The sequence below is a fragment of the Miscanthus floridulus genome, chromosome 5, assembly GCF_019320115.1.
Source record: "Miscanthus floridulus cultivar M001 chromosome 5, ASM1932011v1, whole genome shotgun sequence".
NCBI classification, from domain to species: domain Eukaryota; kingdom Viridiplantae; phylum Streptophyta; class Magnoliopsida; order Poales; family Poaceae; genus Miscanthus; species Miscanthus floridulus.
In genome coordinates this window covers 80,279,605-80,340,552 of record NC_089584.1, presented here as the reverse complement: position 1 = coordinate 80,340,552, position 60,948 = coordinate 80,279,605, and the positions used below count along the sequence as shown (strand labels likewise).

At 45.2% G+C, this 60,948-nt stretch overlaps 3 protein-coding genes across 4 annotated transcripts; 1 reads left to right on the top strand and 2 right to left on the bottom strand.

Moving 5' to 3' along the window:
- Window positions 1-604: 604 nt before the first annotated feature.
- LOC136454817 (uncharacterized) lies at window positions 605-8,146 on the bottom strand. The gene is made up of 5 exons (XM_066455087.1): window positions 8,053-8,146; window positions 2,115-2,194; window positions 1,668-1,799; window positions 1,481-1,601; window positions 605-1,209 (listed from the first exon to the last, which is right to left on the bottom strand). The coding sequence occupies exons 1-5, from the start codon at window positions 8,144-8,146 to the stop codon at window positions 605-607; spliced, it is 1,032 nt and encodes a 343-aa protein (XP_066311184.1).
- Window positions 8,067-13,242, top strand: LOC136450121 (uncharacterized). Its single transcript, XM_066450419.1, has 9 exons — window positions 8,067-8,278; window positions 8,434-8,545; window positions 9,920-9,956; window positions 10,222-10,291; window positions 10,434-10,538; window positions 10,751-10,901; window positions 10,990-11,072; window positions 11,180-11,273; window positions 11,369-13,242. The coding sequence occupies exons 1-9, from the start codon at window positions 8,254-8,256 to the stop codon at window positions 11,439-11,441; spliced, it is 750 nt and encodes a 249-aa protein (XP_066306516.1). The 5' UTR covers window positions 8,067-8,253; the 3' UTR covers window positions 11,442-13,242.
- A 128-nt stretch (window positions 13,243-13,370) lies between these two features.
- Window positions 13,371-15,554, bottom strand: LOC136450120 (uncharacterized). Of its 2 annotated transcripts, none has more exons than XM_066450418.1 (2): window positions 15,388-15,554; window positions 13,371-14,651 (listed from the first exon to the last, which is right to left on the bottom strand). In XM_066450418.1, exon 2 carries the CDS (start codon window positions 14,477-14,479, stop codon window positions 13,733-13,735), a length of 747 nt encoding a protein of 248 aa, XP_066306515.1. In that variant the 5' UTR covers window positions 14,480-14,651; window positions 15,388-15,554; the 3' UTR covers window positions 13,371-13,732. The 2 variants fall into 2 exon arrangements, with proteins under 2 accessions (XP_066306515.1, XP_066306514.1); XM_066450417.1 differs by having other exon boundaries at window positions 13,371-14,764; window positions 15,388-15,527.
- Between the last annotated feature and the right edge of the window lie 45,394 nt (window positions 15,555-60,948).

Sequence of the window (60,948 nt, the reverse complement as noted above, 5' to 3'; positions counted from 1 at the left end):
GGCTGTCATTTAAGATAAACCTATAAACAAGTTAGAAAAGTTCATTGCCATGAGCAGAAGATATCGATCTCACCTCATACAGCGGAGGCGCTGGCTCATCGGCAGGTTCTCCTCCAAAACCTCTGCCGCCGCGCGCTTGCCCTAGTTTTCCTTGCCAGCCATAGGGTTTGGTTGGATCTATGAAAAGGGGGAAGAAAACCGCTATAGGGTTTGTGAAGGTGGAGAAGTGCAAAGAACAGAGGCAGCTGCAAGTATAGATGTGTTCGAGGTTGGAGCCCTTGGCTGATATTTATAGCCATGAAGCAAGGTAGTAGATATCTCAGGACGTGCAAAAGGCAACCACAATTAATAAAAGGCGAAGCGCCGCCCCACTAATGCCAGAGAGAATACGGCATTGATAATTAAGGATGGAAGATTGAGGGGTTTTCTTAATGGAGGCCGTGTTTTCAGACTTAATTAGATTAAGGTCAGAGGTCTAGAATCAGCTATTTTCAAATCGGCTCTTTAGCCGAGACAAGAAATACAATAGATCGATAGAAAATATGGTTATCATTGGTTCCACACATAATATATGTTGGTATGTAGATTACAAGTTTAGAACATCCTAGATTGCTTTCAATACTTTTAGCCGAATAGCATCGACTTCTGCGATTTGTTTATTATCTTCTTCGATTGATCTAGGAATATTCTCAAGACTGCTGCCTTCTTTGACCTTAGTCAACATTTCCAATTTCTTCTGCTTAATGGCATTGGGCATTTGAGCCAGATTGGACTTATGGCGATCGATGGCAGCCTTCACATTCTCAAGTTCTGCACGCTTGGTTTCTAGTTGGTTCAGCTCTGGCTCAATCCTGAGGGAAGAATTCTTCAAATTATCGATCAGTTGTGCTAGCTCTTTGGCTTCTTGTTTGTTGGAATTCTTCTTGGCTAATAAAGCTTCACAATTAGATAGATTCCTCAGAGCCTTTTTTACCTTTGGGGCTTGATCTTCAATGGTGGATAAAGGTGACAAGACTTTGATAAGATCTGGAGATAAATTATCCTTAATGGCTAAGAAGACTCTTTGCATTGAATCTATATCTTGGGCCAAATTGGCTATATCTTTCTCAAGCATTGGCAATATGTCCCTTAGCTGATTCCTAGTCTCTTCTGATAAAACTTCTTTAGAAGAGGTGGCTGATGAGCTGATTTTATCTTCATCAATATACTCTTCAAGATTGAAAGAATAGCTCAAAGCTAGAGAATTAAGTATCTATATATAAGAAAATCTTGTTAGAAGGATTGAATCAGTTTATAATAAGATAAACGGTGAAGTGGATACATTACCTTTTCTGTGGTAGTCTCTATCTATGGAGAAGGAAAAGCTGATGATGCACTAATGGTATCTGGTTGAATCGGCTCTGAACTTTCAACATTGGTATCTGCAAACATCAGTTCATGTTTGTTGCAGAAGGATAAAATAGATATATGATTTTCTTACCACCAGTTATGTGCTGAACTGGGGAATCAACAGTCTGGGTGACAACAATAACAACAGGATCATTTTCAATGGGTAGACTGTCAGACTCCTGCTCTTGTGTGGGTGTTTCCTCAGGGAATATCTGGTGTAATAAATAGTCAGATGAAGGGTGAAAATTGAATAAAAATTAAGAGTTTGGAGGAGATACCTTGGTAACATTAGGAAGTGAAGTGGGAGGATTCTCGTCTTCTAATGTCTTAGAAGCATCGGTTGTTTCAACCGAAATCGGCTCCTTTCGAGGGTCGTCCGATGAAGGTTTGATTGGTGCTGATTTAAAAGCCTGGGACAATAGTTCAGTACCCAGAACATATTAGGATACAATGGATGATAACTGTGAGGAAAGAATTAGAATTAGAAATTGAATATCATTTTGGGAAGAGGATGAATTGTTTTGTCTGAGCAGTTGATGGTCTCGTTCTACGAAGCCTTTCCCAATAATGGTTTTCTGGGTTGTCCCCTCGGCTGCCTTGCGTTTTAAAGATTGGTATGTTACAATTGTAGAAGCAGCCTAGGTTTTCATTAGGTTCTGTTAGATAAGTTGACAGAGGGACTTTGGTATATGATCTTTATGAAAGCAAAGGAGTTAGCTAGTTACCTCGCTGTCAGAAGAAAAATCTTCATCTAGAGCTATGTAGCTAGGATGAACTGGCCCGCAGAAGAGGTGGGAGTGCCATTCTTGCCACCAGAGGTCATATAAATGGAAAGTGAAAGAGACTCTAGTCCATTCATGCAGATAGAGGGAAGGAAGATCTGATCCTAACTAAAAAACTCTAGAAGCTTCCATTGCCTCACTGATGCCTTCTCTCGGTTTTAGTATATCTTTGAAAAATAGCCTGGGGGCAGTTGGCCAAGACCAAACTGACGAGCTATGAAAGAAGGGTTGTAAAACTCATAGGTTGGGAGGTTGCCTAGAAGGAAGGAACCTGTAGACATTTTGCCACGGCCATGATGAAATTCGGCTAGAAGAACGCAAGGTTTGATGAAAGAATTGAAAATTGCAGCTGTCGTTTCGTCTGAGCAGCCTGATTCAAATTGAAATTTGAATGAAAAGACCAACTCATTATTCTCATCCTCGTCATAGGGTAGCCAAGTCATAATGTCTGCATCAAACCCTTTATAAAACTTCTTAAAGAGATGGCCAACATCGATAGCAACTGTTATGGCCGATGCAGCTTTACCGTAGTTCATGCACTGACGGTTTCTTCCTTCTTCGCCTGTGTATTCCTCATCAAAGTTGGAGGAGGGAAAGATCAAATTCTAGAGATTTGGCTTTATAATCTTATGCATATACAAATTTAACCACATGTGTATTAACCACCAAGGGCCGCTGATGGTGTGCACTGCTTCATTCTTCAACAGCTGAGCGGCCACCTGATACATCAAATGGTAAGCTTATCCCAATAGATACTTTCCAAGGGGGATCTCAACGCCTACTGCTAGATGCTCTACCATGAGTTTATGATTGTAAGTCGGACCACAAGATGACCCACAGAAGATGAATCTTTGTAACCACATGTTCAGAAAAGCCACATGTTCTCTTTCGCTGACAGTCGATTCATCCCCGATGTGGTTCTAGATATAGCTTGTCCATCCTATGCAGTCTGATATTTTAGCTAGTTTCTTTGACCTAGCACCTAAGAGTTCATATGGCTGCATTGGTCCTGTTATTCTAAGGCTAGTCAACATCTAAACATCGGCCAAGGTAATAGTCATTGGGCCATGACCAAAGACGAAAGCATTCAAGGTGTTGGACCAAAAGTAAGAAGCGGCAATTAGGAGTGAATCGTTTCTCTCCATTCCAGACAGTGAAAGGGTCAGGCATTGGCTTAAATCGTAAACTTCCCAGTCTCCGCCCTTTTTGTCTGACACTCTACGGAACCAGTCTCTCCATCCCTTAGGCATTTTGGGCTAATTCCTAAAGGGATTTTTGGTGTTCCAAGAAGATAGATCTACCAAGGACTACCTAAAAGGAATTTGATTAGTTTCTTGTTTGATAAAATCCAAAGGATTAGCATATCCCATGGGTCCAAGGTAATAAGCATTTGGAACAACAGACAAAGTGATCAGAATTTCATTTTCCATCCTCTAGAAAGCCAGATGAGATAAACTTAAGGAAGAGGGAAAATGCAGAGCAGCGGCTGATAGTTGAAGGGCGGAGATTTGGAGACGTACCTCAGGGATATAGTCACTAGTCGCCATTTTAGTTGGAATAGATTTGAATCTAGAAAAGGTTGCAGAGGAATGACTTGACGAACAGCTCGAGCAGAGGAAAAACTGCTAGGGTTGGAGCTCTAGTAGCGGCAGCTTTGGTTGTTGAGGCCCGCTCGAAGAAGAAGGGAAAGTAAATGGGCTAAATGAATCAGAAATGATACTATTGGGGGTATTATATAAAATTTGGACTGAGAATATCAAGAGTCACGCATATATCTCGAAATAAACAGTTGCGACATGGTGAACAGGTAAATAGAAATTTTGGAATAAAATTATTTTTATCCCAAAATTGGGGGCATGTGTTTACATTAAAATTTGGAAAGAAGAACGCGAGAACTCGAAGTTTCTAAGATTGTGTCATCAAGAAATCGATTGCATAAGGATCAATATCAGCTGATTCAGATGCAGTGTCAGACTCGACTATTTTATGGATGACGTCAGTAGACAACATCGATGAACTACGTACGGATGGCGTCAGGGAGAAAAATGTCGCACTCTACAAAAGGGAAAATAATTGGAGTCCAAGTTATCTTAAATTAGGAATGTTTTCTTTTATTTCAAAGATTGCATTAAGTCGTGTTTGAGTAGGATTCATGTTTAAGTCTCGGGTATAAATATTGGACCCCGGCTATTGTAAGAAGACATCCAATCAATCAATACTAATTACTTTTTTTGGCTTTACGCCAACCCTTAGGAGTAGGAGTATTGTAGATCACGACGAGTTCTTCAGCAAGCAGGGCTGCATCGGTCCGACCGACCTCTGGCTTGTCTATAAGTACCATCACGGCTTATACTTATGTTCGTAAGGCTGCATCGGTCCGACCGACCTCTTACGAGCTCTAGTGTAAGCTAGTTATCGATTCTTATCTAGTTCAAGTATGGCTACATCGGTTAAGTTCGACATCCACTGCTCGAATTAGATTAAGGTCAAGTTATCGGCTCTACCTAAGGGTGGCATTCTTCAAGTAGATTCATTAAGTTACCGATTTTGCTGATGTTCTTACTGTCATTACTTTCAACAATATCAACCTGCCCGATCGAGATCGATCTAGATCGGCCTCACATCCTTTTAAGTCTATCATTTATTTCACCACATTTCGATGTTTCTTACTTTAAACGACGGATTATGTTTTATCGGCTGTTCTACTTTGATCTTGATCGTGCATAGCACGCGGTCAAGGCATGTCTGATCTTGAGAAGGTTTGCTAGCTAGTTGAATCTGGTCTATAGCTCGCTACTATGGTTGTAACGATCCGGTCGATCCCCACTGTTAGCACTTTAAATCGGAGTATGCTAGCTAGTAGATTTGCTTTCGTCCAGACATGACCTTAGTTGTTTGCTATGCTTGCATCGGCTAAATAAGTCGATCGCCCGTACTTTAACGCTTATGGTGTGTCTTCATGATTCTGTTAAATATGAATAGATCTGTTTACTTTAAATGTTTAATTTGTTATCTTTATTATGACTGTCATCTATCCGGTCGAATCCCACTGTTAATGATAACGGGTTAGATCTGATGAGTTTATAGATCTGTCCATGTTAAATAATCGATTGTTCACATGTTGTAATCCTTTTTCTACCTGAATCGGCTATTTCAGCCGATCTGCCTGTGCTTTTACAGATATAGCACGCTTTCATGAACCTATTGAAGAATCGTCGGTTCTATGGATTTTCTGGTGCTAGACTATCATCATCATCGTAGCTACATCAATCCGGTCGAACCTCACTGTTGACGGTAATGGGTTAGATCCAGACGGTTCGTAGGTCTATTTATATCAAACAGTCGATTGTTCGCGTGGCATATCCCTTTTTACCGAATTCATTGGCTCTACACCACGTATTGATCGAATTTAACTTAGCCAGTGATGTATCTTTGACGTATACATGCTAATAGCTTAAGGGAAATGATCATTAAAACTGGGTGCATTATATTCAATCAATCATGACCCGACGAGCGTTACAATTCTTAACAGCCGATTTCTTCTCGTAACGGCTATTTAGTCGATTTTCTCGTCTAGCTGCTCCCGATGCGGCGCCCTTGGAACTGTTTGGGTAAAACTGGCATGTTTCACTTTAAATTACTGATAAACTTTCTCTCATTCTCAATTGCAGGTCAAATTGACTGGTATGCCTTTGGGAATTTGTAGGGTTGACTGGTCCCGCGTTGAAGCCAAGCTGATCTCTAGCCTTCCTCCATTAAACAGATCCTTCTGGCTTGCTGTGTGTTGATATTTTCGTGTCGACACAAGCCTCTTGCGAACTTCCGAGAGGGGCAAAAAAAACACAAAATATTCTGCCTTTTACCTGCTAAATATACTCTTGTCCATAAGAACATTTCCTCACCATCCAGACAGTGAGGCATTCACCGCCTTTATTTTATTTTACTTCATTTCACACAGGGAATTAGTAGGAAAAATCCATGTATAGTTATATGCTTCCTTGTCAAATCGGTTAATAAGGTTATATATAAATATACAATATTCAGGAATTGTGCCGGGTTAGTGGGCATTAGTTCCTGATGAAGATCAAAGAGGGGAAATTGGGTGGTTATAGATAGCTAGGCGCGGCTGAAAGGGGGTTCCTAAGCAATATTTATACATTTTCCTTTTGGAAAATAAAGTAATATTTTTATATTTCCGGTTCTCCCTCCACTGCCGAGGCTGCATCGATTCGAATTCGCTCCGGCCATGTAACACAAATGCATCCATGCCTCCTTGATCCTGCATGGACAGAGCATAGCTAGCTTGCTAGGAATTGGCATAGAGAGAGCTAGGCCCTTGCTGGGACCTGTGTGATGCTGTGCCCTGTGTGCCACCTTGTTCCTCTGGTCCCATTCGTTTGGAGAAATTTTTGAAGGAATCTAGATAAATCTGAATGAATCTGGAGGAATTTGTGAGAGGAAAATACTGTTCTAGATGAAAAAAGAAGTGGATCAAGCCGGGTTTAAGGGCACCCGGCTAGAACAGTGTTTTCCTCTCATAAATTTCTCCAGATTCAACCAGATTTCTATAGATTCCTTCAAAAATCCTTGTCTCAGCACTGTCGTCACGCGCACGCACACTATGGCTTCCTGCAACTGATCAGGAATGTAGTAAAGGCCACACAAATTAATAGTGCATGGAAAAATATTCTGTGCAAGCCACATATTCGGTGGAATTGTGAAAACTCTCTAAAAACATATTTATGAGTTTTTTTTTCAAATGGTGCACATCCATATTGCATTTTTAGATTTATATTACCATAAAAGTTGATATTCGAATTCAATCTTGAAAATTTCATACAAAAATAACAAATCTTAGGTGCATATATATGCACTAGACAGAAGACTGATTCCTTCTAGTGCATATGCAACTAAATTTATTATTTTAGGTACAATTTTTTACAAGAGTTTGTATCACAACTTTTGCGACAATATACACCTATTACGGATGTGTGTCGTTTTAAAATTTTTGAAATCTCCTAAGTATATTTTTCTAGGGGGGTTTCACGATGCCACCAAAGATGTGATTCTTCGGACCGAATATTTTGCCATAAAAACAGGACTATTTATATGTTTTTTTGATAAATTATCACCCACAAAATGAAACCTGTCACTTTTCTAACCATCAAATTGAAATCCAATAGCTCCGATGCATCCTTCCATGCATGATAGCAAAAGTGTGATAAAATTGTACCTGATCTTCTAGAATATTTTATTTATGTACCTAGACATTCTATTTTAATTTGCTGTCGAGCTCTTTTTCTTAGACAGGAACATGCAAACAATCTGATAATTTTTTTCTTGGACTAATTCATTTTATTTCGCTACAAATAATATTATTTCACTGCAATAATATTTTATCTTAGACCTTCTATTTCTGTACCTAAATTCACTGCACCAATATTTTTTTTTTCTTGGACTAGAGCACACTGCAAATCTGAAGTCAATTCACACAGAAACAGAACACGGAGCACTGCATGCAACTGCTAGAGTGAGATTCTTCTGCTCCCGTCTCAACCAAAAAAGAAACAGAGGAGAGAAGAATAAAAAAAGAAAAACAAAGGATCCAGCCTTTTTATCCCGTCCCCTTATAGGCCCTTAGCTGTAACAAACTAGCAATCCCGTTCCCGGCCGGCTCTCGATCGCTTTCCGTGCGACGCGCGCCCGGATTCGCTTCGCACGACGCCCCGCAGGCCGCAGCGACGCATGGCGGGCGCCCGGCCGCCAGCCAGCATCAGCCTGAAGGCTGGTGCTGCTGGCTGTTCATATTATTCGATGGCCTCGCCGTCCCTGTCGAGCTCCCACTATAAATAGAGGTCAATTGGGCCTGTGCACTTCGTACTTGCAACAGCAGCAACCACCAACAAGCCAAGCAACAAGCTTTCACTTGAGCTAGCCTCGTACTCGTACTTGCAGTAGCAGTCCGTCGTCTCCATCGCCGGCCGGTGGCTCGTTCGATCTTGTAGCTACCTTCCAGTGGTGGTGGTGCTCGATCTCTAGCTAGGCACCAGCGGCAGCGGAGAGCCGGAGATCGATCGACACCATGAGCTATGGGAGCAGCTCTTCTGGTCTGTGTGTTCCATTGCTGTCGTTCTTGCTCTTTCTTGTGTCTGGCTGTTACCTGTTAATTAGCTATAGCTCCATGGCTTCTGCATGGATCCAATCCATAGATCATGTGCATGGTTAACTAACTAACTAACCTAGGCCGGCCATGGATATGCAGGCGGGCGAGGGGGGCGCCGTGTGGAGTACGGCCGGACGTACGTGGTGAGGCCCAAAGGGAGGCACCAGGCCACCATTGTGTGGCTCCATGGCCTCGGCGACAATGGCGCCAGGTATGTAAACACCAAACCATAACCATCCTTGTTTACAGGGGTTAATTTTTGCTCACTGTTTTATCTATTTATTACACTAGCTAATAATATAAGATGATCTCGATCGATCGATATTTCCAGAGTAAGATATCGATCGATCAGACAGCTAGCTGGGTATACTACGTGCTAGTCTGAATGCAACAAAGACATGTGAAGTGGACCGATTGGTGAGACGAAATGCATGGGAGAGAACACATGTCGATCGATGCATATGATACACGCTAGCTAGCTACTCCACATCACTTTATTCCCTCCCCCATTGCTACAAATAGTTGGTTGATAGCCAGGGCCACACCCTACCATTTGTGTCCATGCATGCATATATTTCCTAGGATTGTGCTACTATGCTGCTTCTTCTACTTCTAGCTTGCTACCTAACAAACAACAATGAACCATGCACGCGGCCATTGGCTTTTCCTCCGGTACAAGAAGACTACAATACAAGAGGGAGGGGATAAGGAAGCAGGAGCTAGCTGACGTTAGTTGCGCCACTCTTTCCCAAAAAGAAAGCACTTCATGCACGTCCCATGCTCCGTTCGCTTATGCTGGAATTTGGCTTATGCTGAAATGTTGTGAGAGAAAAACACTGTTTCATGGCTGGAAGGTCGGTCGTGAAATTGAAGCTTCATTAATAGAAATTCTTTTATGGATGGAGGGCAATATATAAATACCAATACAGATTAGATTAAATATTGTTGGTTTGCTCATGCAAGCTAACAAGGTTCTGTCTGCCGACCAGAACAATGCATCAAGCACCTCAGGTTTTTGTGATTGATGTGGGCATTAAATTAAATTATTACCCAGAATTTCCTGGTGTATGTCTTGTCCTGCTCTCGCTCTGAGTTTCGGGCGCAAAGCAAGGAATATGCCTGGCATGATATTTTTGCTTTAATTCCCTCAATATGCATGTGCAAACTGTCCAAAGTGTCAGCTTCCTTCAAATGTTCTTTCTCCACTTGTGTGTGCGCTCTTTTCAAATCAAGATAGGCTAATTTATATAACAATTGATCAGCTGGATTGGTTCCTAGCCTCGTTCCAAGAAAACCAAACGAGCCCTAATATAAACAGCGTGCTTAATTTTGCGAGTAAGGATACTATTCCATTGCCAGATAACGTTAGGCCAGCTAGCTATAAGATTCAGTAAAGGCAAAGAGATTGAATCCTATGTATATGTATGTGCTCCTAGAGCCCCTCAATCAATATGTAATGTAACAAACTGTCATTTCACACAAGCTACAGCTAAAATATCAGCACCAGTTGCTCGCTTGCTACAATACTTCAGACACTGGCCTAATATGTTTTCCTTATCCTTTTCATTTGTGTTCCCATTTGCAGCTGGTCCCAGCTCCTGGATTCTCTTCCACTGCCCAATGTAAGAAATCATGCTACACTTTCACTTTTGCAATTGAGTTATTCATGCAGACACACCTAATACCTAGCTACTATTCCTCTATCTACATACATCTATATATAATATCTGCTGTTATCTACAGATTAATAAAACTCATCCACTTCACTAGATAGGAATAGGATAGCCATAGAATTGCCCCTGCATTCTAAGTTGACTGACTCTGTATTATTTTCCTTTATCTAAAAAAAAGTTCACTGACTCTAAAACCCATCTCATCCTTGTGCAGGTTAAATGGATTTGCCCTACTGCACCAACACGGCCTGTCACGTCTTTCGGTGGATTCCCTTGCACTGCATGTGGGTTTCTCAACTCTATATCCGACTTATCGACTTGGCTCAAAAGCCTGCAACTTTGCTTTCCTGATCGAGCTGCTAGGGTATTTTTTATGTGAGCAAGAAATGATTATCTGTTTTTTCTCTCTGAAACTAAATAAAACAGGGTTTGATGTGGACGAAACTTCATTGGATGGCCATGCTGATATCGAAGGGCTGGATGCTTCAGCCGCACATGTGGCAAACCTACTGTCGTCCGAGCCATCTGATGGTACTAGCTAACTTCAGGATAACACAATATATATAGCAGTAAAACAAAGGAAAACGCGTAAACAGTCCAATAGAAACCGAGCTGACAGGATACTAGTTTTTTCGATTTTTCCCCCCTCAGAATTTATGCAATTTTATTTTTAGTTGAGTACGTCAAACATCGCAAAGAATACAAGTATCAATTGTTAATGTTGATGAAAATTGCAATGTCAGTGAGCCTTGGGATAGGAGGATTCAGCATGGGTGCTGCCGCTGCCCTCCACTCTGCTGCATGCTATGCTCATGGGAGATTCACAAACGGCATTGCCTATCCGATCAACCTCAGGGTCGTCGTTGGTTTAAGTGGCTGGCTTCCTTGCTCAAGGTATGATTTCCAGAAAATACGGTTATGTTTTTAATAGATTTTATTAAAATGCATCCTGAACCGACTGCTCTTATGTCTACTTGTTCAGGACCCTAAGGAGCAAGATTGAGAGCTCGCAGCTTGCTCTTAGAAAAGCTTCTAGCTTGCCAATCCTGCTCAACCATGGAATAGGTTAGCATTGATGTGTTTTGTACGTAGTGGGTGGATGTGTTTAAATTTGTTAATCTATTGCAAACTCTAAAGATCTAAAAATGGTTTATTTCTTTATGCTTTTGCAGCCGATGAGGTTGTCACCTACAGGAACGGTGAGAGGTCGGCTGAGATTCTACGGAACTCGGGATTCCAGTATACCTATTTCAAACCCTACAATGGGTACTGATATTGTCCAATTTTGTCAAGAACGCTTTTAACATCAGTTTTTCCCCAGAGATTAAGAAGTGACAAAATGTTCTCTTTTTTTTATGCAGACTTGGTCACTATACTATCCCTGAAGAGATGGACGACGTCAGCAAGTGGCTCAGGTCAACGTTGGGACTTTGAGCGCCCACGTGGCTAATCTGAAAATTAAACATGTTGGCAGTGCGATGCCTTTAATAGCGATATACATAGAGAGAGGTATTGACAATATGCAGAAGGTTGATAGGCTATGTGAATTGTGAGTTGACTGTCATGGATTGGTAGGCTGTAACGTGTAACACCATGTCCTTTCCTCACTGATACATACCATGTTAGTTTTACCGGTAATGTACCTTGTTTCTACCACTAAAGAGGATGCCTGTAATGTAGTATTGTATTGCTTGTTTAGTTACTTCAGTAGTAATGTTCTTTACAGTTGTGCTCAAGATCAGCTTACTGCGTGTTAGGTTATATACATGTGAGTTTACAACATAACATATTTCCACAATCATTAAAAGACAAGATCAGACTTTGCAGCTTCAATGTTCAAGTATTACAGCATTACAATGAGCAAATGTCAACAAAATTCATCACTAAGTACCACACCAAGTCAACAAATAGAGCAATCCTCAAAGTTGCAATTGGTACATGGGGGATATCTAATGCCAGGCGCAATCATACCTATTACCAATGTATATTCTGCAGTTGATCAGCTTCATCAATCTCAACTTGCATCGGAATCTGATCTGGCTGTTGTTGTTTGTGTCGCAAGTGTAAAGGTTTGAGGGACTACGTGCAATCATGTCAACATGAATACAAACATCAGAATACTGACGTGGCGCCTAATATGCAACAGTTTATCGTTTACTATATCCATTTGATGACAGTCTTTGTGCTATTCCAATGAAATATACTATCGCAAGAACAACTATGATTTATGAACAGATCACCAGGAAAACTAGTCCTGGCCGACTGGCTCACCAGTCACCACCGGGAGCACTCGCCGCCACACTACATATGCGTTCGGGAGCAGAGCAGGACTGCAAATCACCTTTGGAAAATAACAAAAATGTCAGAGCTAACCGGTTCCCGACTTCCTGAACATGTGTGACAGAATCCTGAGGATCGGCAATTGCTGCGATGTTTCCAGCCACTCGCATTAGCTTTCCTTGCATCCGGACTTCTTGCAGGTGCAAGTGCAACCCTTGACATGCCTACTCTGCTATTCCTAAAAAAAAATGCCTACTCTGCTCTTCTATCAGGGTGAAGTCAATATCTTATTTTCATCCTTATCAAAAAATATATATCTTGTTTTCATAAAAAAGAAAGAAAGATACTTTTGCTCTCTTATTTTCATCAAAAGAAAAGAAAGACATTGTTGCGCTGATACAGGTAGCTGGATGCGTCTCCATGGATGGAGATCTTCGACTGCGAGCGCCGGGCTTCGTGTTGAGTCTCAACTCGGAGTCTCAACTCGGCGTGCTCCTCCACTAATATTCCCCAGTCCACCCTGTTCCAGCACCCCTCGCACTTGCAGTCGTCAGAGCAGAACCACTCGCAGAAGAAGCACTGGCAGTAGCTATAGTTGCAAGGACGAGGGGGAAAATTCTGCTAGCGAGCTAGGCAGAGAAGAGCGAGGAGAAGTTCAGTGATTTTTAACACTTGAGGCACTCGTTCTTCTTGCACATGCTGCTTGGCCTCGTCTCTTCATCTTCATCCATGGCCGAGCAGCAGCAACAAGAAACAGATGCTAGTACAGCTATCAAACCTGCATGCATTTTATTTACCGAGAGAGTTGCTCCTCTTATACAGACAGCCTGTTCGTTTGACTGTGGCTTGTCGTAAGCGATCGTAAATTTCCAGCCAGAACAGTATTTTTCTCTCACATAAACCAGCCAGCAGTACTTCTTCACGAACCAGCAACGATACGAACCAGCCAACCGAACAGGCTGAGAGTCGCAAGAAACTACAGCTGGCGAGAGTTACTTCTGGCATGTCCTCTGCATATTATAGAGAAGAAAAAGAATAGGACTAAGTCCACATGAGCGATCATCAGCAGCAGTATGGTCAATCTTAGACGCCATACAAAGATTATATTATGCAGTGCAAATACGACCAAATCTATTTCATGATAATATATGAGAGAGAATTACAACGCAGGGAAAAGGAAATCCATTCAGACAAGATAGATACCACCACCCAATTGTTTTTTCCCCTCCACTGCTACAGAGAACCCAGCAGATACATTAGAATGGGGACCAGAGAACCGACTACCGATCCACCACGTTCTTCAACCCTTCCCACGATGCTGATTCCCCCTTGATGGCACCTGCATCCATGTTTTTCTTCCCCAGCACACAGCACCGCATACCATGCTGGTCGGGATCTTCAGGCTAAGAAGATGCCATGGCACACCTCCTGCCAGCTGACTTCTGTCATTGGGCAAGGTCATCATCAGCCTCCTCTTCTTCAGAAGCATGCTGTGAACCAGCAGATGCCTCCGCCGATGGCATAGGGTCATCACCTTCCTCGCTGTCTAGTGCTGTGGCTTCAGCATCACCACTGCCACTGCTTGCTCGCCTCCGACTGACCAGAATGATCGCCCTACTGCGTTCTGTTAAGTACTGCATGATCGAGCCTCTAGATGGCATGATGAAGACCATTGTTATGGCGGTCGGAGTCCTTTCAGCTTCCTCTTCCCCTTCTTCGATGGCTCCAAGTCCACCACTGTCGTCCTCGATATTGCTGCTGAACCCTGAACGCAGCATGCTCATCAAGTCCCCAAGGTCCCGCTGCTGCTCCATCCGGCGCCAATCCCGCTGCCGTTCAGGGTCTACCTCCATTGGCCTCGCCGCTGGATGCTCCACCCTAGCATGCTTCCTCAGCTCCTGGTAGGAGCCCCTGAACTCGCACGACTCCATGGTGCACGATCGGACCTTGGTGTTCATGTACCTTCGCGCGTCGTAGTCCTTGATGCAATCGCTGACTGGCCCACGGCACAGTGGGCACGAGAGCTGAACCTGCTGCTGGCACTCGCTGCATTCTGTCCCTGAATCCTTGGAGGCCTTGCGGTACTGGTCATAGCAATTGGAGTGGCGCGAGCTGGTGTCACACATGAAGGGGCGGCACCCCTTCTCATGTGACGAGCAGACCAGCAGGACAGCGTTGTGCGGGTGGTCCATGCAGACCGGGCACCGAACATCCTCCCACTCTGCAGCTTGCTTCGCTGCTGCCGCTGCTGCAGCCGCAGAAGACTCTTCTGACCGGCGAGAAGAACTGGTCTGTCCATGAGACGCTGAGATGTATGGGGAGGCACGAGCCCGACGGCTCTCATAAGAGGAAACGCGGGAGCTCCTGTCCTTCGGCATAGTTAACTCAAGTCAGTGAGATGTGAATTTGTTTTCTGGAATCCAAAGCAAAGCAGCACAGAGAACACAGACGCAAGGTTGATTTCTTTACTCCAAACTCTGAAAAAGAAATCAGAATAGCAAGCAAAAAGCCTTAATCAGATCGCAAGCAACAGCTTCCTGTATCCTCCATACATATACATATATGAACACGGATTAAACAGCCCTGACCTAAACCGACTTTTATCTTGTGCAGAAAAGGAAATTCACTCATAGTTCAACACGAAAGCAAACTCTGATAAAAACAGGAAGGCTCCGATTTACATAATAATCCGTAATATCCTGTCTAGCAAACGTGCACAGTAGGAGCCCTTAGCTAGTCCAGATTCCCAAAAGAATCAGGACTCCTCAAACAGTATGTGGTCGACTCTGGAGGTGGAGGATTCCACATCTGAGAGAAGAGCAAGAGCCCTCGAAAAATCAAGGGAAGCTCTACGATTCGCTTGTCCCAACCAAAAGCACGGTGCTGAAGTTGATGTGCTCAGCTGATCCGCTCGAGAATCCCACAGGCGAGTAGAAATTCCGAGTAATCGGTCACGGAGGCGCAGGTCGCGCAGAACAGCAGCAGCCCGGGGCGAATCGGGCGGGGTCAACGCCGCCGGCGCCCAGATCGGCGCCGGCGGCGAGACACCGCGCGCGCGGCCCTACCCCGGCGACATGGACGAGGAGGAAGGAGGTTTTACCGAGTCCAACGGGAGCTGAGCCGGCGGTGGGGGGGCAGCGGGCACCGACGGCGGCGGCGGCCGTCGGCCTTACGAGGATTCGGTACTGGTCGCGCCGGGTAGACGCCAAGCCAGGCAGGGGGGCCGAAGCGAAGGGGAAAAGAGAGGAGGAGGAAACGATACGGGACGGACGTAAGGGTCAGGTTGGGTGGTGACTCGCTCCACTTTATAGGTGGCCGTGACGTGGACGGTGACGTGGTTGGCTAGGGTTCCCTCTAGGCGGCTCCGGCTCGGCCGCTCGGCTCTACTCCAGCCGTCCCTGTCGGCGACCGCGCCACCTCACGTGAACCGACCTCACCGTGGGCCAGAGATCTGGGCTAAGGGGGTGTCGGATCCGCCTACTAAAATTTAGAAGGTCTATCGGGAGGATGTTGTATAGGTGTTCGAATATTAATAAAAAAATAAATTACATAATTCATCAGTACTTCATGAGACAAATTTTTTAACCATAATTAATTTATCATTAGCACATATTTACGGTAGCAAAATATTATCAAATCATAAACTAATTAGGCTCAGAAGATTCATCTCGCAAATTAGTCGCAAACGATATAATTAGTTTTATAATTAGTCTATATTTAATACTCCATGTATGTGTCTAAACATCCAATAAGACCACAGCTAAAAATTAAGAGGGGCAACCAAACACCCCCTAAGTCCGTCGCCTTGTTAGTTAGTGAGGTGGGGCCCGCGTCCACGGTGGCTGTGAGGATGACGTGTGGGCGCCGGGAGTGGGCGTTGGTTCACGAATGATACTGATTCATCGTGGAAAAAAATACTATTATTTTACGGAAACGTTACCGGTACTGGTCAAGGAGTTGAAGCGAGCAGGGCTGAATCATGGGGCGTGATGGGTGGAGTGAGGTGACCGACCGACGAGCGGAGGTACTGGACGGGATGTGCCACATCAGCGGCCGGGGTGTGAATGCGACCTGCCTGGCTGCCTCCCCTGCTCTGCTTGCCGCGATGGGAACGGTGAAGCTGGGGGGGCGTGCGCTGGCTACGCGTCCCAAGCGCAGGACCAGAAAGTACTATCAAATTGGGAATGACAGGTGGGTCCCTGATGTTCTTATTAGTGGGCCCGTTGTGTTTTTATGCAGGCCCGTAAATACATACGGTGGACAAAAGCTGTGGGTGGGGTTTGCGCGGGGTGTACGCGCGGCGTGGGTGAATGCGCGTTGGAAATGAGTGGGCGGGGAATATTTTTGAGTGGGCCCTGGGAAGCAGTGGCACTACTGTACGGAGTAGTCGTAGGTGCTTTCGCGGACTCGAGGTGCATAATTTTTTTAAAAAACGAGCGCTGCGTCTGGGTGCACGGCTCTAGACCTCTAGTGGCATTCGGATGCTCTTGTTTGAACTTTTCTCCCTCGTCCTCGTCGTGGGCGTCAGGAAACTCCAACTGCCGCTACCCGCTAGTACTCGTAGTGCCTTCAAAATTCGAACTCTCGGTGGCTCGATACCCCAACGGCATGGCGGCAATACTGCTCCAAAGATATTTCATTTACTTTATCCATTTTATGACCGGAAAAAGTCTACTCCACCCTCAACTATGAGAGGTAGTCTACATAACCCCTCAACTATGAAACGATCTGATTTACCTCCTGAACTTTTCCAAAACCGTATATTTTACCCCACATGCGGTTTTCAGCGGCGGTTTTGCTACAGTAACGTCGGTTTGAGGGTGGATCTTAGTAACGTCGGTTTTCAACGGCGGTTTTCCTACCCCAAAACCGTATATTTTACCCCACATGCTACAGTGTCAGGGGTTTTGTCTTTTTCCTTATTTCCGCTGAATCTTTGAAAAATGATAGTAAATCACAGTGAACATATAATATAGTACGCTTTAGTACAAAGTTTTTGTTGTAGCTTTAGATTAATTGGAAAATCCATTTTTGTCTGTAATTAATTAGCAAATCGTCGCTACTGTAGCAACCCGCCATTACTGTAGCAAAACCGCCGCTGAAAACAACCTAGGGGGTAAAATAGACGGTTTTGAAAAATTCAGGGGGTAAATCAGACAGTTTTATAGTTGAGGGGGTTATGTAGACCACCCCCATAGTTGGGGGGTGGAGTAGACTTTTTCCTTTTATGACCTCGGAGTGCCCGCTTCACACTCATGATAGTATAATCCAAAGTAAGAGTACAGGGGTGTTTGATGCGGGGGTGTTTGGGTATTAATAAAAAAATAAATTATAGAATTCATCAATAATCCACAAGATGAATTTATTAAGCTTAATTAATTCGTCATTAGCACATATTTACTATAGCGCCACATTATCAAATCATGGACTAATTAGGCTTAAAAAAATTATCTCGCAAATTAATTTTAATATGTGTATTTAGTTTCATAATTAGTCTATATTTAATACTCCGTGCATATGTCCAAACATTCGATATAACAACGACTAAAGTTTAGGAGGTGGAACCAAACACCCCTCCGTATACTAGTACGTAGGATATATCCTGTGAATTAAACCAAGCAGGCGATTTTAGACAGAGGAGCAAGGGCAATTTTGGTTTGGACTCTATATTAGAAAGCCCTTACCATTTTTTTGTTCTTACTAGAATTGCACCGGGATCGTAATTTTTCAAACTAAATCTCAGTAATCAGATGTAGACGCGTGAGCTCCAAGGACTTTATTTCGGACGCGAACACGTGGACCGGTATTTGTATCGGAACCGGGTAGGATACGAAACCGTGAGCATCGAGTGGAGCATGATTCGTACTGGACGCGGACACGTGAGCAGGAATCCTGGTGCCATCGGGTAAATGATGACATTAAAGTCTTCTTAATTCATATATATAAGCTTCTATTTGGGACTTGTAGGATCTCGGGTTGGCAGAGGGGGGGTGAATAGATATGTCAAAACAAACACTTAAACTTTTATCAAATTCACTCTATGGCACTGCCGCTCTGGAGGGTGATACTGTCGGACTGCGGCACTACCGCACCTGCAGACAACTTTGAGTCACAGTTCAAAATTCATGAACAAAAACTTAGATCGGAGAAATTTCCTAGCTTAGTGCAGGTATGACAATCACAGATTAAGAGCTATAAGTGGTAGAAACACCGCACATAAAGTAAATCGACTAAAAACCCTAGAAATCACCTCAACCATAATATGTCATGCAAGTAATGTAAATCAAACACAAGTGACAATGATTTATTCCGTGGTTTGGCTCGCCACCAAGACTTGCCTACCTCCACGTTGTTGAGGTTAGCCACTAAGGCTTAGAGCTTTCTAGCTCTTCCTCGTTCTCAAGTCAAAAGACTTAACTCTTGAGATTAGGGGTGAGTTTACTAGCTTCAAGAGATGGTTACAAACCTCCCGGGACTGCCACACAAGTTGGCAAGCTCCACGGCATAACACCCTAGGTGTTAAGCTTGCATTTAGCCTTGGTATTGCATGAGCATAAGCATCATTGATCATTCATGAGCATGAGTATCTCAAATATCATTTCTATGTTTGCTTATATTGCTTGTGTTGCCACTGAATTGCCTTACCTATGCTAGGGTTTATATATAACCAATGTATAAAATGATTGTGGAACCATAGGGATACCTTAAACATGTTGAGAATGTCACTAGGAACAACTTTGGTATTCATGACTAAGGCTAGTTTGGTCTCTAAGTCATAGTTATAGTGTAAGTCATCATTTTCAAGTTGTATGTTTGACTGGAATTGAATATCACTTTAGAAACTTTGCATGGCTATGTACCCTAAAACAAAGTTGTAGAACTCAAGTAGTGTAAAAACTTTTATTTTTGGATTATAGGCTAGTTTAGCTCCTAACATGCTTGAATTTGGAACACAAGTATCAACATTGTATTGATTTTGGAACTTGAAAATTTTTCTAAGTCTAACTACTCTGATAGTGTTGATGTGGCTGACTTTGCGATGATTTAACTCCATAACCGTTGCGAAATAGGAGATGTGTTCTAAAGCAATGTTATAGCTGGTATGTAGATCTCCAACTTTTATTAATAGAGTTTGTGCTAACTAATCACGGTTTAGGATCTAGAAGGGGAAGAAAATGCTCTGTCAGTCGCTGTTTCGGGCTCCGATGGACACTGCGTCGCGTCGTGTCGTGTCCGACCGCGGACACCACCTAGCCGACGCGTGGCCACCGCTGGCCGACGTTGGGCCCCTACCGTGGCCATGTGGCGAACGATAACAGAGGAGCTACGCTGACCATTTCGCTCACTCCCTCGTGCTCTCTCCCTCTCCACTGCTCTCTCTCGCTCTCACCGCAGAGCACCGAGCGCCGCCGAGCCACAACGCTGCTCTGTCATCACCTAGAGCCCGTGCTGCTGCACCATTGCTGTCTCTGTCTAGCCAGTAGCTGCACCATCTTCTCCTCTACCTCCTCGACGCAGTAGCAGTGCCAGGCGAGCTACGATGAGGGCAAAATCGCCGGTCTTGTCCTCGTCGAGATCTTGGCTTCCATGGTTGCCTTCACGGCGAGCTCGTCGTCGCTCGACTCACTTGAGCATTCCATCTTATTCTTCATGTTAGAGCTTGGTTAGGGTGTGTCCTAGATTAGGCTATGACGTTATAGCGAACCATTGCCTCATCGGCGCGGAACACGACGCACAGCGAACAGGCCTCGTCGGCGCATCCCACCTAGTCCAAGTAGCCTTGTTAGACTCGTTTGGTCACCGTGCCGAGCCTTGTCGTGGCCTGTAGTGGGCGATGTACCACTGCACAGCACCACCGAGCCGCCATGGCCGACGACAAGGTAGCTCCAGTGCGTCCGCGCTGCCACCACGGGTACCGATCGACCCGGGATAGTGAGTAGAGTACAACGGTGGGGTTAGTTTCGTCGAAGAGCTCATCGTCGGTGAGCTAGCGCCGGTCAAACCCGCGCCCCTATTTTGGTTCACTGAGACGCGGGGTCCACTGACCAGTGGGTCCCAGGCGTCAGCGAGTTCAGTTTAGGGTTTTGCTATTTATTTTCCAGATTTTTGTACTAACTTTGGAAAATCATATCTAGAGCTAGGAATGTCCAGTTTTTGTGAACCAAATTTTGTTGGATTTCTCATGAAGTGTAGTATTTTGTAAAAATATGAAATGTACTGTTTCTAGTATTTTTCATGGTGAATAAAATATTTCTCATGAAGTGTAGTATTTTGTAAAAATATGAAATGTACTGTTTCTAGTATTTTTCATGGTGAATAAAATATAGCTAGATAAGTGCTTTTTGAATGTTTACAATTTTGTAAAATGTGTAACTTGAGCTAGGGATGTGATAAAATTATGATTCTAATTTGCTCGTCTTGTGTTGACATGCTCTAGCTAGAAAAAATAATAAACTTACAGTAAACTTGATTGAAATAGGATCTTTCTATTTATCTATTAATAAATGGTATTTTCTGAGGAAAATTATAGGGATAAAAATAAGTAACATATTGCCATGTAAATTTTTGTACAGTATTATGACACTAGGATGAAGCTAAGAAAAATATTGAATCTATTGTTTGACACTTTTCTATAGGGTTAACTATTTTTCACTAAAATAAACCTTGCTAGCTTGTCATTTTTGTAGAGGGTGTTATGCATGTTCAAATGATATGAAGTTTTTATAGTAGTCTATTGGGAGCACTTGGAAGCCACTATAATTTTATGAGAATTTATTGTGCACATTTGGTATATGTTTATTATTTCACCTAATTATCTAATTAAATTAATAAAGGCATTTAAATAAATAAATTGTGCTTGACCATGATGTTTTCTATGATACTTGTAATACATACGAACGTTTGATGTTAATAGTAAGGCTTAGAAGCAATTGGTTGTATGCAACTAAGTAATTATTGCTTTATAATTCAAATAAATGGCTACATGTATAGTTTTGGTTGAGTTGATAATTTCATGGTGATAATGGTCTTTTCTGTAAAACTTATTAATAACAAAGTTGTAGATAACTTACTGATCTACCTTATGTTAATTTTTAATTGTCATAAGCCTTAGGGTTTAAGAGTTTTGGCTATTAGAAGTTTGCTATCCAAAATGCTTGCTCTCTAGACAGATTTGATTAATTGAATTGTTTGACCTAGATAACTGTTGGACAATTTCATAAGCTTTTCATAATGTCCATAACCATATTATTTTGATGTATATAACTCTAGTTATGGTCAAAACAATTAGCTGCTATCTTGTAGTCCAGTAAATAGATTACAAAAGTGTTTGCTTAAGTAATAGAGAAGAGATATGCATCTACTCAGCAGAATAGGATGCACTTGTTATTACCTTAATACCATGCTGTTGAAAGTACTTATGAGGATGCATTCATCACATTATATCATATTACACATGTCATCGTATACGCATTCGTGATATCTTATTTCATGCTCATGCATATAGGATCATCCGAAGAGATAACGTTGCTGGAATTCAACGAAGAAGAGGAGGAGGGTGAGCAGGAGACTCCTCAAGCCATAGCTCCAGAAGAAGAGGAGCAAACTCCCGAAGAGCTCCCTGAGTGCCTAGATCACCGACCCACCTCTTTCCTCAAAGGCAAGCCACGAAGCATTCTAAGTCTCCCATGTTTATAAAAATATTACTTAAGTCCTTTATGTTTGATGTATTAGGATATAATAGTTGACTAGAAACACTTGATGCATGAAACTACCTTGTCCAGATATATATACACCTTTAACCCTATGTAGGTCCAGGATCCAATATATGTTTAGCCATGCTTAGACCGGTAGAAGTCGGATGATTTCTTGTCATCTGTGAGATATAGGTGGATACCAAAGCATGGTTGGCTATATTTGCTATCGTGGAAAGAACCATGGAGTAATGTAAATGGAGGCCGTGCAGAGTCTATGGGTAGGTTGCCTCATGTGATTCCATCTGTGCCGATTAAGGACTGTACCATTGTTGGTGCTTCTAACAAGATTGAACACATGCCTATCACTTAGCTGATCAGATAACTCATTCTGACCATGAAGCCGAGTATCTCAACTCAGGCCAGGCCCCATTCTATAAAAGTGCGTACTCTGGATGGTAGTAAGGATGTGCGGGGAGCTAGCCTTGAGCCCAAGGGCAGGGTAGTCCTGATCATCCTAGCAGCTGGTTGTCCCTGATTGTGCAGCACTGGTCGAACCTGTAAAATGTGTACCTGAGTTATACCAAAGGTGACCATTGATCTGGTCTACCTGGGTTTATATTAGGAATAAATTCCTAACTGGTTGAAATCGATTCGAATCGCCGTCTCTCCCGTATAGTAAGAAACTTGGCTAGTCCCAACATCGTAGTAATTGTATTATGGAATGTGATGGTTCGGATAAACATGGAATTACTACACCTGCTATGGTTACTATTGTATGTTATCAAATGATATACCACATGTTTAGCATAGGATAGTTTTTAATCTAGAGATGAATAACTATAATTAACTTGATGATTGAATTATAATTGTATAACTGAGTTAATCACTTTTTATGTAAAATGTTGTCAAGCTACCTCCACTTATAAAGCCTTGCATAATCTTTGAAGTCAATTTATTTCTAGTTTATGACGGGTAAGTCTAGCTAAGTACCTCCTCGTACTCAGAGTTTTATTCCCATTATTGCAGATGGTACAGTTTATCACGGCTATTGCAAGAATTGTTTATATCCCGCTGTGGATGTGGAGTGAGCCCTAGGTAGGCATCCTTAATAATCCTTCTTATATGCTTTTATGGATTATGATCATGAGTTGGCACTATATTTGAACTATGTTGACAAATGCTAGTTTCAAACTTTAATTTGCTTCTACTACTATCTATCGAACTTGGTTTGTAATAACTCTATTTCATACTCTGATGAATAAACTGTATCTGTGAACTTTATGTAATGTGTGATATGTATGTTGAATCATGTACGATCTTGGTTGTATGTGGATCGTTTATCGAGACCCATCGTGGTACTCGATGGACTACCAGGTTTATATGGACTCAAGTATGACAGTGCAACCGCTTGCGGGCTGCCGTTGTACTTGTGCTCTTATAAAACTGGTCGGTTCTGCGACAGCTGACATTAGAGCAAGATTCAACATTAATTGCTACATGTGTATTTAAAACAAAGGTTTTTGTTCCCCAAAACCAGTTTCTAGCAACTAATAGCTATATAAATAGGTGTTTGAAACCCAAAGTTGAAATATAAAGTGTGCTAGTGATCACTTTCTTTATGCCCAATTAAGGACTTTAGGTGGCTAATTAAGTACTAACATGGGGGTTTTTACTTTTGTCGTCCATTCGGCATGCTATTATATGGATGCCATTCACTTGAGTGGTAATGTATGGACTAAATGCCTCTACGCCAGGTAAGAAGGTAAGTTGATGAGTGACATGACTGCAAGAAGAAAGCGTGCGGTCGGGGAGAGCTAGCTTTGATACGGCTGTGTATGCATGCTTGCATGTGTGTATGGTGTGTATTTAATTATGGGTAATAAATTGTCATTGGTAGTTTTGATACTAAAGTATATATATATGGGTGTATATATATATGAAAGTATTTAGATTATAGCCTAGAGCTCAGATTTACATTCTGCATATATAATTATGGGGTTGGGCTAAAATGAAATTCTTGTGCATGTGCACTAACAGCGAAATGTGTATCCCGACTAGCTACACTATATATGAGAGAATGTATGTATACCACCGTATATGTCGTTAGAAATAATTTTTCCTAAGTTTGTAAGGACACATGGAACATGCATGCATCATGATAAATTATTATTCAGTACTTGCATTGTTCCTCCCCTTATAAATCTCTTACTCGGTTATGTAACTCTTATCCATTATGACTTTCTCATGAGAATTGCACCTATTGTTGGTACAGATGGCAGTACCGGCTGGAAGTGAGAGTTTCCTATTGATGTTTGGAACTCCTGCCCTGCTTTTGAGAGTCTTGCACTATGCGGGGTATTATGAACCACCCCTCTATTACTAGAATGAAGTATACCTAGAGGGACAACCATGGTATGAAGTACGGCTGACCATACCAGCTCGTACCCAAGCACCCTTCTGGCAGGAATTGAAGGCGGAGTCTGAAGGAATAACTCCTTGGGAGGCTGCCCAAGTAGTAGCCTTTGAGGTACTGAGTCAGATTTGTCAGCAGCATGAGGATGAGCTTACTGGCAGTGTCGCTGGTACTTTTCCTCGGGTGGATCCGTCCACAACTGTGTGGGCACAGCGCAACAGCAATGCGTTGATCCAAGATCGGGATGAGCGGTGATGAGTACAGGCCCGATCTTCCAAGAGGTAGCCGGTAAGTTTGATTTGTGGAGATCTCAACGTTGGCGATCCGGCTTCAAATCAGACGCGATTCGAACCCTACAACCGTTACACCACTGCTCCGTTGGTTATCAACCAAGCACAACTTGATTGACCTCGCCAAGAAGGCTTTTCCTGCAAGCGAATCGAAGAGCACAAGCAAGAAGGTAAAACACGCAATCTGAAATTGCAAATATGAATGACACGAATATCAATAGAGGATTCAAGAACTTGGTTCCAAAGGACTAATCGACACAGTGGAGGAGATCAAGAACGGGGGCCCTGGATCACTGTAAAAGGATTTGTCACCACAGTTACAATGAACGATTCAGTTTCTCGATGGAAAACTAAACTCTAAACAAAAACCCAATTGTGTAGCAGCGGCGGCGGCTATGTTTATAGTCTAAGACTTGACCTAGGGTTGGGGACGGCCAGGGGTTGGGCGCCCACAACTTGGGCTTAAGGCCCGACATGATACATGGCCAAGTTGGCCCAAATAGGTGACGCAGCACCTTGCCGTGGTCACATAGAATGATCTACGGACCTTCTGGATCTGGGACCAGATCCAAAACGATGGCGTCGTCGTCCCCTTTCCAACGCATCCAAGAACGGCCCGTTTCGATGTCGTATGAGAAAGTTATGACCGAAACAGTGACGACGTGTCTGCTGAATCCGAGGGTGACGTGGCAGCTGAGTTGGGAACGAATTGCAACTTGGGGAAGACCATGGCGTCGGTGTGTCCAGCGTGGCGATGTCCTCATCATCCTCCCCTTCTCGAATTGGAGTCGTCCTTGACTCCATCTTGGCGATGTCCTCATCAAGCGGGCAGATAGTTCTAGTCCCGCTATGAGCGCCATGTTTGCAGTAATAAAGATGTTCTACACTTGTTAGGACACCAGAGATTTCTAGCAGGAGTCCTATACCACTTGCATGGATAAGCTCATGAGAACCAAAGCTACACAGCGTAAGTTCAAGAAGCATGTGAGCAAGCAGAAAAAGGTAGCAAGTGAGGCTCGATGGGAAACTAATCAAGCATATGTAGCTTTGGGAAATCTCCACACCCCAATGAAACAAGTTGATCAGTAAAGAGCTGCCACCCAAGAGGCAAGAGCAGATGATCAAGCAATGTTAGCAAGACTATGGGAGCAGCTGGAGGCCACCCGTGCCGAAGCATTCACCGCTACGCGCTAGCGGATCCTAGCAAACAATCATGTAGCTATGGCAGAAGCAGAACGAGACAAGACCCACGCCATGAGCGTCTAGCAGGATCATGTTGAGAGGGACTTACGCCAATAGCTTGCACAGACCCAGAACGTAGTAATGGATCTTCAGCATGAGGTGCATTTTCTGAACAACCAACTGCACCCGATCCTTGATGAGGAAGAAGAAGATCTAGAAATGTTAGTAGAAGATGACGGATGCGATGAAGAAGAAGTAGAAGATGATCCTATCTCTGACCTCGACAGCAATCATAATGAAGATTAGAATTGGCTAGTGACTAGTTAAAGTGCTAGATGTATCCCTGTTATTGATGTAATGGACTTGTAGTTTGAAGTTTGGTAATTGTGATTTGACTTTCATGTAATATTGGCACTCTACATGTGGTCTCATGTTGGGTTGAACTTAAATGAAATTCTAGTTTTGTTTTACTAGTGATTTATGACTTGTATGTTAACGTGTTGTGAGCCCGATAAGTGATCAAATTGGTGATGTCATATTGCGAGAATGAATTATTATACCTTTGTTTTATTGTATGAATTTAAGATTCTCTCTAGTAATTTTAGTTTGGCATGATTATATAATTCATCTGTAATCTCTAGACATCATCCAATAATCACTTATTGTTGCAACTTTGCAGATGACTCACACTCATGCTAGAGCAGGCAGCAGCCAAGAGGGCAATGACGGTGACTTACCACCACCATCTGCTAATGAATTCTTCGCATAGTTATTGGGAAGCCAAAGAACTATGGAGGAAACCATGTGCCTCATTGCGTAGAACATGGCTCACGCCTGTCAGCAACAATAGGGGCCTGAGCCAAATCAGTACAGCTCTTTCAAGGATTTCCTGGACACCAAGCCTCCTATCTTCAAGGTGGCCAAAGAACTGCTCTAGGCGGATGAATGGCTAAACACTATTGAGCAAAAGTTCTGTCTATTGAGGGTCACTGTCGATGCAAAAAGTGACCAATAAGTAAATATTTGTCATTTTGCCATACGTTGTGATCGGATGTGGCCTAGCACTCAATGATATAGGGTTTATACTGGTTCCGACAATGTACCCTATGTCTAGTTTGAGTCAGTCGGCGACTTTATTCCTAAGCCTAGGTGCTCGAAGTTTGCTATGGGGTTATAAACGAGTGGGAGTAAGATGGAGGGTGTTAGAAGTCCGGTCAGACTCTAGACCGAAGGGCCGAGAGTGACGGGAGCTCCTATGTGCGCTATGTATTGGAACATATGCTCTGTGTAGCTTTAGAAAGTCTAAAGCTAGAAGAGAGTGAGTCAAAATGATCCGTCTATTGTTTGTTCGTTCGTTTTTGTTGTCTCTCTCCATTGGGAGAGGGCACATCCCCTTTTATAGATAAAGGGGATGGCCTTACAAGTGAGAGAGTGAGAGAAAGAGAGTATGTGTGCTACCTAGTCTTGTTGCCTAGGCCATTGGGTATAAGATGGTTTGTCGGCGCCCGCAATACTATTGACGCCCAGAAGCATGTGGTTGGCTCCATCGTATTCTTTTGGTATGACAAATGTCGACGCCCACAACACTATTCATGTTCTGACATGTTTGGAAGGTTGCAGAGCACCCTTCTGACATGGTTTGTTGGTACTGTCCTGTATGTGTGTAGGGTACGGTCCTCGGTATTGTAGTTGACTTGAGCGCCCTGCCTTACTTGCTTTGCCTATCTCTTGGGTCCTCACCGAGCGGGCATCCCTAGTCGGTTGTTCCTAGTCAGCTCTAACTGCACTGGTCGGAGAAGAGCTATAAGTAGAGGTCCGGTGTATTCTCGGTTGGAGAAGCAGGTCAAAGTCGGAAGTGAGCGTTGTCCCCTCTTTGTCCAGGTCTTCCAGTCGGAGACTGGATCGCTCTTCTGGCCTATCGTTTAGGTATCTGGGCCAGCCCAGGAGTTGCATGTCGTTCGCAACATCGTCTACTGGGCTGAGCTTTTGCTGGGGAGCAGGCCTATTAGGGACGCCAAGTTTATGAACCCGATAGGAGCCCCTGAGCCCTCGGGTGATTCGAGTAGAATTGTCTAGGGGATTTTTCATTTTGTCAGCAGGTGCACATGAGCGCACCCGGTGGGTGTAGCCCCTAAGCCCCTGGACGATTCGGGTAGAATCGTCTAGGGGGATTTTGACTTACCAGCAGGTGCGCATGAGCGCACCCGGTGGGTGTAGCCCCCGAGCCTGCATTCGACTGCTGAGTCGGTTGGAAGCTGAGTATCATGGTACTCTTTCTTAGGGCCACAGACTCCTATGTTTCTACCATTCAGGGTGTTTGCTCGTGTTTGTCCCGCCCATGACTTATGCGGTCGGTTGTTTTCCCGAGTCAACATCAGGCAACCTGAGCCCCTAAGCCCCGTTGGGTTCGGTAGGGGTTGGTCTAGTTTCGTGCGTTACCCCACCCCTGAGCCCCTAAGCTAACGTCGCTTGCCTCGATGGCTCGAGTGAAGCACTCGTTGAGCTCACTAACGGGTGCGTTTGAGCGAAATCTAGGTCCATTGTTTGTAACGAGGTCGGCATAGCCCTCATGTGGCATTCCACTCCTCCTTAACCCGCCTCCCAGCAGATGCCCGGGTCAGTCCGGAGACTGACTCAGGTGGCCCGCTGGCCTCCCTCGATGGGGATTCTGTGGGCATGGCTCGAGGTTAGGATCGAATGAGAAGGTTGAGATGACCCTGTCTGCTTCTGAGCATATACCGGGCGAGGGCCACCGGGGCTTATCTATGTTTTCTCCCCTAGCTCTATTTGACGCGAGGTAGCCTCGAGCCCTTTGTGGGCTGGCCTTTGAACCCCAGTCAGTCGTTGCTCATGTTGAATGAGGCAACTACCATTTCGTGATGCAACATGAAGCGTTGTGATGCATTAATTGCATATGCAATGCTTTGGATGTATGGGATGAATGAATGATTGCATGAATAAATGTGTGAATGCGTGTATGAGAATGGATGAATGAATGATCATGCATCAGAAAACAAAGTAAGAACGTTTGGTAAAGTTACCTTGATGACTCGAGTGATGGGTTTGAGGAGCTCTTATCGAATATTTCCGAATGGCATGCGTGTCTATTGTTTGTGGAGGAGTCAGCGTAGCCTGCATGGGGCATCCCACTGCCCCTTACCTATTTCTTGGCAGTTGCCTGAGCCATCTGATTGACTCAGGTAGCTTGTTGGTCTCTCCACGACGGAGATCCTATTGGGTGGGCCCTTCCAAGCCCTGCCTAGGAAGGCAGAGGGCCATTTGTGTGTGGTTGTGCTTTGTTTCCTGCGCCTAGCATGCGGTAGTGGTGGGCCATGCCTAGGCCATGTCCCATTTAACCAGGCTTCATTTTGTTGGGTAGGGCATGTCCCATCAGTCAGGACGTGTCCCACCGCATGCTTATCCGCATTGAATAGGGGAAGGGAGAGGCTTTTTTGCCCCAATCCTTCGCCTTTCTCCAACTGCTGCATCTTCTCCTTAAATAGGGGAAGGGAGAGGGTTTTCGTCCCATTCCTTTGCCTATTCTCCAACTACTGCCTCTCCTCCTGCTTCCTTTTCACCAAGCCCGTTCACGCGCTGCATCGGTTCCTAGGAAAAAGAGGGTAAAGCGAGGGAGGGGAGAACTCACAGATTCGTTCATGAATCCAGAGCGCAATGTCAAACTGGAGGCCATCCAATGTGGATGAGGTGGTGCTAGCCGCCTTTGTCGAGAAGGGGCTGCTTCCGCTGAAGAGCTCCTACGCCGAGGGAGGTTGTTCTACGACCTTGGTCCAATGAGGTTGTCTCCTTCCTCGCCTTCCATGAGTGTGGGCTAGGATATCCCACGCACTAGTTCTTGCGCGGGCTCCTTAATGAGTGGGGCCTAGAGCCACAACACCTCAATCCAATTGGGGTGCTGCACGTCACCGGTTTCATGACCGTCTATGAGGCCTTACTCGGGATGGAGCCACATGTGGACTTCTTTCGGCGGATCTTCACCAAGCGAGCCTTATCAGAGGGGAAGCCACCTAGGACCACGTCGGTCAGGGGCTTTGTGCTATAGAAGAAGCCAAGGCCGCTGGGCTCCTACCACGTGTACTCCCCCTACGACTCTAATCAGGGGTGTCATGGGGAGTGGTTCTATATCAAGAACCCGGCGGAGGCACCGTTCCTGCCATTCACCAGAAGGAGGCCAGAGAGGCGGTGATGAGGACATCACTTTTTCAGAGGTACCCGCTGATCCTCCAACCGTCATGCAAGGTCCAATGACCCGGGCTCGAAAGCGACAACTCAATTTAGAGGTGAGCTCGTTCTTAAGCGATACTTTTCATACTTTCGAGAATAGACTACTACCTAATGATGTTATCTTGCTTAGGAACATTGGAGAGGGTCATGAAGGACTTAGAGGAAGTGGTGGAGGTGATGATGACCAGCAAGGACGTCCAACACAAGCCGGAGGCCTAGTCCAACAAGAATTCGAGTCTGCCTTGGCCTCCAGGACCAGTCTGCCTTAAACTGGTCACCCAGGACGCATCCAGACTCTGTTTTTGACAATCCACATATGGATGGAAAGCTAATTTGTTAAGGAAGCCAATACAAGTGGTCTCACATCAAAAGCTCTTTAGAATCAATGGGAATCATCGAAACAAGTCAGCATCCAGAATCTGTCAGAGTGCTGCGAGACCGTCTTTTGGTCCGTTAGACCATGTTATCGTGTTTGGGCCCATTAGGGGTGCATCCAAGGGTCTTGCATGACCCTAGAGTCTTCATAAACAGCCATCGCCCCTCCATTAGGGTTTGGGGTTTTGCTTAGATTATTCTGTCAAGAACAGTTTCGCCGTTCATCGGTTTGTGAGACCCCAACTTCATGAGATAATCTTTCATCTGCAATTTAGTTGTGTTCTTTCTTGTTCTTGCTTGTGTTCTTCGTTGCGCAGACAAGGATTAGCCTTTTTGGCGATTTCAACCTGGTCCGTGACTTGGTTGATAACCAGAGGAGCTATGGTGCTAAGATTGCAGGGTTTGATCTTTCGATCTGAAGCCGGATCGGTATGTCATTCTCTGTCACAACGATAGTTACCATCACCTAACAGAAGATCAGGATCCCCATTTCCATTAGGCGGAAGAGCTGGTCGTGGGGCCCTCTAGTTGGTAGAACAAGCTGGAGGTCATCGAGGCAGAGCTCTAGAAGCTGGTGCAGCATGGCCTTGACTGGTTGCGGGTGTTCCACACCTTCTTCCACCATCGGGTCGCCCCGCTGGTGGAGAGGAGGTGGCCGATGTGGAACTACTTGGGCCCAACAGATCTCGACCGCATGTTGCTAGAGGAGTTGGCGAAGGATGAGGTCTAGAGTTGGCTCAACCAGGTGCTGCAGCTGAGGGCCCAAGAGTCCCTCGAAGGAAACTGTAGCATCTGGTTTAAATGACAAAACCAGATACACACTATATGTGAGCCCAGGAAATCAACTCTCACATATAGCCACAAAATAAGGGTAATATCAAAACACAATAGTTATTACATAACATATTAGTATAAGAAATCTAACCTCAGAGTATAGACAGCGGAAATATAACTCTAATCTTTAGGCGAAGACTCCAAATCCATAGGGACAACTGACTGATTGACCATAAGCCTAACTCCTCTAGACTAGCAATCTGGTACCCATCCGTGGTTTTTATCCAAAGTATAGAAAAGTAAAACAAGCATAAGTACATATCATACTCAGCAATACAACATGGGGTTCATGAGGCTCAAAAGGTTGACACTGGTTTACCGCGATTAGCTTTTATTTGGTCATCTTTTTAAGCAATTGAGTAGCAATGAATTTATCATAAGCCCATAAGCACATGATCGGTAAACATAAATAATGAATAGCATAAACAATTAATCATTAGTGATCATATCTATTCCATAAGGGTTCTAAGGCCGCTCGTGTCTGTGGGCATGGCTGTTATAACAGTTTTACACTCTACAAAGGTTGTACACTTTCACTATGAGTCATGATTTACCCCTTCACCCAAGGTGATCAATCCCTTGACCCACTACCAAGGAAGGTCAGCAGGGTTCACTATGAAGCCTTTCAAAGGTTCATCTAACAAGTTAGGGCCGCTAAGGTTTCCCCATTAATAAGCATAAACCCCCCTCCAAGGAGTGACTAACAAAGTGCACCCTCTTGGCAGGCCAAGATCATACCTATTGGAGCCCCTCTTGCACCATAAAGGTAACCACTAATAAGCTAGAAAAGGTCCCCATATTGAGCTAAAGCCAGAGCCATATAACCCTCATAGTTGTACTGTAAGTCCCGGATGATCACTTACAGATAAGTCCTTAGGGAGAGGAATCTAGAGCATTTAGAAAGTAGCTAAATACTCTAGGCCCCTATTTCCATGTTGCTAAAAAGTCATGTTTTAATGCTTATTGCATATACTATTAGTCAAGTTACAAGATCATGGTTTTAGTTGCACTAGCAAAATCTACCCAATGCAATAACTCAAAGGTATCAAGGAATCCAGGATATCAATTAGCTAGGGAAATTACTATAGTTACCAAGGTGGACACATGCAACATGAATTAAATGATTAAAGGTGAATAGGTATCAAGAATGGTCCCATGCTATACTTGCCTTAAACTCAGATCAGATCTTCTTTTGGTCCAAATCTTCCAAGAACTGCTTCTCGACTCACCACGTATAGCTTACCGACTGGACTTGAGCATAGAACACCGCACAAGCATCCAAACAGACATGCATAACATACATACTATCGGTGTTTCGAACCGGCGGGCCCTCAACCAACTAGTAAATTTGTACTACATGTTCCTAATCTCGGATGGTGATGTAAAGAGATACAAGGTTTATACTGGTTCGGGTGATGAGTACCCTACGTCCAGTTTGAGAGATCGATCTTGTATTCCTTGCACCGAAGTGCTCGTAGTAGGGGGTTACAAGTAGGGCGAGAGAGGGAGCTAGTCCCAGGTCTCTACGTGGAGCGGCGTGGATTGATTGAGAATGTTGATCTTAGGCAGCGGGGAAGCTCGAGCGTTCGTCTGTGTGTTTATGCGTGAGTTCATTGCGTGGGCATAGGCCTAATCATGAGTGTCTGATCCTAGGAATGGCCCAGGTCCCTCCCTTTTATAGTTGAAGGGGGGACAAGGGTGATACATTTGCTAGCTATATGGCGTCGTGCGGATGGAGGCGGCATGTCCAAGCCCTATAGCCTATTACTGTGGTGGCATGGGCGACGGAGTGGTCTTGTCCTTGAAGTACTGGGGCGACATGCCGGTCACATCCGATCCTATGCGTCGTGGGAGCTCCAGTGTTATCTCGAAGCGGGCATGGCGGTCGGCGTGCTAGTCACTGTGTGTTGACTGCGTGAGAAGCCGAGGCTTAGTTAGTGCCGAGGCCGAGCCATCGTGGGAGGCTGGGCAGACATGAATCCTAGGGTTGCTGAGACCCTGAAGTGGATTGCCGAGGCTTGGAGGGAGTAGTTGGTCTCATACGCTGATTTCGAGGCTATGGTGACCCAGACTTGACTCCCCATGCCGCGTTGTTTTTGGGGCGGGGGTTAGGTGGCACAGTGTAGTGCAGGCGCTGATCGTGGGCACAGCACCAGAGCATAGTGGCCGGTAATCCCCGCCGCGTCTTGTCCAGGACGGTATGGCGTTGACATGACTTCCCGTCTCGTCGGCCACTCCGCAGTGTCGAGCCATCATCCGGCTGATATTGCGGGAGTGGTTGGCGCATTAATGGGACGTGATGCACTGTCGGGAAGACTGGTCGAGGCAGAAGCGACGGGTTATTGCCGAGCCAGCCTCGAGCGATACGGAGAATCGCTGTCTCACTTTGAAGCTTTACACGAGGGGCCTCGGGCGAGACGGAGAATTGGTTCCTCGTCGAGGCCTCTCGTGCGACACCTCGCATGAGGCAAAGATTTGGCAGGCCATCAAGGCCTCCCATGCGAGGCCTCATGCGAGGTGGAGAGCCAGTGGGCTCAGACAATGCCGGAGGTCAATCGATGGTTCACCTTTTGGCTTTGTCTTTGATAGGGCTTAAGTGATTCTTTCAGTAAACGTTCAGGGTACCCCGTTTTATGGTACCCGACACATACATATCCATATTAGAACAATACACCAACTAGTGGAAAAAGGATTTGAAATAGGTCTACATATTGCTACGAACACACAGACACGGGAAGCATGCTAATCGGAGCTACGGTTGAAAAGATACATCTACCGAAAGATTTTGTTTATAAAATGGAAAACCATACACTTTATTTATTTTATTATATAAAAGCATCTATTTGATATTTTAGAGAAAATACTTAAGTTGAATTAAGTCAAACTTATATTTGGTTTTAAAAAAATCAAAGTGGAATTTATTACATTTTATTTATAAATCTAGTGTCGTAATTATTATTCAAGTTGGGTTTTAAACCATGGAATTCTAGAGATTTTGACATTGATACTAATGCGTAGGTCATGTCGCTATGAAACCAACGCAACTTGAACGGACTATTTTGGAGTTAAAATGAATAAGTCATGATTTAAACAAGTTTTCCTTTAGTTAAATAATAGACTAAACCTACCCATGAATTTGAAATATTGAAAACATGCCTAACAGTAGTATAAACATGTAGAAAATGAAAATAGGGTCATAATGCAATTCGAACGGGTCAAATCGAACTTAAAATGCAAAAGTTACACTTGAAATAAGGTGCAATGGCATTTCTGTAAATAAACTAAAATTATTTTTGAATTGAACAATTAAAAATATGTATTTACACGGCTATTGGACTACGCGTACTATTTCTAGAGAATACAGGGACCTAAACGAATAAAAATAGCACTAAATTGTATTTCTTTTAAACTGTTATGGACTGCGGGTTAATTCACTGAAAATAGAGGGGCTTATCTGCAAAACTGGCATGGCTTGACTACGGGTTGACCATGTTGCTAACTGGATCGACACGTGGCGCGCGCGGACTGGCTCGGTGCACCATGCGTGCGTGGGCGCACGCTGACGTGGCATGGTAGGCTAGGTTCATGGGTCCATGGTGGATCGGTTATGATCCGAAGCGGTACGGTTCAATCGTAGCCGTCCGTGCTAGATCTGGCGGTGCAGGGTGCACGAGAGTTCCTTCGCTAGCCGTAGAGTACCACTAGCAAGCCCGCCATGGCTGTCGGCGAGGTGAATATGGTGGCAAACACCGGTACGACGATTCTGGCCATCCTAAGACAAACCAAACACACGTAATTGATCTACAAACACTCGCGAACATGATGGAATGTAAACCGAGGTGGGGAACGCATCGGCGTGCCGATCCCATGACAGCGCCATGGCCAGCGGGGTCTGGAGGTCGCTAGTACGGTGTTCCAGTGCACTAATCGACTAATTGAAGGCATAGAAAGACGGCGAAGCTCACCACGAGGTCAGTAGCGACGGTCACGACGTTCGGGAAGGTCTCCGAAGCATGGGTCATCCTCGTTGGCGAACTAGAGAGAGAAAGCATGGCGTGGTGAGGGTGAATCCGTGCAAATCAAGGCCAAAACATGAAATTGGTGATACCTACGGCGACGGGGGAACATGGCGAAGCTCCGGGTGGCATCGGCGTCGAGAATTGTGGCGTTGGTATGGTGAATTGCCGGCGGCGGTGGCAACCTTGAGTGTGGACGAGAAAAAGAGAGAGGGATATGCTCGGTTCAGGTTTTGTAGGCGGGTAGGTGCTATGTAGATGGAAGGGGAGTGGGAGGCGGCGATTTTGGTCGCCTTCCCTGCATGCTCGATGACGGCGGCTTACCAAGCTTGGTAGTGCCATCGCCGGGCGGTGAAGAAGGAAAGGAGCACTTGGGAGAAGAAATGAAAGGGGAGGAAGGGGATGTGGCTAGCTGATGGGTGGGGCTAGCGGTGCAGCGAGAGGGAGAAGGGAGCAGATGGGCGCATGCAGGTGTGGGTATGGGTGCTACGGGCCATGGTGCCAAGCTGGGCCACGCGTGTGTGTGGTGCGGTGCGGAGGAAGGGGCACGGAGCGGGCCATGTGCGGGAAAAAGCGGGAAGGAGGGGATGCGCGCGGAACGGGCCACCGAGCGGGCCGGTGCAGAGCAGAAAGGAAGGGAGAAAGGGGAGGCGCGGCTGGGCCGCCGAGTAGGCCAAGCCAGGAAGGGAAAGAAAAGAGGGGTCGGGCCGGTTCCTAGGGCTGGGCTAAAAAGGAAGAATTTTTTTTTCCAAAATCAAATTCTTTTCTTAATTCAAAACAAATTCAAATATGAACCGAATCGAGTATAAATATGATTTAAAGTACACTTTTTAATTCAAACATAAATGAACAAATTTTGGGTAAGTTTTTAAGAATAATTTTTTAAAATTCTTTCATTTTCTAATTTTCTTTTCTTTTATTTCAAAGCCATTTTTAATTTCATTTGCAAAAGCAATTTTAACCATTTTGAATTTTCAATCAAAACCACTCAACCAAATAAATCAAATGCAATGGCATGTATGCTCAAACATGTTGCTACCTTATGATGAATTTTAATTTAATGATTTTTTTTTATTTTCCTATATTTCATGTGATCAAAAATTCCAAATTAAGTCTTTTTAGGTCCATTTCCAGGATTTCAAATTTTAGGGTGTTACAATTCTACCCCCCTTGAGATGAATCTCGTCTCGAGATTCAAAAAAGGCTAGGGACAAGGAAGGTAGACAGAACTAGGAATAGAACTCAAATAAACATTCCAATATCTCAACTTGCATTGTAAGCTTAACAAGTTACACATGTCTCATCTCCAAAGCTCAAGAACAAAAATATTTGGCTACACGGACTACCCCCTTAAGTTGAGGGATACAACTATCTTAAATATAGAAACTTTGAACTTAAGGGCATAACCAAACTTCATATGACACCCCCATCTTGACTTCTAACGTGATTGTGTTACCCCTAAAAGAGACGAGGAAAATCTATCTTCGTTTGATTCTCATTTTCCCAAGTTGCATCTTCCTCTGATTGGTTACTCCATTGAACTTTACACACTTTAAGCACTCTTCCCATTAGAGTTCCCTGGGCTTTTTTCTAAGATCCTAACTAGATAATCATCATAAGTATAATCATCTATCGGATAGAGCTCCTCCAAGGGTGTTTGTTCCTCTACACCATCATCTGGCAACACTCACAGTCCACTTTACTATCCTTAGTGTTCACACCTTCTAATAGATTATTCCCATTGTCATATTCCTCAGGAGAAGGTTGAATACCCTCATACTCAATTCTTTCTCCTAACGGTGTGGTTAGAAGCACCGAATGCTGGGCATACTTGATCACTCCTTTACATGTAGACATCCATCCCATTCTAAGAATAATATCAATGTCCACTAACTCTAATGCAATAAGTTTTGCTTCAAACTTTACCCCCTTTATGTCAAGACTAACTCTTGGACATATGCGGTTTGACTTCATTTCTCTTCCTGGGGACTTAACTATCATTGGTTTCCTCATTGGAAGCATAGTTATCTTATGTTCTTTTATGTATGCACTAGAGATAAATGAATATGACGCACTGGGGTCAAACATCACCATAGCAGTGGCTGAGTTTACTGCAATCAAACCATAAATGACCTCCTTAGCTCCATGAGTGGTAATCATATCCATATTATTCAGACTTCCAAGGATGTAATTTCGCTTTAACTTGTTTCCACGCACCTGCTTCTTATGGACATTTTGTTCTGGCTCTAGTTGTGGTTGATTCTAGCCTGGATTGTTTTCGACAAACTTCTCAAGATAATCATTCTCATAATGTTCAATCTCACCACAATCATAACCTTTCTCAGTAGTAGGTGTATTTGTCTTCATGAAGGTGATAGTAGGAGATGACAACCATGGCTCTTGAGAGCTAACCTGTTGCACTTCATCTTTGGGTTGCTGATACTGATTCTGATCTGTACTCACAAGTAGATTCATAGGATTTGACTGATATTCTGGTTGTGTAGCGAACCGAGGATGAGTGTTTCTTAACTGGCATTGAAGATCATGTTTTCTCTTCTTCTCTTCCATCTCTCAACGTAGTTGCAAATCATCATTCAGTCCTTTCAAAAAGCATTTCTGTTTCCTAGCATCACTATCTACCTCTCCTGGAGCATAGTGTGATAATTGAGTGAACCAATTACAATACTCACACACTGATGCGGATCCTTGCTTGGGAGCCTGAAACTCATCTTGCTTGAGTTCTACCTCACCTGGGGAAATGTGGCATGTCTTGAAATTCCCCATGAATTCCTGCTAGGTGATCTGTCCAACATTGTTGGGACATCCATACTAGTAGGACTCCCACCAGTCTTGTGCTGCACCCTAGAGTTGGCCAGATGCAAAAAGCACCTTCTCCTGGTCATCACAATGGGCTATGTCTAGTTGTCGCTCCACAGCTCTAAGCCAGTTATTGGCTTCTAGTGGGTCGCTTGCATGAGAGAATGTTGGTGGGTGTCTCATCAGAAATTCACCATGCTTGTTAATAGGTGGTGTTTCTTATGGATTGTTCAACACACTCTGAGCAGTGGCCTGTAATAGCTGAGTCTACGTCATCAAAGGTTTCTTTATAGTTGGGGGACTTGATGGTGATGGATTAGAAATGGGAACATTCCTTCCAACATCTTGTGAAGCACTTCTCCTAGTAGAGGCCATCTGTTTCCAACATATATGCATTAGGATTCAGTCATTCATAGCATTCTTTACTGTAGCTTCAAGAGATGACAAGATATGATTGATAGTATGAAAGACTAGAGAAAACCCCAACCATCGAGATATCTAATTCTTCCACATGAAACACTAGGATGCAAGAAAACTTCATCTTGCAAACCCTTCAACTTGGCTACCCCCTTAAGAAAAGTCAACTAGGGCACACAAAAGGGTAGCTTGCACTTCCTTAAAAATGAGCTAACTAACATAAAGATGTTCTGACATTCTAGAGAAACTCCTCTACATAAGCAAGGACATCTAGTCTGAGAATTCTCGAGAGCAGGAAAACAGTAGTGCAATAAAATAGTTGTAACTCTCATTTTGTTAATCCAATAGAGTTTTAGTTCATACCATTGGAAAGCTCATCAATTCCTCTATAACTTCCTTATAGAACACTTTTCCAAATTCTGCAGTTTAGAAGGTCGAAAATAGTGCACCAGAGAAACTATTCCTGGTTCCAAACAACACAGACGAATCACCTTGTGATTTTCGTATCTCCATAACCAAAATAGCAATCAAGCTGATTCTTATGCCCAGAGAAAGATATTGAAGTCTACTATTGTATAGAATTTTCTCATGATTTTTGGTCATCTAAGATTTGAGATATAAGATGAAGAGTGCAGATTGCTCCAAAAAGATAGGATAGAGGAAACAGAAGAATACCATAACCCAACTATTTATTGCACTGATCCTTATACCTTAGGCCTATAAACTAAATGAATTTGTGGGCAAAAACCCACAAGATCATTGCACTCATTACAAATATTCAACTCAAGCATTATCATAAAGACAATTCAATCTAGCACTAATGGTTCACAAGCCACACATAAGGACTATAGACTTGACTCAACTTCAACACTAGCGCTTTTATTCCATAGGGACACAAACGCCTAATTCTTAAGAATGGCATGATTATAGGGACATCTGGGTAACATCTCTTGCATGGGAGTGACACATCATCCACTACATCAATTTCATCAAATGCTTCTTTCGGGTTGGGTATCACTGACACTTCCTAGTGGCAGTCTGGTAGTGATCTAACTCTGGCTACTTCCATGGTATAATTGTTGATTCTTCTATGGGCAAGATTTAACATAATGTCCTTCCTGCTACTAATGATGACACCTTCTCTTAGCTGGATCTTTTGTGATGTCATACTCGATGAAATTGTTGCTTGGTGTTTTGTCAGCTTTCTAACTCTGAAGATTCATCTTGGTTTGACTGATCTATTTTCTAGCTTGCCTAGTCTTTCGAGGTTGAAACTCCTTATAGGTGATAGTCCACCCATCTATACATACCTCATGTGAAGTAGTTTTAGCTTGAGAAGCTTCTAACTCTTTACAGTTTAGATTCATCTTACTAGGGATCAGAGCTAGATGTGACAAATCCAAATGTTGATTGCTTCCCAATACTTGCTCTGTTGAGACCTCCTTTCTCTTCTTATCCACATTAGCTTCACAACTTGGGTTCACCTTAACTTCTCTCCTATTAGACTTGTCCTGAAGATAGGGAAAACCATAATGTTTGCAGCATTGACATTGATACTGACTTCTGAGAGTCTTGCTACCAACACCTTCATTGGACTTCATTTTCTTCCAAGCTTCTGTCACTTGTCTCTTCACTGGTCCCTTTGGTATATTGGTTTGGCCTTGTGGCAAGCACTGCTGAGAACTTCTAGGTTGATTCATTCCTTCTAGTATTTGCTTTTGCATAGCGAATAGCTTTTCCTTATCAAATGCAATCAAGGGTGGCATGGCTTGGTCCTCCTGTTCTCTGATGTTGGCAGTTATCTCGTTATGATCCATCTAATAGACCAAGAGAGAAGATTTAGAATAGGGACAAGGTTTTCATAATAGAACAGAGGCTGACATGAGCATAACTTTTCGCAAATAACAAGGTTAGAGAGAAAGCAAGAACTAAGCAAAGATGAAAGCATGCTAAAACGTCCAGTTCTATCTAGGCTTGCGTCCTATAGTCAGCATTGCTCTGATATCACTTTGTAGCATCCGGTTTTAAAGACAAAACTAGATACACACTATATATGAGCCCACGAAATCAAATATCACATATTGCCATAAAATAAGGGTAATATCAAAAGACAATACTTATTACACAATGTATTAGTATAAGAAATATAACCTTAGAGTATAGACAGTGGAAAGACAACTCCGATCTTTAGACAAAGACTCCAAATCTACAGGGACAACTGACTGGTTGACCACAAGCCTAACTCCTCTAGACTAGCAATCTAGTACCCATTCAGAGTTTTTATCCAAAGTATAGAAAAGTAAAACAAGCATAAGTACATATCATACTCAGCAATATTACATGGGGTTCATGAGGCTCAAAAGGTTGACACGGGTTTACTGTGATTAGCTTTTATTAGGTCCTCTTTTTAAGCAATTGAGTAGCAATGAATTTATCATAAGCCCATAAACACATGATCAGGTAAACATGAATAATGAATAGCACAAACAATTAATCATTAGTGATCATCTCTATTCCATAAGGGTTCCAAGGCCACTCGTGTCCGTGTGCATCACTGTTATAATAGTTTTACACTCTGCAGAGGTTGTACACTTTTACTGTGAGTCATGATTTACCCCTTCGCCCAGGTTGATCAGGCCCTTGACCCACTACCAAGAAAGGTCGACAGGGTTCACTATGAAGCCTTTCAAAGGTTCGTCTAACAAGTTAGGGCCACTAAGGTTTCCCCATCAATAAGCATAAACCCTCTCTAAGGATTAACTAACAAAGTGCACCCTCTTAGCAGGCTGAGATCATATCTGTCGGAGCCCCTCTTGCACCATAAAGGTAACCACTAAGAAGCTAGAAAAGGTCCCCATACTAAGCTAAAGCTAGAGCCATATAGCCCTCATAGTTGTACTATAAGTCCCGGATGATCACTTACAGATAAGTCCTTAGGGAGAGGAATCTAGAGCATTTAGAAAGTAGCTAAACACTCTAGGCCCCTGCTTCCATGTTGCTAAAAAGTCATGTTTTAATGCTTATTGCATATACTATTAGTCAAGTTACAAGATCATGGTTTTGGTTGTGCACTAGCAAAATCTACCCAATGCAATAACCCAAAGGTATCAAGGAATCTAGGATATCAATTAGCTAGGGAAATTACTACAGTTGCCAAGGTGGACACATGCAACATGAATTAAATGGTTAAAGGTGAATAGGTATCAAGAATGGTCCCATGCTATACTTGCCTTAAACTCAGATCAGATCTTCTTTTGGTCCAAATCTTCCAAGAACTGCTTCTGGACTCACCACGTATAGCTTACCAACTGGACTTGAGCATAGAACACCACACAAGCATCCAAACAGACATGCATAACATACATACATAGCCATATTAGAACAATACACAAACTAGTGGAAAAAGGATTTGAAATAGGTCTACGTATTGCTACGAACACACAGACACGGGAAGCACGCTAATCGGAGCTACGGTTGAAAAGATATATCTACCGAAAGATTTTGTTTATAAAATGGAAAACCATACGCTTTATTTATTTTATTATATAAAAGCATGTACTTGATATTTTAGAGAAAATACTTAAGTTGAATTAAGTCAAACTTATATTTGGTTTTAAAAAAATCAAAGTGGAATTTATTATATTTTATTTATAAATCTAGTATCATAATTATTATTCAAGTTGGGTTTTAAACCTTGAAATTCTAGAGATTTTGACATTGGTACTAATGCGTAGGTCACGTCGCTATAAAACCAATGCAACTTGAATGGACTATTTTAAAATTAAAATGAATAAGTCATAATTTAAACAAGTTTTCCTTTAGTTAAATAATAGATTAAACCTACCCATGAATTTGAAAATATTCGTCCTGTTCGTTTGGGCTTGTTTGGCTTATAAGCCATGGCTAAAAGTACTGTTGGCTAGTTTGATGTGAGAGAAAAATACTGTTCGTTGGCTGATAAGCCATGGTTTATAAGCTAAATATGACCAAACGAATAGGCTAATTGAAAACATGCCTAACATTAGTATAAACACGTAGAAAACGTAAATATGGTCCTAACGCAATTCGAACAGGTCAAATCGAACTTAAAATGCAAAAGTTACGCATGAAATAAGGTGCAATGGCATTTCTATAAATAAACTAATCTTATTTTTGAATTAAACAATTAAAAATAAGCATTTACACGGCTACTGGACTGTGCGTACTATTTCTGAAAACCACAGGGACCTAAACAAATAAAAACATGACTAAATTATGTCTTTTGAACTGTATGGACTGTGGGTTAATTCACCAAAAATAGAGGGGCTTATCTGCAAAACTGGCACGACTTGATTGCAGGTTGACCGCGTTGCTGACTGGATTGACGCGTGGCGTGCATGGACTGGTTCGGTGCACCACGCGTGCGTGGGCGTGCGCTGACACGACACGATATGCCGGTTCATGGGTCCACGTTGGACCGGTTATGATTCGAACCAGTACGGTTCAATCGTAGTTGTCCGTGCTAGATCTGGTGGGGCAGCGTGCACGGGAGTTCCTTCACCGGCCGCATAGTACCACCGGCGAGCCTGCCATTGCCGGCGGTGAGGCGAATATGGCAGGGAACGCTGGTACGACGATTCCAGCCATCTCGAGACAAACCAAACACACACAATTGATCTACAAACGCTCGCGAACATGATGGAATGCAAACCAAGGCGAGGAACACATAGGGGTGCTGATCCCACGGTGGCACCATGGCTAGCGGGGTCTGGAGGTCGATGGTACAACATTCTAGTGCACTAATCGACTAACGGAAGGCGTAGAAAGACAGTGAAGCTCACCATGATGTCAGCAGCGATGGTCGCGGCGTCCAGGAAGGTCTCCGAGGCATGGGTCGTCTTTGGCGGCGAACTAGAGAGAGAAAGCACGACACAATGAGGGTGAATCCAAGCAAATCAAGGCCAAAATGTGAAATTGGTGATACCTATGGCTATGGGGGAACACGACAGAGCTCTAGGTGGCATCGACATCGAGAATTAGGGCACTGGTACGGTGAATTGCCGGTGACGGTGGCGCGCTTGAGCATGGATGGGAAAAAGGAGAGAGGGAGACACTCGGTTCAGGTTTTGTAGGTGGGCATGCACTGTGTAGATGGAAGGGGAGCGGGAGGCAGCAATTTTAGTCGCCTTCCCAGCATGCTCAATTATGGTGGCTTACCAAGCTTGGCAGCGCCATCGCTGAGCAACGAAGAAGGAAAGGAGCGCTCAGGAGAAGAAAGGAGAGGGGAGGAAGGGGACGTGGCTGGCTGATGGGTGGGGCCAGTGGTGCAGCAAGAGGGAGAAGGGAGTGGATGGGCATGTGTGGGTGTGGGCGCAGGCACTGCAGGCCACAGTGTCGAGCTAGGCCGTGCGTGCGTGCGGTGCGATGTGGAGGAAGGGGCATGGAGCGGGCCGTGCGCAGGAAAAAACGGGAAGGAGGGGAGGCGCGTGGAGCGGGCCACCGAGTGGGCCGGTGCAGAGCAGAAAGGAAGGGAGAAAGGGGAGGCGTAGCTGGGACATCGAGCAGGCCAAGCCACGAAGGGAAAGAAAAGAAGGGCCAGGCCGGTTCCTGGGGCTGGGCTGAAAAGAAAGAAAAGAATTTTTTCCAAAATCAATTTCTTTTCTTAATTCAAAACAAATTCAAATATGAACTAAATTGAGTACAAATATGATTTAAAGTACACTTTTTAATTCAAACATAAATGAACAATTTTTGGGTAAGTTTTTTGAGAATAATTTTTTTAAATTCTTTCATTTTCTAATTTTCTTTTCTTTTATTTCAAAGCCGTTTTTAATTTCATTTGCAAAAACAATTTTAACCATTTTGAATTTTCAATCAAAACCACTCAACCAAATAAATCAAATGCAATGGCATGTATGCTCAAACATGTTGCTACCTTATGATGAATTTTAATTTAATAAAAAAATTATGTTCCTATATTTCATGTGCACAAAAATTCCAAATTAAATCTTTTTAGGTCCATTTTCCAGGATTTAAAATTTTAGGTTGTTACAAAAACCCGGACCCCTCCACGCCATGAAGTTGTCCACTCTGGTATGCTCCCCTCTCCTTATTCCATGTTTTCCCTTTTGCTCTCCTATATTTTGACTTCGAGTCGTCTGCTTCGTAGGGACCTGCTGGTTACAAATCTTGGCCGCATCTCCCAAGGGGGCCAGAGGGTGTGGCTCGACAAGCTGCCCAAAAGGAGGCATCGGACACCAAGAAGAAGAACAGAGCTGAGAAGGCTCAGAGGAGGAATGAGAAGGAGAAGGAGATCACCCGACGGGTGCCGGCCGGCAAGAATCAGAGCGACGTGGAGGCGGAGCTCGAGTCGGAGGAGCCCATGGAGATGGGTGGCGACGCGAGCACCTCCAAGGATGATGGAGACTGGGGCATCATTGCAACCTTGGTGGAGTATCGTGTGCCTATAGCCATGTCCACCGGCGGTGGGTGGAGGATGGAGAGGCGCAGCGATGTTCCTGCGTCAAGGAACCGTGCCACGAGCTCAGACACCGTTGGTGAGTGAGAGGTGAAGTGGGCACATTCGCCGCTCCCTTCGAAGACATCATTGGCATTGCCTCCCCCTACTCTGAGTGTGGCAGCGCACGCCAGCCAGTTGGAGGAGCGTGCCTATATCGCTATGTCTTTGAGGTCGGCGTGTGTGTGTGAGCCACAACTGGGAGATGCCCCATTAGCTACCCCGGTGGGCGCACCACGAGCCGGTGGTCACAGTGACTTATAGACCGATCAGGAACTGGCCAGGTCGACTCCCCCCTTGGTCGATGTGAGGGGGCACGGGATGCGACCTGTGAGTGGTCCTCATCCAATGAGCTCATTGCCAGCGGGTTGGGGTTTCAGGGTCCTGCCGCTTTCATCCAAGTATGCATCTGTGTCCCTTTTTGATCTCACAGTTGAGTTTTTGAGCATGACTGACCTATACTTTTTTTGATAGCGGCCAGGGATTGACGGGGTTGAGCATCGCCCCGCCTCCTGTGCGGGAGGAGTGGAGACCTAGCCTGCAGTGAGTTGCGATGAGTGGCGGGGAAAGTAGGATGGCGGCAGTGCACCTTCCCTTCTAGGGGTTGCACCCTCCTGGTCGGTCGCAAGCATGGTGGCAGCGGTAGCGGCGGTGATGGCGGTGATCCCCATGGTGATGGTGGAGGCTGGGTCGGAGGTGACCCTTGTGATCCCCCTGCACCAACTACTGTGGATGAGAGGAGGGAGACCAGGCTCCCTACCTCACCCAATGGAGGGACACATGGCTCGCTCTCCTGGTCAAAGCTGGAGCTATCGAGAGGCAACGCGGCTAGGCCAGAAGCAGAACATTCACCGGTGGGCCGCAGAGTTGAGATAGTGGAGATCCCTTGCTCCAGCGAGACAGGCGCTAGGGTGGAGTTGCCGACCATCCCACCATCATAGGAGCTTGACTAGATCCACAACATTGCCCTAGTCATTGTTTTGGAGGTGTTCGGGTCAGCACCGAGCACCAGCATGCCCGCCATCCAGCTGGCGGAGGTCACGAACGAGGTTCAGGCGCTCATCTCCGATAGGATGTTCTATGGGACATCGGGTGTGCTAACCTCAGTAGCAATGCACCACCCAGACCTAGACTTCACCGCCATCTACAAGAGGTATGCCGACGGCTATAGCGCAAACGCCATCCACACGCTCAGGGAGAGATTGGTGCCATGCGCGTAGATGGTTGTCGGGCAAGTCTCCGCGCAGTGGGTGATGGAGGCTCACCATGTGAGCATGGCTAAAGGCGTGCATCAAGAAGATGCCATCCAGCCTGCGGATGGAGTGGAGGCTAGGTTGCAAGCGAGCATCATCCTGCCTCTGACCAAACCGAACGTCGCCCTGTCGGAGAGCGAGCAGCCCTTATCTTCATCGATCGCACCATCAGACAATGCCATCGGGCGACCACATTAGGATTTAGTGTAGAAGTAATCAGCATATGTAAAGGATAAGTTCATGGGGAAGCCCCCATGTGAATAGTTTGTATTCATGAATACATCAATTTCGTTTTGTGATGGAATCACTTTGTAAGGGGAAGGTTGTCCCATCTGTTCTTTGTTTTTAGCCTAGCATAGCTCTATTTTTTATCCTTTCTTTTTCGCACCTGCCCGTTTGACCCATAGGCTACAACCTTATGAACTCAGGCATGGCCCGTGAGGCTCAGCTACTCATAACCATAGGTCATGGCGAGGTGTGATCGGTCGGGAGTTTAAAACAAAGTTACATAGGGTAATTAAAGGAATGGACTACCCTTTCATTCGGGTAAAAAGTATTTACTATATGATAGTAAAAGAAGAGATGGTATCGCACCCTCATGGAGCCCCCGAGTGACATTGGCCGAAAGTGTTCGGGCTGGGGTGCTTGTAGGAGCAAACGTTGAACGAAAGAAAACGTTAAGACCGAATTTTTAGGGCAAGAAATGATGTAACTGTTCGATGTTCTAAGTGTTGGTGAGAACATTGCCATTGTCATCCTTTAGTCGGTAGGTGCCTGATCGAATCACCTCGGTCATAGTATAGGGACCTTCCCATAGGGGAGAGAGTTTGTGTTTCTCCTTGGTTGATTGGGTTCTTCGGAGTATGAGGTCTCCGACCTCGAGGATCCTCCCTCTGATTTTCCTTTCATGGTACCTAGGGAGAGTTTACTAGTAGCGAGCGGAGTAGATGATGGCCATCTTGCTAGCCTCCTCGAGCAGGTCAACCGTGTCCTGCTGAGCCTCCATGGCTCGATCGTGGTCGAAGGCCTTCACTCTTGGGGCGCCGTGGTTGTGGTCAGAGGGCAGCATTGCTTCAGCTCTATAGGCTAGGAAGAAGGGTGTGAACCCCCAAAGATCATGAGGCATTCCTCAGGATTGGGAAAATCATCCCCATCCTTGCCTGTCGTGCCTCCTTTCTTGGCCGCTGCCTCTTTGCTCTTTCCTTCTTTTGGCCCGCCGGCCTATCGCATAAAGTGCTTGAGGAGTTCGTAGTCCTTGTAGAGGTGCTTGATGGGGTAGGCGTGGTTGGTGCATGGACTCTCCATGAGCTTGTTGAAGTGGTCAGGTAGGCCCTACTAGGGCTGCTTACCTACATGATCAGCTGTGGTGACCAAAGCGGAGTTGGCCGGTCGACGTCGATCCTTCTTGTTCTTTTTGCCCCTTTGTGTGGAGGGGCCCTCGTCTTGGTCCTTGCGCTTGGCCTTGCCCTTATCCCGACCTCCACTAAAGACTGCTTCGACCACCTCCTTGCCGGAGGTGTGGTTCGTGGCAACATCGAGCAGGTCATAGGTGGTCTGGGGCTTCAGACAGCCAAGCTTGTGGATCAAGGACTCATAGGTTGTTTCGGAGAGGAATGCGCCAATGATGTCTGCATCGACGACATCAGGAGGGAGTTGTATCATTTCAAGAACCTACGGATGTAATCCTGCATGGACTCGTTGGGCTCCTGCTGGCAGCTCTTGAGGTCCCAGGAATTCCTAGGATGGACATACATCCCCTAGAAGTTTTTGATGGAGATCCTCTTGAGATCCACCTAGTTGCGAATGCTGTCATGCGGGAGGAATTCGATCCATGCTCGAACATGTTCCCCACATAGATGGGTAGGTATTGAATGATGAAGTGGTCATCATCCACTCCTCCAGCTCGGTAGGCGAGCTAGAAGTCTTCGAGCCATATATCGAGATTCATCTCCCTAATATATTTGGCGACGTTGGTAGGCGGTTAGAAGCGCTATGAGAATGACGCCTTCTAGATGCGACGGCTAAAGGACCGTGGTCCCAGGCCATCTGGGCTAGGACTCCAGTCCTCTGGTCGGTGACCATGCCTAGGGTGTGTTTCCCTGCTCCCCTTGATGGTCTAGTCGGGGCCCATGCTGCCTGCTCTCATCACCGCATGATGGACATCATCATCACGCCGAGCCTGATGTCGATTGTTGATGATGCTGTGAGCATCTCGGTTCAGCCCGAGCTATTCACACATGGGCGGTCAGTGTGGAGAGAGCACCGGGTCAGGCCGTGGTGCAGTTGCGTCCTCCTATTCCACGCTCGACAACTATAGTGGTGAGTGGATGGAGCGACTCGACTGGGGCGCCCCCATTCCCCCAGTGGGGAGAGAGGTCGCGAGCCGGTGTTGCGACGCGAAGCTCTCCGCCTATTGAACAGCGGTGGTTTCCACCAACGCCAAGAGGTTCTGGTGGACCGCCTGCTGCTAAGGGTCAATGGGCTAGGGAAGGCCGTGCGAGCATGGCTGAAGGTGTGCGTCAAGAAGATGCCATCTAGCCTGCGGATGGAGTGGAGGCCGGGACAGAAGCGAGCGTTATCCCGCCTCTGACCGAACCGAACATCTCCCTATCAGAGAGCGAGCAGCCCTTATCTTCATCGATCGCGCCATCAGCCGATGCCACCGAGCGGCCATAGTAGAATTTAGAGTAGAAGTAATCAACATATGTAAAGGATAAGTTCATGTGGAAGCCCCTATGTGAACAGTTTGTATTCATGAATACATCAATTTCATTTTATGATGGAATCACTTCGTAAGGGGAAGCTTGTCCCATCCGTTCTTTGTTTTTACCCTAGCATAGCTCTGTTTTTTATCCTTTCTTTTTTGTACCTGCCTATTTGACCCATAGGCTACAACCTTAAAAACCCAGGCGTGGCCCGCGAGGCTCAGCTGCTCGTAACCGTAGGTCGTGACGGGGTGTGATCGGTCGGGAGTTTAAAACAAAGTTACGTAGGGTAATTAAAGGAATGGACTACCCTTTCATTCGGGTAAAAAGTATTTACTATATGATAGTAAAAAAAGAGGTGGTATCACACCCTCATGGAGGCCCCAAGCGACCCAGGCCAAAAGTGTTTGGGCTAGGGTGCTTGTAGGAGCAAATGTTAAACGAAAGAAAGCGGTAAGACCGAATTTTTAGGCAAAGAAATGACATAACTGTTTGATGTTCCAAGTGTTGGTAAGAACATTGCCGTTGTCATCCTTCAGTCAGTAGGTGCCTGGTTGGATCACCTCGGTCACTGTATAGGGACCTTCCCATGGGGGAGAGAGTTTGTGTTTCAACTTGGTTGACTGGGTTCTTCAGAGTATGAGGTCTCCGACCTCGAGGATCCTCCCTCTAATTTTCCTTTCATGGTACCTGCAGAGAGTTTGCTAGTAGCAAGCGGAGTGGATGACGACCATCTCATGAGCCTCCTCGAGTAGGTCGACTGTGTCCTACTAAGCCTCCATGGCTCAATCACGGTCGAAGGCCTTCACTCTTGGGGCACTGTGGTTGAGGTTGGAGGGTAGCATTGCTTCATCTCCGTAGGCTAGGATGAAGGGTGTGAACTTTATGGATCGGTTTGGGGTCATTCTTAGGCTCCAGAGGATCCCTGGGACCTCTGCAACCCATCACCCAGTGTACTTATTGAGTCGGTCAAAAATGTGAGGCTTGAGTCCTTGGAGGACCATGCCATTGGCTCGCTCGACCTGACCATTAGTATGTGGATGTCCGACCAAGGCCCAGTCGATGCTGATGCCGTATTCATCATGAAAGTCCAAGAACTTCTTCCCGGTGAAGTTAGTTCCATGGTCAGTGATGATATAGTTAGGAACACCAAAACATTAGATGATGTCGAGGAAGAACTTGACCGCCTCTTCCGAACGAATGTTGGTGATGGGCTTTGCCTCTATCCACTTGGTGAATTTGTCCATAGCTACAAGTAGGTGAGTGAAGCCACCCAGGCCCTTTTTGAGGGGTCCTACCATGTCGAGGCCCAAGACCACGAATGGCCAGGTGATGGGGATGGCTTGAAGCTCCTGTGCTGGCAAATGAGTTTGTTGAGCGTAGAACTGGCATCCCACACACCTGCAGATGACCTCCTCTGCATCTTGTAGTGCGATGGTGAAAGCTCTAGTTTGGTTTTGGTGAATTGATGAAACCCTAAGTGCTAATCTAGTTTATCAAGTGATCATGAGATAGGTAGCACATTCCAAGTGGTGAAGTAAATTAAGATCATAACATGATGATGATACCATGATGATGATCAATTGCTTGGACTTGGAAAGAAGAAAGAGAAAAACAAAAAGCTCAAGGCAAAGGTATAAACCATAGGAGCTATTTTGTTTTGGTGATCAAGACACTTAGAGAGTGTGATCACATTTAGGTTTGATAGCTGTACTATTAAGAGGGGCAAAACTCGTATCGGAATGCGGTTATCAAAGTGCCACTAGATGCTCTAACTCATTGCATATGCATTTAGGATCTAGTGGAGTGCTAACAACCTTGAAAATGTTTGTGAAAATATGCTAACACATGTGCACAAGGAGATAAACTTGGTGGTTGGCACATTTGAGCAAGGGTGGAGAAGTTAGAAGTGAAATAGAGTTGGTCGCAATGATGCTGGCGTCGATCAACTGACCGGACGCTGGGTAGCTTTGTGACCGGACACTAAAGGGTTGTGTCCGGTTGTGTTGACGGTCGGCACAGTGATTAGGGTTAAGCACCGGACGCTGGGCTGTGTCCGGTCAAGCATGACCGGATGCGTCCAATCGGCAAAAACACATTTTGGACCCTTACTATAAATGACCGGATGCTGAGGGTCCAGCGTTCGGTCAACTCTATCAGAGCATCTGGTCAACATGTCGACCATTGAGATCAAATGTTCACAGTTGAACGCAGAAGACACATGGCCGCCATTGGGTGACCGGACGCTGAGGAGCAGCGTCCGGTCAGTTGGACCGAAGCATTTGGTCAGCCCGTGTTATGCCCAGTGAAGGGGTATAACGGCTCTATTTTGTGGGGGCTTCTATTTAAGCCCCATGGCTGGCTGTAGCTCATTACCTTTGGCCATTTTTCATTGACATAGCAACCTTGTGAGCTTAGCCAAAGCCCTCCCACTCATCTCCATCATTGATTCATCATTATAGTGAGATTGGGAGTGAATCCAAGTGCATTGCTTGAGTGTTTGCATCTAGAGGCACTTGGTGTTCGTGTTTCGCTGTGGATTTCGCTTGTTACTCTTGGTGGTTGCCGCCACCTAGACGACTTGGAGTAGCAAGGATCGTTGAGCGGAGGGTGGTGATTGTCTCTGGCTCCGATCGTGGTGATTGTGAGGGGTTCTTGACCTTTCCCCGGCGGAGCGCCAAAAGGTACCCTAGTTGGTTGTGCGGCACCCTATTGAGGGTTTGGCGTGTGAAGCCAATTAGCGCATGAACCTCCAAGTGAGTGAATTGCCACAACGATGACTAGCTTGCCAGCAAGCAAGTGAACCTCGGTAAAAAATCATTGTGTTCATCATTGATTCTGAGGTGATTGGTCTTCATTGTTATTCATCCTTGTGATTGATTGGTTCCTTCATCTACATGACAGTATAACCTTCTTGATCACTCTCTTTACTTCACCACAAACTAGTTGACAAGCTCTTTAGTGTAGCTAGTTGTGAGAGCTTGCTTGCTTGGTTGGTGTGGCTCTTTAGTTAGCCTTTGAGAGCACACTAACATAGGGTAGTGTCATAGCTATTGTGTGAATAGATACTATCTAAACTAGAATTGTGGTAGGTGGCTTACATTTTGAGTAGGCTAGCGCAACACTTGCTTCGCCTCATTATTGTCTAACCATTTTGTTAAGTGTTGTTGTAGAAATTTTTATTAGGCTATTCACCCCCCTCTCTAGCCATTAGGACCTTTCAAGTGGTATCGGAGCCGAGGTCACCATTATTTGAGGCTTAACAACCTTCAGTGTTAAAATGGCTCAAATCAACAACACCAAGAAGCCACCCCAATTTGATGGCTCAAATTATTCTTATTGGAAGTCAAAGCTGACCACACATATCAAGTCAATCAATAGAAAGGTGTGGAAGGTGGTAGAAACCAAAATTGAGATTGAGGGTCTAGAAAATCCCACCGTGGCCGAAGAAGTGGTTCTCCAAAATAATGACATTGCTCTAAGTGCCATTCATGATGCAATTGATGTGAGAACATTTGAGCAAATAAAGAATATTGAGATGGCTCATGAAGCTTGGAAGAAATTGGAAGAATCATTTGAGGGCACTCAAGCCGTGAAGGGTGCAAAGGCATATATTCTCAAAGAGAAATTTGCAAGCTTCAAGATGAAGGAAGATGAGAGTGTGCCGGACATGTTCCATCAGATGGAAGTGATTGTCAATGATCTCAAAGCACTTGGTGAGAAGCTAGAGGACAAGGACTTCTCCAATAAGTTCTTGAGATGTTTGCCTGCAAGATTTGGTATGTTGGTCACCTTACTAGTGAGGACCAGTTTGAACACAATGACACCAAACCAAATCTTGGGAGATATCATGACCGATGATGCATATAGAGATGATGATGAGAAGGAAGAAAAGAAGGAGAAGAAAGATGACAAGAAGGATGACAAGAAGAAGAGCATGGCATTCAAAGCCACATCATCAAAGGGAAAAGCTAAGCAAGAGACATCAAGTGAAGAAGATGAATCTTGGGATGATGATGATGATGATGATGAGAAGATGGCTCTCTTTGTTAAAAGATTTGGCAAGTTCATGGTGAAGAAGGGCTACCATGCAAGAAGAAAGAAATCTTCATTCAAGAACAAAGAAGAGTCAAGAAGGTGCTTCAAGTGTGGAAGCAAAGATCATCTTGTTGCTCAATGTCCATACAATAGCGACAATGATGATGACAATAAGAAGAACAAGAAGAAGGACAAGAAGGAAAAGAAAGAGAAGAAGGACAAGATGGCATTCAAGAAGAAGAAGGGAGGTTCATATATAGTCACTTGGGATAGTGATGCTTCCTCAAGTGATGATGATGATGATAGTGATGATAACAAGACCACGAAGAAGAAGGTTCTTGCAAGCATTGCCATCAATGAGAAGCCTTCTCTCTTCGAATCTTCATCATGCTTCATGGCTAAGGCCACTAAGGTACAATCTTGTGATGATGAAAGTGATGAAGAACATGATGATGAAAATGAAAATGATAGTGATAGTGATAATGATGAACCTACTAAAGATGAATTATTTGACATGCTAGAAGATGCTAAAGAACATTTTGACATTAAGAGAAGAGAATGCAAGAGCTTGAATAAGGAGGTAAAAGCCCTTAAGCAAGCCCTTGATGAGCTCAAAGCAACTCATGAGAAGCTAGAGGAAGCCAATGAGAAGCTTGGCAAAGCTCACAAAAAGCTTGAAAAGGCTCATTCCTCTTTGCTTGATGAGCAAAATAAAAAGAAGCATGTTGAAACTTGCAATGTAGGTTTAACTTGTGATATAATTGATGAATCACTATCTATGCCTATCATTGTTGCTACTACTAACCCTTCTTGTAGTACTTCCACTTCTACCTCATCTAGTAGTGATGGTCTCACTAGTGATGCCTCACTAGTGGTTGAGAATGAGAACCTCAAGAAGGAGGTCACTAAGCTCACTCACACCTTAGCTAAGGCTTATGGTGGTGAGGACCGCTTGCTTATGTGCTTGGGTAGCCAAAGAGCTTCTCTCTACAAAGAGGGATTGGGCTATACCCCAAGAAAGGAAAAGCGGCCTTTGCTCCTCACAAGACTAGTTTTGTGAAGAACAATGGTCGGTTTTACACTAGTTGCAAGCAAGTGGGTCACAAAGAGCAAGAATGCAAAAACAAGAGCAAAAATGCTAATGTATCCTTCGTAAAGCTTGATTCATGCTATATGCTTACTAAGGGTACAAATGGTGTGAAGGCTATGCACCATTGATAGGTGGTGCCAGCGTTCTTCAGACTAAAAGGCATGGTTACATAATAGTACGAGTCATACGGGGTGATGAATGAGGTTGCGAGACGGTAGGACTCTTTCATTGTGATCTGGTGATAGCCTGAGTAGGCATCTAGAAAGGAGAGGACTTCACATCCTAAGGTGGAGTCGACTATCTGGTCTATGCGTGGCAAAGGAAAATGGTCCTTCGGACGTGCCATGTTGAGGCCAGTATAATCAATGCACATTCTCCATTTCTCGGTCTTCTTTTTAACAAGAACAAGATTGGCAAGCTAGTCGGAGTGGTATACCTCCTTGATGAATCTGGCTGCCAGGAGTTTGGTGACCTCCTCGCCTATGGCCCTGCGCCTCTCATCGTCAAAGCGATGTAGGCGTTGCTTGGTGGGGTTTGAGCCTGGGATGAGGCATAGTGCATGCTCGGCGACCTCCCGTGGTATGCCTGGCATGTCAGAAGGTTTCCATGTGAAGACATCATGATTGGAGCATAGAAAGTCAGTGAGCTCACATTCCTATTTGGCCAGGAGCTAGGTCTCGATCCGCACCATCTTGGTTAGGTCGGTGGGGTCGATACCCACTGCCTTAGTCTCCTCGAGTGGGTGGAAGGCAAACAAGGAGGTTGGCTTGTTGTAGTCTAGGACTGCTAGGGTCGATGATTCTCTGAGCCGAGGGAGCTCAACTGAGTTGATGATGGCAGTGGCGAGCTCGTAATGCTCACTGTCACACGTGTAGGCATGCGAAAAGGTGCTACCCATAGTGATGACGCCATTCGGTCCTGGCATCTTCAACTTGAGGTAGGTGTAGTTGGGGATTGCCATGAACTTGGTATAGCATGGCTGCCCCAAGATGGCGTGGTAGGACCCTAGGAAGTCCACCACCTCAAAGGTGAGGACCTCTAAGTGGAAGTTAGCTCGGTCACCAAACATGACGAGCAGGTCGATCTGCCCGAGAAGGTACGCCTGCATCTCTGGGATCACACCGTGGAAGGGAGAGCTCACTAGGCGAAGCTCCGACTGGGGGATACACATGGCGTCGAGGGTGTCAACATAGAGAAAGTTGAGGTCACTGCCTCCGTCCATCAGCACCTTGGTGAGGCACTTCTTATGGACAATGGGGTCGACGATGAGTGGGTAGCGACTTGGTCTGGTGACGTGGGAGGGATAGTCCATCTAATCAAAAGTGATCAGAGATTCTGACCAGCTAAGGAAGGAGGGGATAGCTGTTTCAGCGACACATGCCTCTCCATAGCGCACTTTGTATAGGCGCTTAGAGTAGATGGCATCAAATCCCCCAAAGATAATGAGGCATTCCTTAGGATCAGAAAAACCATCCCCATCCTTGCCTGTCACGCCTCCTTTCTTGGCCGCTACCTCCTTGCCCTTCCCTTCTTTTGGGCAGCCAGCCTATTGCAGAACGCGCTTGAGGAATTCACAGTCCTTGTAGAGGTGCTTGATGGGGTAGGCATGGTTGGTGCATGGACTCTCCATGAGCTTGTTGAAGTGGTTGGGCAGGCCCTGCTTGCCCACACGATCGGCCACGGCGACCAAAGCGGAGTTGGCCGGTCGATGCTAATCCTTCTTGTTCTTTTTGCTCCTTTGTGTGGAGGGGCCCTCGTCTTGGTCCTTGTGCTTGCCCTTACCCTTCTCCTAGCCTCCACTAAAGACTGCTCTGACCGCCTCCTCGCCAGAGGCATGGTTCATGGCGACGTCAAGCAAGTCGTGGGTGGTCTAGGGCTTTAGACAGACAAGCTTGTGGATCAAGGACTCGTAGGTTGTTCTAGAGAGGAACATGCTAATGACATCCATGTTGATGACATCAGGAAGGGAGTTGCATTGTTTTGAAAACCTACGGATGTAATCCCATAGGGACTCATTCGGCTCCTGTTAGTAGCTCTTGAGGTACCAGAAATTCCTAGGACGGACATACGTCCCCTAGAAATTTTCGATAAAGATCCTCTTGAGATCCGCCCAGTCGTGGATGCTGTCATGCAGGAGGAATTCAAGCCATGCTCAAACATGTTCCCCCACATAGATGGGGAGGTATTGAATGATGAAGTGGTCATCATCCACTCCTCCGGCTCGGCGAGCGAGCTAGAAGTCTTTGAGCCATATACCAGGATTTGTCTCCCTAGTATATTTGGTGACATTGGTAGGTGGTTGGAAGCGCTATGGGAACAGTGCCTTCTTGTTGCGACAGCCAAAAGCTTGTGGTCCTAGGCCGTTTGGGTTGGGACTCCGGTCCTCCGATCGGTGACCATGCCTAGGGTGCGTTTCCCCACTCCCCTCAATGGTCCGACCAGAGCCTGTGCCACCTACTCTCACCACCACATGATGGACATAATCATCATGTTGGGCCTGACGCCAATTGTTGATGACGCTGTGAGCGTCTTGGTTTGGCCTGAGCCATTCGTGCACAAGCGGTTGGTTTGGAGCGGGCGTCGGGTCAGGCCATGGTCCTGTTCCATGCTCGGCAACTATAGTGGTGAGCGGATGGAGTGACTCGACTGTTCTGCCCCCATTCCCCTAGTGGGGAGAGAGGCCATGAGCCAGTGTCACGACATGGAGCTCTGCGCCTATTGAACGGCGGTGGCATCCACCAGCGCCCGGAGGTTTCAGTGGACCTCCTACTCCTAGGGGTCGACGGGCTCGGGAAGGCCACGTAGAAGCATCACCGCAACAACAATGTTCTGGCTAGCCCAAGCGAACTGTGGGGGATCGTTTCCCCCATCCATGATGTTTTGCTAGACCAGCTGGGTTACACACATGTGGCGCAGCATGCTACGCCGAGCGCGCTGGCATAGGTGGCAGCTGGCTCTACCGCCTCTATCGTAGCTCCTCGCCATGCTCCTACGCATGCATGAGGGCCTCCACACGAGGGTTTGGAGGGGTGTGTGTCTATAGAGACTCCACTACCGCTGGCGACTGTCCTAGAGCGTCCGCCATAGTGCACTCCTAGGATATAGGGTGGCTAGGCGCCATGACGTCGCCGATGCTGGAGCCATCGCTTTTGACCTCGTCATCCATGAGGTTGTGGAAAGAGGCAGGAGCGTAGCCCGCCATCCCCATGAATTTAGATGTGAGAGGAGACGGCATCTGCATCTTTCGAAGCCCCCGTGCGTACGCGTCCATGGGGGACGCATGGCCATCGGCGAACCAGTCGCATGGCAGTCATGATGGGGACAACAGGGTCCCTCTAGAGAGTTGGCAAAAGATATTAAATAGCGAATAAAGAACAATATGTACGTTACTCATAGTGGGGTTTGAGCCCAGTGTGGGCTCAGAGCGGAGTGCAGGTGCCTCATCGTTGAGATCGCTGGGTGGCCCAGAGCCGACGGAGGGTGCTCCTCCTCCGATGGGCGCTAGGACAAGTGCCTCCTCGTGAAGGGGAAGCACACCGAGCTGGTCGGCAATGAAGTCTAGGCTTCCAAAGAGGAAGGTCTAGGACGGCTCGAAGTCAGGAGGAACCCACATCCCTATGGGTGGGACTAGGGAAACTCCAGTGAGCCAAAGCGAATTGTATCGCTCGAGCCTGCCATGACAGAGATGGTGGAAAGGTGGGCCATCTGATGATCAAAAAGCATGAATGTACGATGTCTTCCCCATAGACGGCGCCAATTGTCGGTGCAAAAAGTGACCAACAAGTAAATATTTGTCGTTTTGCCCTACATTGTGATCGGATGTGGCCTAGCACTCAATGACACAGGGTTTATATTGGTTTAGGCAACGTGCCCTATGCCTAGTTTGAGTCGGTCGGTGACTTTATTCCTGAGCCTAGGTGCTTGAAGTTTATTGTGGGGTTACAAATGAGTGGGAGTAAGATGGGGGGTGTTAGAAGTCAGGTCAGACTTTGGACCGAAGGGCCAAGAGTGATGGGAGCTCCAACGTGCGCTATGTATTGGAACATGTGCTCTGTGTAGCTTTAGAAAGTCTAAAGCTAGCAGAGAGTGAGTTGGAATGATCCGTCTGTTGTTTGTTCGTTTGTTTTTGTTGTCTCTCTCCATTGGGAGAGGGCGCATCCTCTTTTATAGATGAAGGGGACGACCTTACAAGCAAGAGAGTGAGAGAAAGAGAGTGTGTGTGTGCTACCTAGTCTTGTTGCCCACGCCATCGGGTACAAGATGGTTTGTCGATGCCCGTAATATTGTTGATGCCTAGATGCATGTGGTTGGCTCCATCGTGTTCTTCTGGTATGGCAAATTTCAACGCCTACCATACTGTAGGACAAATGTCGGTGCCCATAACACTGTTTGTGTTTTGACATGTCTAGAAGGTTGTAGAGCACCCTTCTAACATGGTCTGGCGGTACTATCCTATAGGTGTGTAGGGTACGGTCCTCGGTATTGCAGTTGACTTGAGCGCACTGCCTTACTTGCTCCACCTATCTCTTGGGTCCTCACCGAGTGGGCATCCCTGGTCGGTTATTCCTAGTCGGCTCTGACTCTTCTAGTTGGAGAAGAGTTGTAAGCAGAGGTCTGGTGTATTCTCGGTCGGAGAAGCGGGTCGGAGTCCAAAGCGAGTGTCGCCCTCTCCTTGGCCAGGCCTTTTGGTTAGAGAAGTGGTTTAGAGTCAGAAACGAGCATCATCCCCTCTTTGTCTAGGCCTTCTGGTTGGAGACTGTATCATGTTTCTGGCCTATTGTTTAGGTATCTAGGCTAGCCCAGGAGTTGCGCGTCGTTTGCAACGTCGTCTGCTGGGCTAAGCTTTTGCTGGGAAGCGGGCCCATTAGGGACCCTAGGTTTATGAACCCAATAGTCACAGAACATCAGAAGGCAGAATATGCGTCCCATCAGCTACAGGGCTGGCCAGGATATGGTGGACCCATTTCTTGTCCTCTTTACCTACCAATGCACAAGTCACATGGGAGCAATTCAAGTTAGCCTTTAGGGGACATCACATTCCCCCGGGGCTAATGCGCATGAAGGAAGCTGAGTTTATGCGACTCACATAAGGGACCAAGACCATTACTGAGTACATGCATGCTTTCAATAATCTATCCCATTATGCCCTAGGTTTTGTCGATACAGAAAAAAGAAGTTTGAAAGCTTCAAGAGAGGTCTTGGCACTAAGCTAATGAAAACTATGGCCAACTCGAGGTGCACCACATACAATGAGTTCATTAGTGATGCCTTGACTTAGGAGAACCACAATAATCTGCATGTGGCAGCAAAGGGCCGTAAGAGGGCAGCTGAGGTAGGCGCCTCAGGGTCTTCTCAGTCCAAAGCTCTAGTGGCAGCTAGGCCATAGTTTCGACCACCAGCACCTAAGTTTAGGCCTTCTCCACCAAAAGCTCAGGCCAACCGACCTTAGAAGGTGTTTCGTAAGGCGTTCACCATTGCCTTACCCAAAGGGAATAGAGGGCAAGGAAGCTCCATAGGACCTAGGAGCAATCAACCATGCTTCAACTATAATCAGTTGGGCCATTGGTCCAAAGAGTGCCCCCATCCTAAGAAGAACAACAATCAGAGATAGGCAAATCCTAAAGCACGTCCTAGATACGTGCATTATACCACTATTGAAGAGGTTCCTGCAGGAGAGGTTGTCACCGCTAGTATGTTTCTCGTTAACAAACATCTCGTCATTGTTTTATTTGATTCAGGAGCTTCTCATTCATTTATGAGCCAAGCATTTGCATCTAGAAATGATCATAAAGTAATTGAGGTAAGCAAGGGTGGTTATAGTATAAGTTTAGCTGGGGCTACTATGTCTACAAATAAGATGGTTAGAAATGTGCTCATCTCTATACAAGAGAGGGAGTATACGATGGATCTGATAGTATTGCCTAGATTATCTATAGATGTGATCTTAGGTATGAAATGGAGGAGCGATCGTGGAGTTCTTATTGACACTAGCACTCGTACAATTATGTTGAGAGAACCAAAGGGTGGTAATGCTTTTCAAGTACCACTTTCTCGAAATTTTGAACTCCAAAACTTGTCTTGTGCTATCCAAGCCACTACCCTTTGTGATATTCCAGTGGTTTGTGAGTTTCCTGATGTAGTCCTAGATGAGTTACTAGGTTTACCACCTGATAGGGATGTGGAATTTAAGATTGAGTTAGTGCTAGGTATGGCACCTATCTCAAGAAGGCCCTATAGGATGCCACCAAATGAGTTAGCGGAACTTAAAATTCAATTATAAGAACTGTTGGACAAAGGTCTCATTCAACCTAGTTCATCTCCATGGGGATGTCCAGCATTGTTTGTAAAGAAGAAGGACAAGTCTTTGAGAATATGTGTGGATTATAGGCCACTTAATGATGTGACCATTAAAAACAAGTATCCTTTGCCTTATATCGATATCTTGTTCGATCAGTTGGCAAAAGCGAAGGTATTCTCCAAGATTGACTTGAGGTCACGCTATCATTAGATTAAGATCAGGCCAGAGGATATACCTAAAACCACTTTCTCCACTAGGTATGGCTTGTACGAGTATTTGGTCATGTCTTTTGGACTAATGAATGCTCCTGCCTACTTCATGTACTTGATGAATTCGGTATTCATGCCCAAGCTCGACAAGTTTGTGGTTGGGTTTATCGATGATATCTTGATTTATTTGGAGAATGAGGCAGATCATGCAGAGCATCTAAGAATTGTTTTGTCCAGATTAAGGGTACATAAGTTATATGCCAAGTTTAGAAAGTATGAATTTTGGTTGAG

Bases quoted from the DNA above. Each gene is read 5' to 3' on its own strand.
- LOC136454817 (XM_066455087.1), bottom strand. From the start codon at position 8,146: ATGGAGACGACGGACTGCTACTGCAAGTACGAGTACGAGGCTAGCTCA. The intron at 1,800-2,114 runs GTAACTAGCTAA...CTATTGTCCCAG, and splicing joins ATTTTTCTTCTGACAGCGAG to GCTTTTAAATCAGCACCAAT. The intron at 1,210-1,480 runs GTAAGAAAATCA...TCAATCTTGAAG, and splicing joins AGTTCAGCACATAACTGGTG to AGTATATTGATGAAGATAAA.
- LOC136450121 (XM_066450419.1), top strand. From the start codon at position 8,254: ATGAGCTATGGGAGCAGCTCTTCTG. The intron at 8,546-9,919 runs GTATGTAAACAC...TCCCATTTGCAG, and splicing joins CTCGGCGACAATGGCGCCAG to CTGGTCCCAGCTCCTGGATT. The intron at 10,539-10,750 runs GTACTAGCTAAC...TTGCAATGTCAG, and splicing joins GTCGTCCGAGCCATCTGATG to TGAGCCTTGGGATAGGAGGA.
- LOC136450120 (XM_066450417.1), bottom strand. From the start codon at position 14,665: ATGCCGAAGGACAGGAGCTCCCGCGTTTCCTCTTATGAGAGCCGTCGG.